Source organism: Chelonia mydas, chromosome 8, assembly GCF_015237465.2.
Source record: "Chelonia mydas isolate rCheMyd1 chromosome 8, rCheMyd1.pri.v2, whole genome shotgun sequence".
In the NCBI taxonomy this organism is placed as follows: domain Eukaryota; kingdom Metazoa; phylum Chordata; order Testudines; family Cheloniidae; genus Chelonia; species Chelonia mydas.
Window position 1 is genome coordinate 81182007 of NC_057854.1, and position 72089 is coordinate 81254095.

A 72089-nucleotide genomic window follows, 5' to 3' on the forward strand; every position below is an offset into this window, starting at 1 on the left:
CATATTTTATAAATACATTCTGACAGCAAAATATCAGGAGATGTAAAGAGGCCCTTCCATACTCCCGTCCCATCACCTGCTGTTGTCTTATGATGGAGAGACCTGGTGGCTTGCTATATGCCTCTGCTTTCTTGGCAGAGGAGCGGCTGGATGGTAGTCTTGTCCACATTGGACTTGGATCAATGGGTAATAAAAATTCCTCACCAAATAGTTGTGTGCACACAGAAAAGAAAATAATAAAGAACTGAATCATAGGTCAGGCAAGAGGGTAAAATAAAATCCTGCCCCATAGTCTTTTCGAAAGCATCTTTACGTAGCACTATTTTCTAGAAATGCATATTTTGTAACTGTCAGCCACTAGAGGGCAAACTGGACTAAGTCAAGGGAGGTGGTGGAATCTCCATGCTTAGAGGTTTTTAAGGCCCAGCTTGACAAAGTCCTGACTGGGCTAATTTAGTTGGTGTTGGTCCTACTTTGAGTAGGGGGTTGCCTACATGACCGTCTGAAGTCTCTTCCAACTCTAATCTTCTATGACTCTATGATTTAACAAAAAGAAAATAAATCCTTGCCTAATAACATGGATTGCTCAATTTTAATTATGGTTTATTGTATAGGAAGTAGCCCTTCCCGTCAACTATACCTGCAGGGAACCACATACCAGCCATACCAACTCTTTCTGGAATAGTCAGAACCTTGACTACTCTTTCTATTGCTACCATTGCATTTGATATTACAGCTCATCAAGGATCTAATCCAAACTCTGTTCTCAAGTACTCAAGTGCAAATCTGAAGTAATTGCTGGTGTCAATAGAGATACAGCAGTGTTTAACCAGTGTAAGCGAGAAAAAAAGTAGGTCCCTTGTGTCTCTGCCTCACCTCTTCTCATGGACTTTAAGGCCAAAAGGGATTATCATGATCATCTAGGCTCACCTCCTGCACATCACAAGCCACAGAACCTCACCCATCCACTCCTGCAATAGGCCCAAAACCTCTTGCTGAGTTATTGAAATCCCAAACCTGGATGAAGAAAAGTGATTGAAAAAGTGCTTAGAGTAATTTATTTTTCCAATTAATCTAACAAAAGTTTTACAACCTACTGTTTCAATTTCTTTTTAAATGGAGAAGAGTAAGAATGTGGAATGTTTAATAAAGGGATCCCACCTTGAAAGCTCGAGAATCTATTCTCCCCATGATGCATGCAAGAATACCATTAATCTTACGAACGCAGTAACAAGATATAGAACCGTTGAGCCAAATTCACCATGGGCATAAGCAAGTGCAACTCCACTGAAGTCAATGGAGTTGCATCTGCTTAGGGCAGCAATAAATTTGACTTCTGGTGCCAGCACATAAAATATCCAGCGTCACAGGTAAATATCAGGTTAGGGTTCTTTCTCTGGCTTCTCAAAAGGGAAATTGTCAAGGTAGCTTTCTGCTAAACGTATAAGCTGCCTCGCTGCGGAAAGTAACAGGATGTCAACATCACACGAAAGATCCAACTCGGAGCAGTAGTTTTTAACAGGTACAATCTGAGCAAGAGGGATTCCAAGTTTCTCTGCAGTTATCCGCATCTGTAGAAAAGGCACAAAATGGATTATCCTAAAGAGCGCCCTGACTATTTTTCAATCTTTCTGTTTCTTGAGGAAGCTAGGCAAAAGCTTCAAGTATTTTCACAGATATTGTTTGGTGAGATTAAAAGTGGAAGATATTTTAGTCCTTCAAACTTCCTTATACTGAAGGCATAACCACTTTCACATCATACCCATCCTGCCACTGAAGTGGCAACTACATTTTGATGCAGTCACAGTTCAAGGCCGTATTCACTATATTTTATGCTTCTTTAGCAAATTCACTGATAGAAACTGACTGTGTAAACTGCCCTGGAGGCCAAAACCCTCTATTTAATCTCAGAGGTGATACCCAGGACATAGGGCTATTTTTCCGCCATTACGACCTAGAGAGAACATTACTAGGGATTCATCTCTGGTATAATTCCACTTAAGTCCATATTTGGCCTGTCTAGATACAGGGGGATATATTCTCTGGGCCAACCCAGCTCCTTTGTACTGGATTTTGGTCATAACTAGACAGTTAAGATTCTGATGAGAATAGCTCTTCGCTGGTATAAAACTAATACAAGTTAGCTCCTTTAGAACCACGCTTCCGCACACATCCTGACCCAGCGTCGTGTGAGATGTAGGAGTATGGGGAGTATGTCAGAGGCAGAGACGGACCAAGGCAGAGCTCTGCTTTGCTATGCTGAGCCTCTAAACCATGGTTCACACTGGGGCCAGCCCACAGAGTCAGGGAGCTGCACTCAGCTCTCTGACAGCCCTTACCCCTGTGATTAACAGATTTCAGATACAGGGCAGAATGTAGCCCAGGGTCAGGACTCTACTCTCAGAACTGATCCAGTCCCTTTTATCATTCCTGCTGAACAAAGCAGTCAGAACACAGTCATATCTCCTAAGCTAAATATTCCCCAGGTGGGGGAAACTTCAAATGGCATAGAGTTGGCTATTCCTCTTGGCTGGGAGATGGTCACTTGGGCCACATTTCTCAAAGGTATTCGGGCACCTAACTCCCATTGAAATCAATGGAAGTTAGGTGCCTAATACCTCTGAGAATTGTGGGTGGCTAAATCAGCCCCAGGCCAGCGTCAGTATTGGGGAACTGCAAACCACCAACAGCCTCTGATTCTTCACAACTTTCCATCTTGTGTTAGCATTTATGGCTGTGCAAAGTAAGTGCAAAGTAGGTATAAAATTCCACCAAAGGAAAATGGCAGCATTGTACAAGCACTCTGCACGGGGTAAATATCTAGACAAGATGGAAGGTAGCAGGGAATCAAACCTTTATGGATTCTCTCCTGAGTCAGACTCTGTCACAATGGGACAGGGGCAAGGAGTCCAAGGAGACAATTTTATGTGCTGGTCTGCATGAGCCATGTCATGATTTAGAACAGCCTAGGGCAGTGGTTCCCAAACTTGTTCCTCCGCTTGTGCAGGGAAAGCCCCTGGCGGGCCGGGCCGGTTTGTTTACCTGCCACATCCGCAGCTTCGGCTGATTGCGGCTCCCAGTGGCTGCGGTTCACTGCTCCAGGCCAATGGGAGCTGCTGGAAGCGGCGTGGGCCGAGGGACGTACTGGACGCCGCTTCCAGCAGCTCCCATTGGCCTGGAGCAGCTAACCACAGCCACTGGGAGCCGCAATCAGCCGAAGCTGCGGACGTGGCAGGTAAACAAACCGGCCCGGCCCGCCAGGGGCTTTCCCTGCACAAGCGGTGGAACAAATTTGGGAACCACTGGCCTAGGGACTCTACAAAATTTATCCAGCAGTGTTTGCTCCCCGAAAGACAATCTGCTTAAAAAAAAAAAAAAAAAAAAATCAGCAGAACAGAGCTCGCTCCCACTTCCTTCCTCCCCTGAAGCTCTCTTTTTTTCAGTTTTACACCTATTCACACCAGGGGAAATATGCAGCTGGCGAGTTATGGCCAGACTCCAGCTCCTTTATATGGAGTGGGGTTTCACAAAAGAATCTGGCCCTTAATTTTTAATGAGGTTTCTGGTATCTCCACCTTTTCCTGTTACGCAGTTTTATTCTTCAGAGGTGCAACTTGCAATTTTAACAAGTCTTAAACCTTGTAGGTAAACCAAAACCTGAGGTATTAAATTTAGTTACATTTTCAGCTTGTGCCTACAAGACCAGAATGAGAATATGTGTAGGAATATGAGGGGATGCAAGTATTGCAAACGTAGAGTATCACAGTACCTTGATTTGTTCAAGTCAACTGAGTTAATAGATAGCACCACAGTCAACAATGCCATACTTTACCTGTTTCTCAACAGCTTTGCTTTTGTACACACACTGGACGTCTTCTTCAAGAGTAGGGCAGATTTCATCGACTTTAGTTAGCAAAACCAGTTGTGGGATCCCTGTACCAAAAAAAAAAAGAGTAAGATTTTACACCTAATTTCCCATCAGTTCTTCATTGCAACTGCTTCTGCTTACATAAGGTGAAAGCGTTTTTGTTTTGCACAACAGCATTCGAAAAAGATTAATTATTAAATTAATATTAACAAACAAAAGAGAAAATTACTCACCTTGCAGTAACTAAGGTTCTTCGAAATGTGTGTCCCTATGGGTGCTCCACTCCAGGTGACAGTGCGTCCAAGCGCCATTGATCAGAGATCTTCGGTAGCAGTGCCTGGTTGGGACGCACACGCTCAGCTGCTGTCTCGCGGCGTTGTTAGGGTCTGCCTGAGTGCACACGTCCCGCATCACCCTCAGTTCCTTCTCTACTGTAGAGTTGTCTGATGAGTACTCCAAAGTAGAGGAGAGGAGGATGGCTAGTGGAGCACCCACAGGGACGTACATCTCAAAGAACCTCAGTTACTGCAGTTGCCAAGCTGGGGCAATAAGTATGACCTGGGCCTTGTCCTCTGTGAGCTTGCGTAGAACCCTGTGTATCAGTGGAATCGGTGGAAAAGCGTATCTGAGGGAGCTGTTCCAAGGAATGAGGAACGCATACCCTAGAGATGCATTTCCGAGTCCCACTCTGGAGCAAAATAGATGGCATTTGCGGTTTTGAGGAGTGGCAAACAGATCTATCGACGGAGTGCCCCAGTGAGAGAAGAGCTTTAGGAGTATCATGGGATGTAATTCCCATTCGTGTTCCTCGGAGAAGTGTCTGCTGAGTGTGAGATTGATGTGCAGATGCGTCTCTGAAAGGGACCAGCAGCCCTGTGCCTTGTGGTCACCTAGGTGCACTCCCCAACCTATGACGGAAGCGTCCGTGGTCAGCATGAGTACTGGGGAGTGTGGATGGAGGGGAACACCCGTGCATAGGTTCTCTGGTTTTGTCCACCAATGTAGGGAGGCCAATACGTTCGGTGGCGGAGTCAGAGTTATGCAGAAACTGTGTCTGTTGGGTTTGTAGCTGGAATTGAGCCAACCCCAAAGGCATCTCATGTGCAGCCTGCTGTATTTGACCATGAAGGTGGTGGCTGCCATGTGACCAAGAAGCTGAAGGCAGGTCCGTGCCTGTATTCTGGGGCAAACAGAGATCGTGCGTATGAGATGCGTAATAGTGAGGAATCTGTTGTGTGGAAATGAGGCTCTGGTTCGAATGGAGTCCAGGTGAGCTCCAGTTAACTCTATCTGCTGTGTAGGTATTAGGGTGGATTTTTGGAAATTTATTTGCAAGCCTAGACTGTAGAAAAGGGAGATGGTAAAGTTTGTCGCTTTTAACATCTCATCGTAGGAGCTGGCTTTGATAAGGCAGTTGTCTAAGGAGGGGGAAAGTATAATCCCGTGTTTGCGGAGGTGGGCTACAACTACAGCTAGGGTCTTGGAGAATAGCCGTGGTGCTGTGGAGAGACCGAATGGAAGTACTCTGTATTTAAAGTGGTCGTGTCCGAGCATGAATCGCAGGAAGCACCTGTGTGCTGGATGAATTGATATATGGAAATAGCCATCTTGTAGGTCGAGGGCTGTGAACCAGTCCCCTTGTTCCAGCGTGGGTATTATTGTGCCCAATGTGACCATCTTGAATTTTTGTACACGTACAAACTAGCTCAGTCGGCGTAGGTCTAAAATAGGCCTTTCTTTTGGGTCAGAAAGTAGTGGGAGTAGAACCCTTTTCCCCAGTGTTGCATCAGTACATGTTCGACTGCACCTAGATGGAGAAGATGCTTGTGAGAGGGGTCTCTGAAGAGGGACGGGGAAGGGGAAAGGGTTGGCGGGGAAGATAAGAAAGGGATGGAGTAACCTGACTGAACTATTTCCAGGACCCTGCGGTCCTGCGTGATCTGTTGCCAGACATGGTGGAAAGCCTGGAGGCGGAAGCCAAATGGGCAAATAGGCGGCAGAGTGAAGGGGTGGTCGTGCAGACGCCCGACCAGCACTTCAAAATTGTTGTTTGTTACCCGATGGGTGGGAAGTAGTTGGCTGCGCCTGGTTTTGCCTGCACATAGGAGGTCTGTTGTGGTTTCTCCCAGTGTCATACAGTCTGGACTGGGGTCGGTGATATTGTTGTGCTCGGGGCCTCTGATAAGGTTGATACCGTGGTCTCCTGGGGATGGATGGGTATATGCCCAATGTGCGCAAAGTGACTCTAGAGTCTTTCATAGTGTGAAGGACTTCATCGGTTTTTTTGGAAAAGAGTTTATCTTTGTCAAAGGGGAGATCCTCCACTTTGGTCTGCAAATCTTTGGGGATACCGGATGCCGAGAGCCAGGAAGACCTGCACATCACCACTGCAGTGGCAGTGGTGTGCGCTGCTGTATCAGCCATGTCCATGGACGCTTGTAGTGTCATCCTAGACACCAACTGACCCTGGACGAGGACTGACTTGAAGTCCTCTCTCCTGTCCTCGTCCAGGGTCAGCTGGTGTCTAGGATGACACTACGAGCGTCCATATATGGGAGGAAAAATCAAAGAGCTTGTTGTAGTTGTCATAGTCATAGCTTGCAAGAAGGGTGGAATAATTTGCAATTCTAAATTGTAAAGTAGAAGAGGTATAAACCTTGCAGCCCAGGAGGTCAAGGCGTTTGAGGTCCTTGTCCTGCAGAGTGGGCCGGTGGTGTGGCTCCTTTGTTCTCTGCGTCGCTGCATCCACCACAAGAGAATTGGGTTGTGGGTGGGAAAATAAGAAATCGACCTCCCTCGCGGGCACGTAGTATTCACATTCAGCTTTCCTGCATGTTGGTGGGATGGAGGCAGGGGTCTGCCAGAGAGTATCAGCTGGTTCTAGGAGAGCTTCATTTATGGGTAGTGCGATCTTTGAGGGTGCAGACGGTTGGAGGACTTTGAGGAGTCTATGTTGTGTTTCCTGGACTTCCTCCAAAGGGATGTCCTGGCTGCGTGCCACTCTCTTGAAAAGTTCCTGGAATTGCTTAAAGTCGTCCACTTTCTGTGGAGGTGAAGGCATGAGGGCGTCTTCTGCGGCTGATGGCGAGGCAGGAGCCGGTAAATCCGGGAAGGGTTCATAGCCCACCTCTTCAAGAGGGGGTTCAGGAGCTCTAGATGTTGATGGAGCTGGGGATATAGGCGTAGAATGAGATTGCAGTCTGGTAGAAGGGGTGCAAGGAGGAGTGGCAGCAGGAGCCGACCATGGGTACCACTGAGGCCAGGGCACAGGGTAGGAAAAGTTGGGTCCTGGCCACTGGGGGACAAAGTAGGGAAACTGAGGCTGATTCTTATGATGCGCCATGTCTTGGGGTATGTATGGCTCCAGTGGATGGGGAGACTCAGGCAGGGAGAACTCTGGTTGCTGCTGTGTGTTGTTCTCACTATCAGTGAAAGTAGCCAGGTGAGGTGGTGAGATCTGCTGTTCAAACAATGAGTGCTCCGTGTGTAGGAGTGGAAAGGCAGGCTCAGGGGCCAGAGATATCTTGCTGATGCAGGAATTGTTGCTGCTCCCTAGGCTGGTGTGCTGCGGAGCGTGGAGTGTGAGTGGCAGCCCGGAGTGATTTTAGTTTCACTTTTGTAGGAGCCGTGAAACGTTTGTTAGAGCCCCGCAGGAAGTCTGAATCTGCTCCGGGGGTGGCAGGAAGACTCGGTGCCGATGTTCTTGTCGGCACCAGGGTGGAATGCATTGCCAGCACCAGGTCCACTGTTGGTGCTGGCAGGACTGGTCCTGAGGAGAGCTTCCTCCTGCAGGAAGTCGGGTCCCTGCTTTTGCACCCCTTGTGAGTTGCTGCTGAAGTGCTGGGGCAGTCAGAGTTGCCTGCTCTCGGCACTGACAGCACCAAGGGTAAAGACCTTGCAGGAGTTCTTTTACCCTTTTGAGTGTCTCTGAGAGGAGACATTAGTGCTTCCTGCCTCTTCGTGTGAGAAGGTGAAGCCGGGCTCCCGGTCGGTTCTGACCTGGCAGGGGAGCGTGAGGGAGAGGGTTTACTGCCCTTCTCCACAGGCGGCTGCAGAGCTTTCTCCATGAGAAGCATTTTTAGCCGCAAGTCTCTATCAAGGCGAGCTCTAGTTTTTAAGTTGGTGCAGTGGAGACACTTCGCAGGGACGTGTGTTTCACCAAGGCATTTAACGTAGAGTGAGTGCCTGTCCGACTGCGGCATAGACTCCTTGCAGGAGCCACATTTCTTAAAGCCTGGCGACCGCGGCATAATGAAAGCATGAGCGGCCGGGGAAGTCTCAACAAGATACTAACTTGAGGGGGGAAAAAAATATTATTTTTTAAACTAACGAACTACGCTAAAGGAAAGGGAGAACTGGGAAATGGCTAGCTATTTCTATTTTTCTCTACTTATTTCCTATAGTAACTCGGGAAGAGATGAGCACTGCCCCAAGTCCCATCTTCAGCCGAGGACAGTTGAGAAGGAACTGAGGGGGGTGTGGGACGCGCGCACTCAGACAGACCCTAACGATGCCATGAGACAGCAGCTGAGCGCGTGCGTCCTGACCAGGCACTGCTACCGAAGATCTCCGATCAACGGCGCCGTCACCTGGAGTGGAGCACCCACAGGGACAGCACTCAAAGAAGAATGATTATTATTCTACCAGTATAGGAGACACTCCACTTAATGACTCACTGATCTCATTGGGAAGATTGCCAGGGCTGAGATTCAGTGCAATGAATTCAAAGTGACTCACAACAAGGGACTCCAAAAACATGGCACATCTAGCTGAGTTCAGTAGCACAACTGGGCCCTGCTTTCACCCCCGTAGGTTGTGTCTCTGTCTATTGCCTCCTATCGAAGTGACTCATATCACCTGGAGAGAAAATCAGGTCCCAGGTATTGTGTCCAAACATAACCACAGGAGCTAATGACGTAAACTGGCATTCACAAATATAAGAATCCTATTCTTGAGTTCTTTTTTCACTTTTTGTTGCTTCCCGTCTTCACTGCAGCTGCTAAATGAATCAATCTTACCTTTACTCCCTTTTTAAAAGGTTTTAATGCCTTGGATTATATGTATTTTAAAGTAATTAATGAAATCACAATGAATATTTCCTGATAATTTTCCTGATATTTCCTAGAAGCCTAGTGCACAGCTCTGTTTCGCTGGGGGCCTGTGTCAACAGCAGGGTTCTGCTGTACTGAGGAGAAGAAACTCAGTAGGGCACATTGGAAAACCAAAGGGTAGAGAACAATGGAGGTGATCAGGAATTCCTCTATTCTCCCACCAACACCAGAGCCCATTGCAGTACCCATACTTCCATCAGTCTGGGGGCCTGTCCCTCCAGAGTGCATTAATCCAGCTCAGAGAGCCAGCCACCATGTAAACCTCAAAAGCAATAAGTGTCAATTTCTCCTCCCACACCAAGGATAAGCATGGCTCCTAGCAGTACTTCAGGCCCCTAATGATCCAAGGTGCTCATGCTTGCAAGTCAGATCCCCTCCTGGGCGTGCCCACTTCATTCAGTTCTATGATATTAGGAGACATAAAACATACCAAACTGGTTCACTTTTCTTCGAAGCTGTTTCAGTTTCTCTTCCAGTTTCTCAGGGAGAATCTCAATTTTGCACCCATCAATAACAAATGCAACACAATGAATCTGATCCTTCAGAGAAGGGGTCTTGACATAGCCTGGAGAATCTGAACGAAGGGTGGCAGCTGGATTAAACTGCAAAGAAATTTTTTTATAATAATAAGTGGCACTTCTGAAGACCTGGAGATTCAAAGGGCTGTACAAACACTGATTCTCACAATACCCCTTTGGAGCAGGAAGACAAGTATTATTATCTCATTTTACAGAGAGGAATACTGATATGCAGAGATGTGAAATGATTTACCCACACTCATAAAGGGAGTGGTCACACACCCATACACACACACACACACACCATTGACTATCCCTATTATAGAGTTTTTGATCACACTTTTTATTAAGGTTCCATCTATAAAGCATTAATAAATTATTAACAGATGTTTTAATCAATGGTTAATCGATTGTTGTCGAGTCCATCAAAAATTTACCCATAACTATGGCTTATAACATCTACTGATGTGCTTATAACCATCTATACACATGCTGCTCACTACTGTAATGTGCTTTTAACATTCTTCATTTATTACTTCTTTGTAAACCATTTATAGATGGAATTTTAATATAAAGTGGGACCAAATAAATCATGGAAAGATTGGTCTTGTGGTTCAGGCATAAAACTGCGACTCAGGAGATCTTGCTTCCAATATAACTTTCACCAAGATAATTAATCACTGTTCCTCAGTTTCATATCTTTAATATTAGGTTAATAACACTTTATACCTCGCTGGGTTGTTACGAGGATTAAGTTAAGGTTTGTGAGGAGCCAAGATACTACAATGATGAGAGTCATACAACCACCTTAGCCCTCCATCTTTGCTCCTGTAACAAGCTCAGCTCATCTGGAATGGAGAATAAAAGTCTACATCTCTTGCATATTACAACAGTTAAAATTTGAAATGGTCTACAGGCAGCAGCTCTCTACTAGGCAAGACAAAAGGCCAGGTAAGAAGGCACTGTACTAAGCTTGAATTTAGTGGAAGCTGCTCTTTACAATGGTGGAAGCTGCTCTTTACAATGTTTTAAAACAATGTTTTCTAAAAATTCAAAATTTCAAAGTTGTTTCTGCTTTACCAAACTAGCCCGTTCTTCGTTTTTCACACAAAAAAATAATTAAAAATTGCTCATTTCCTGAAAACCAGGTTTCCAGTTAAAAAAAAAATTTAGAGAATCATTTCAATAATGTAATGATTACATTTTTGCTAAAAAACTTTCAAAAAATTTCCTGAAAAACTAAAAGAATTTCAAGAGATAACAGAAATTTGGGGTAGGGGCATTAAAGTCTATCTTTCTATTTAAAACATTTTTGTCTAAAATATTTCAACCAGCTCCAATCTTTATATACCTGGAGCCTGATTCTCCTTTGGCTTGTACCTGAACAAAGTAGGTGCCAAACGCTACCCGGGCAGAAGGGTGGACAGCAATTTAAATCAACTTCACATGACTGTAAAATACTACACAAAGTTCTGGACAGTGGAGAATCGGGCCTAAACACAAACTTCCCAGAGTTTATTCCTTTTCAAATACACCTTACCTATGATCACCATTCATAAGCTTTTACTATACAGTACCACATATGCAAGAATGTACTGAGCACTGAGTAGATATTTTGTTCCACAGTAATTAAATTTAAGGTATAATATTTGTACATCTAAAAAAACATTAAAGGATATCACTTGAACTGCATAGAATTGTAGAAATCCTACCTGGTACCTATCAGGAACATGGCCTTTTATTATGCTGGACACTTCATCAATTTCCAGACCTGCTCCTGATTTTTCTTCTATTCCCATTGTGTCACAGAAGATAATAGGCAGAGGCTTGCCATCTCTTCCATCTTTAACTGGGTAAGTCCTGTACTATTGGGGCAAAAAAAAGTAACATATCGAAATACACACCTAAAAAATCATATTTAGCGCCAGATTCTCTCTTATCCATATTGAGTAATACCTTTCTTCTCACAAGTACATGCATGGAATTCAGTGGGGGTAATCATGGACTATCTTTGGGTTTTACATTTAGTGGGGAAAAAATGTTGATTTTTAACTAAGAAACTGTGCTTTAGCTTGGATGTTTATTAATTAGAAGCAAATATTTACCTGTGTTGTCACGCTAGTATTATCAGATCCTGCTATGGCTTGGCTTGTCACATAACCTCGGAAAACGGAATTCACAGAGTTGAAAAAACTGGACTTCCCAGCTCCAATTGGACCAAGAACCAAAATCCGAATCCGTGGCACTGAATTTAAATAAGGTTTGTAAGATCTGATTTCCTCCATTATTTTCCCTCTTTCCCTGTTAAGACAAAAAGATTTGCATAGTGTTAAACACCCATGAGATCACAGCACATGTTTTGCACTGCATATAGGCACAGTGAATTCAGGACACTGCAAATATTCCTATCCCACTCCCATATACTCCATCTTTAACGATCATCAAACACACAGTCTACTCAGGACTGTTGCACCAGCCAGAGTGACCACAGCTGATGGCGTCACACCAGGCATGATGTTGTTAAGTTCCTAGATCTGGCTCAATCCTGCAAATCCACAAATCTCAGGGGTGGCCCCACAGCCGCACCAGGTACAGTCAAAACATGCACCCCACCCCCACCCCCTAGGTGTCAATAGAGAGTTTGAGAGCATCCTGGGAAGATGGCCAAAGAGCAGACAGTGGCTTTTGAATGTAACGAGCAACTGAAGAACAGCCAGATCTCTCTGAGATAATGACCTTCACACAAAGTCAAACCACTTTGACATGGTTTGGACATGGAATGGATCTTTAACTATGATATCCTCTAATTTTGGGTGCCCAATTTAAAATACCCTATGGCCTGATTTTCAGAAAGTGCTGAGTACCTATAGTTCCTCCCGAAGCCAGTGAGAGATTCAGGTGCTCAGCACCTATACAAATCTGGCCTACAATGTCTCAACCTGGGTACCCCAAATCAGCGGTCAACTTTGAAAATTTTGAAAATGTATTCAATCAATGTTGCCTAAAAGAGTTGCTTTGACATGTCACAGGGGAATAAAATCTCTGTTGCAATGTGCTGACTCTGTCACCGGTAATGCAGCAAAGTTACATTCATTCATTCAAACAGGCTTAGAAGTAGACTAAAAGTTATTAAGAGGGTAGGACGAATCAGTTTTCACAACATATGTATATAAAGCATACAAGTTGTCATGCATTACACATGTATTCAGGTAACCAACTTCAGGTACCGTAAACCACCAAATGCAGCTTAGGTCTTGTAAGCTGTGCACTGTGAAAACATAGCAAATAAGCAAAATCAGGCAGAACTGACACATCTGAACCAATGTCTAGTATGTGTTCATTGGAGTGCGACTGTTGTCCAGGAGTGCGACTGTCAACATAGCAAAGGAGTTTCTGAATAGGATGAGGTGAACAGCAATTCTCTACACTCATGGTGATAACATCAGGCACAGTGACTTCATGTTCCTGATTTTTGAAGTGAGGACAGTGGCATGCTTTATAGAAATGTCTTTTTCCACTGTTGACACATGGCATCTTTGACAAAAGATCCTCTACAGCTAACTTTGTACACCATACATGCTTAGCAGAAGCAAAATATTTTTTCATGGAAGATGCTTTAACTACCCAGATATCTGTTGAAAAAGTAAGACAGCAAAGCACGAAATGTCTAACAAGTTCTCTGAATGTGTTGGAGACTATGTGTTGTTTCAGACGGTGAAGGAAGTAAGCAGGAAGCAACCATTTTAGATTTGATTCAGAATAATAGGGAGTAATTGGTTGCAAATCTGAAGGTAGAAGGCAATTTGGGTGAAAGTGATCATGAAATGACAGATTTCATGATTCTAAGGAAAGGAAGGAGTGAGAACAGCAGAATGAGAACAGTGGACCTCAAACTCAGAGAACCGGTAGGTAAGGTCCCATGGGAAGAAAATGTAAGGAAAAAGGATGTTCAGTAGCGGTGTCAGTTTTTCAGAGAGACCATATTAAATGCATAGCACAAAACTATCCAGATGTGAAGGAAAGACAGCAAGAATAGTAAGAGGCCAATATGACCTGAAAAATCAAAAAAGAACTGTACAAAAAGTGGAAACGTGGGCAAATTGCTAAGGATGAGAACAGAAGAATAGCATAAGCATGTAAGGACAAAATCAGAAAGGCTAAGGCACCAAATGAGTTACACCTAAAATGGGTGGTTTTTAAAAGAAGATTTTTAAATATGATTTAAATTATACTAAGTTTTCTTTTTATAAATAAACCTGTTAAAATAAAATCTGAATTTAATACAAAAAATGTTAAGGCCAAAATGTATTATAATTTCTTGAAATATTTAAATTAAAGAATTAGTGTGCTGAATCCATGAGCCTCCATCAAAAACTTTGAGTTAAAGGCTGCTTTTCAAAATAAAGAAAGTATCAGGGGAAAAACATTTAACTTTTGAGGTCAAACTTTATAAATATGGCACAAGAGTAGCAATTAAGCAATATATCATTCACTATTTTCTGACAAACTAAAAATGTACCATTAATAAGAATCTGAAAATATTAATCTATATAGTTGTTTAATAGATGCATATAATTATAGTGTACCTTCCTAGGTAGCAAAAAAAGAACCAAATTCAGTGTAAAGGTTCTATTTAGTTGTAAATCAACATGTTTTATTGGTTATATCAGCCAATGAGAATGCACCTTTCTTCAGAAAATAACGACTTTCCACTGGGTGATTTAGCTCAATCCACCTGCATAAAAGGCAATAAGAAGAGGCTCTATAAATATATTAGGGAGCAAGAGAAAGACAAGGGAACATGTAGATACACTACTTGGTAGGTGGGGAAGGAGAGCTAATAACAGATGACATCAAGATGTGTTTAATGCCTATTTTGCTTCAGTCTTCACTTAAAAAAATAAATTGTGACCAGATACTTAACACAATTAATATGAACAAGGGGAAAGGGAAAGAAAAGGTTAAAGAGTAAGTTAGATGTATTCAAATTTTCAAAGACTGATGAAATTCACCCTAGGGTATGTAAGGAACTAGGTGAAGCAATTTCAGAACCGTTAGCAATTATCTTTCGGAACTCATGGAGGGTAGGTGATGTCCCAGAGGGCTGGAAAAGAGCAAACATACTGTTTATCTTTAAAAAGAGGAACAAAGAGGACCTGGGGAGTTACAGTCAGCCTAATTTCAATACTTGGAAAGATACTGGAACAAATTATTATACATCAATTTGTAAACATCATTCTAGAGGACAAGAGGGCGATAAAGAATAGCCAACATGAATTTATGAAGAACAAATCATGCCGCCTAACATAATCTCCTTCTTTGACAGGGTTACTGGCATAGTGGATCAGAGGAGAATCTGTAGACATGATATATCTTGATTTTAGTAAGGCTTTTGGCACTACATGACATTCTCTTAAGCAAACTACAGAAATGTGGTCTTGATGAAATTATATAAGGTGGGTGCAACACTGGTTAAAAGAGTGTGATGAAGTGGGAATTTTTCATAATATTTTGGATAAATATTGTGTGTGCCTCAGTTTCCCCTATGTACTGCATGATTAACTAGCTGGTGGGAAAAGGTGGTTTAGTTTTTGTAGCGATACAGGTATGACTTTCGCTGGCTATCTGGGGCCTGGGCCCCATACCCATGCAAAGTCTCAGAAGACAATGGCCGCTCCGATTGCCCAGGTATTTGGTGCCAGGCAACTAATGACATGGGACTGCCAAGCCCCTCTGCAGAAAGCCAGCCACTTTTGACCAGCTGGAGAAAAAAGAAAAAGGTGGCTAGCCAGGTGTTGAGAGGTTTGCCCAGGAAGAATAACAAAGGCAAGGAAGGATTGTATAAGTGTGGGCTGCTAGAAGCAAGACACACTCTTCTGGACTAGGACTCAAGGGGCGTCAGAGAGAGCTTGGGGCTCAGGACTGACCGAGATGGAATATTCTGTTACTCTCTATGTTAACCAAGGACTTTCTACGCTGTGTTCCAGATATCTAATAAACCTTTCTGATTTTTACAACGCTGTCTGAGATTCACTCCAGATTAAAACAACGAGGAGTCCTTGTGGCACCTTAGAGACTAACAAATTTATTTGGGCATAAGCTTTCGTGGACTAGAACCCACTTCATCAGATCCATGGAGTGGAAAATACAGTAGCAGGTATATTTATACGTAGTACATGAAAAGATGGGAGTTGCCTTACCAGGTGGGCGGTTGGTCTAAATATACCTGCTACAGTATTTTCCACTCCATGCATCTGATGAAGTGGGTTCTAGCCCATGAAAGCTTATGCCCAAATAAATTTGTTAGTCTCTAAGGTACCACAAGGACTCCTCATTGTTTTTGCTGATACAGACTAACACGGCTACCACTCTGAAACCTGACTCCAGATTAAGGAAATTAGGGGTGCATTGCTCCCTTTGGGTGTGCAAGCCTTCCCCAGGTGTCCAATTCAAATGGACTCACTGAGGGGAGCTCACAGAGTTAAGCAGGGGTGCTGAGGGCTCAGAGGTTCGGTCCCAGGAGGCAGAGAATCATTGGGGCTTACCCCAGTGACAGAATGTAACCCAAAGGGGGATAACACAGTGAAGAGGTCTTCTCGGGGACTCTTCTAGAGCTGTGCGAGAGCACCAGATCTGTGGATTCTGTGACAAAGAATTATATTTAAAGAGCAGTTATCAAGGTTTGCCGTCATACTGAGTGGACACATCCAGTGGGGTTCCACATGGATTGGTCCTGGGTCCGGAAGTATTCCATATTTTCATTTATGACTTGAATAATGAAGTGGAGAATACATTTATAAAATATGTGGATGACACCAAGATGGGAGGGATTACAAGCACTTTGGAGGACAAGGTTAGAATTCAAATTAGCTTGACAAATTGGAGAATTGGTCTGAAATTAACAAAATGCAATTCAATAAAGACAAGGGCATAGTACTAAAATTAGGAAGGAAAAATCAAATGTGCAGCTACAAAGTGGGGAGTAACTGGCTAGGCAGTAGTAGTGCTGAAAAGGATCTGGGGGTTATTGTGGCTCACAAATTGAATACGAGTCAACAATGTGATGCAGTTGCGAAAAAAGCTAATATCATTCTGGAGGCTGATAACAGGATTAACAAATGTAAGGCACAGAAGGGAAATGTCCCGATCTGCCCAGCACTGGTGAGACCCCAGCTGGAGTACTGTGTCCAATTCTGGGCACTACAATTTAAGAAAGATGTGGACAAATTGGAAAGAGTCCAGAGGAGAGCCACAAAAATGATGAAAAGTTTAGAAAACCTGATCTATAAGAAAAAGCTAAAAATACTGGACATATTTAGACTTCAGAAAACAAGACTGAGGGAGGACTTTAAGATAAGAATCTTCAAATACGTAAAGGGCTGTTATAAGGAGGAGGGTGATCAATTGTTCTCCATGTCCACTGAACGCAGGACAATAAGTAATGGGCTTAATCTGCAGCAAGGGAGATTTAGGTTAGGATATTCGGAAAACCTTTCTAAGTATAAGGACAGTTAAACTCTGGAATAGGCTTCCCAGGGAGGTTATAGAATCCCCATCACTGGAGGTTTTTAAGCACAGGGTAGATAAACACCTGTCAGAGATGATCTAGGTATATTTAGTCCTGCCTCAGTGCAGGAAGCTAGACTAGGTGACTTCTTGAGATCCCCTACAGCCCCATATTACTATAATTCTATGCTGAGATGCACAGTGTTTTCTAAAAGTATCAAATACACAGTTTGCCACACTGTACCTATGCCACTCTGGGACTTGCCCAGATAACTAACTAGCTGCTTAATCATGGTCTGTAATCCTCCCGAATGTCACTTTAAGTCTCTGCTATAGCAGACTCAGTGTGGCTAAAATAAACATAGCTCTTCATGAAGTTTATTTTGGTTTATTTTGATTCAGACATTAATTACTCGTTTATATTTGATCTGTTCTGAAATCATCATTTGGTACTTATCCCCAGATTGTGAGGTGCTCAGACACTATGGTCATAGGTGCCATATTAGTACCTAAGATACACAGATAAGCAACTCAGCAACACATAAGTCTGTCTACTCTAGCACCATCTAGTTAATTCCTAAAGTAACTCACATCACCACAGTATTTGGTGGCCACAGATCATGATAGTGATATATTACAACAGTTAACTTACTCAGTTGTCCAGGTAATCTTTCTCCATGGAGATTCCAGGAAACTGCTAATATCTAGGGGAAAGGAACATATAACATTAAGAGTACGAAGCTATAATTTCCTCAGTAAACATTTTCTCTTTTGGTATCAACTTACCTTCAACTCGATACACCTCACATTCCATAAGGCCTAGATCATTTCCATGCAGGTCAGCAACATTGAATGTGTAATTGTCATTAGAACTTGTTGCTGCGGCTGCTACATTTTGGTTCAACAAATGTAGTGCTCCACCGCCAAAATTAGGGCCATTGGCACTATAGTCATATATAGCACCTGATGCAGTTTTAACAGGAATTTTTAGTGGGCTGAGCACACCCTCTTTGCCTTTTAATCTAAAGAGAAAAGCCTTCTCATCATTTATGTACCCTCCAGATGAAACATAGCTCTGACGTGTAAAGCCTCCAAAAATATAACCACTTCCATTATATGCTATTGCTACAGTTGGCCCTTGTGCATCACACTTGGCATGAAATATAGAAGCATTGTAACCATGGACGCTTGCTTTATAGAGAAGAGACAATTGTCTGCCCCCCAACAAATGTTGCAGTTGCTTTACTTCATCTTGTGTTAATCTAGATTTGACACCAGCCATTCTTCTTACTCTAAAAAGACAGAAAAGATGTTACAAATACAAGTATAACAATAAGAAAAATCTATCATTATTTTTAACTCATCTCACCCAAGATGGAAGACAGTAGTGAAGGTCTTTGTTCCCCATGGAATAAAGTGGCGTTTTAGTAAATCATTATCATCATCATCATTAGTAGCTTTATTCCATGAGTATCTAGACTTTCCAACTGAGGACATGTGTGTTGTGCCTCACATTGCGTTAGGCACTATCCAAACACATAGTTAGAGACAGTCCCTAACCTAAAAAGCCTACCGTCAAAATAAACAAGACAGACAAATAGTGGGAGAAAGATGTTTTTATCCCCATTAACAGATGGGGGAAATGAAGCAGAGAGGGTCAGCTAGTATAAATCAGCATAGCTTTCTGGACTTCACAGCAAAATACCTTTTCTGCCTGAATGGAGACAAAATATTCTTAAAATGTATGGCCCAATTTTGTTGCCTTTACTCAGGCAAAACTCCTATTGACTTCAATGCAAATCAGACCCATTTTATCTAAATGGTGAAACCTTTCAAACTGTGACCTGATGCTAATCTTCCTTACACTGGATAACGCCACAGACTTCACTGATTTATGGTGGTGTAAATGAGAGAAAATACATATTCACTGTCTCAAAAATATAATTCCCAGTTTATGGAGTGAATCTTTTTCAATTTCCAATAACAAAAGACTGGCATACTGGGTAAGACTAATGGTCCATCTAACCCGGTATCCTGTCTTCTGATAGTAATCAGTGCCAGATGCTTCAGAGGAAATGAATAGAACAGGGCAATTTTGAGTGATCCATCCCCTATCGTCCAGTCCCAGCTTCTGACACTTGGAGCTTTAGGGACACCCAGAGCATAGGTTTGCATCCCTGATCATCTTCGATAATAATCATTGATGGACCTATCTCCATGAACTTACTTAATTCTTTTTTGAATCCAGTTATATTTTTGGCCTTCACAACATCTTCTGGCAACAAGTTCCACAGGTTGACGCTGCACTATGTGAAGAAGTACTTTCTGTTTGTTTTAAAAATGCTGCCTATTAATTTCATTAGGTGACCCCCTAGTTCTTGTGTTATATGAAAGGGTAAATAACACTTTCCTAGTCACTTTTTCCATACCATTCATGATTTTATAGAACTCTATCATACCCCTCCTTAGTCATCTCTTTTCTAAATCAAACAGTATGAAAGTTGTTCCACACCCCTAATCATTTTTGTTGTCCTTCTCTGCACCTTTTCCAATACTGTTATATCTTTTTAGAGATGGGGTGACCAGAACTGCACACAGTATTCAAAATGATTAAAGGTCTAGAAAACATGACCTATGAGGGAAGATTGAAAAAATTGGGTTTGTTTAGTCTGGAAAAGAGAAGACTGAAAGGGGACATGATAACAGTTTTCAAGTACATAAAAGGTTGTTACAAGGAGGAGGGAGAAAAATTGTTCTTCTTAAACTCTGAGGATAGGACAAGAAGCAATGGGCTTAAATTGCAGCAAGGGCGGTTTAGGTTGGACATTAGGAAAAAATTCCTAACTATCAGAGTGGTTAAGCACTGGAATAAATTGCCTTGGGAGGTTTTGGAATCTCCATCATTGGGAATTTTTAAGATCAGGTTGGACAAACACCTGTCAGGGATGGTCTAGAGATAATACTTAGTCCTGCCTTGAGTGCAGGGGACTGGACTAGATGACCTGTCAAGGTCCCTTCCAGTCCTATGATTCTATGTGGGTGTATCATATATTTTTATAATGGCACTATAATATTTTCTGTTTTATTTTCTATCCCTTTCCTAATGGTTCCTAACACTGTTAGCTTTTTTGACTGCTGCTACACATTGAGTGGATGTTTTCAGAGAACTATCCACAATGACTCCAATTTCTCTTTCTTGAGTGGTAACAGCTAATTTAGACCCCATCATTTTGTATGCATAGTAGGGATTATTTCCCCCCAATATGCATTACTTTGTACTTATCAACATTGAATTTCATCTGCTATTTTGTTGCCCAGTCACACAGTTTTCCCTTTGTAACATTTTGCAGTCAGCTTTGGACTTAACTATCTTGAGTAATTTTGTACCATCTGCAAATTTTGCCACCTCACTGTTTACCCCTTTTTCCAGATCATTTATGAATATGTTGAATACTAGTGGTCACAGTACAGACCCCTGGAGGATGCCACTCTCCATTCTGAAAACTGACCATTTATTCCTACCCTTTGTTTCCTATCTTTTAGCCAGTTACCAATCCATGAGAGGACCTTCCCTCTTATCCCAGGACTTATTAGTTTGCTTAAGAGCCATTGGTGAGGGACCTTGTCAAAGGATTTCTGAAAGATCAAGTATACTATATCCAGAGGATCACCCTTGTCCAAATGCTTGTTGACACCCTTAAGGAATTCTAATATAATGGCCTTTACAAAGCCATGTTGACTCTTCACCAATATATCATGTTTATCTATGTGTCTGATAATTCTGCTGTTTGTATAGTTTCAACCAATTTGCCTGGTAATGAAGTTAGGCTTACCGGCCTGTTATTGCCAGGATCACCTCTGGAGCCCTTTTTAAAAATCAACATTAGATTAGCTACTCTCCAGTCACCTGGTACAGCAGCTGATTTAAGCAACAGGTTATATGCCACAGTTAGTAGTTCTGCAATTTTATATATGAAACTCTTGGGTGAATATCATCTGATTGTGGTGACTTATTACTGTTCAATTTATCAATTTGTTCCAAAGCATCCTCTGCTGCCACACCACCTCCTGAGATAGTTCCTCAGATTTGTCACCAAAAAAGAATAGCTCAGGTGTGGGGATTTCCCCAACATACTCTATAAAGAATTAATTTAGCTTCTCCGCAATGGCCTTGTCTTCCTTGAGTGCTCCTTTAGCACCTCAATTGTCCAATGGCACTGTTTGGCAGGCTTCTGGTGTATTAAAAAAATCCTGCTGGTTTTTATGTCTTCATTAGTTGTTCTTCAATTTCTTTCTTGGCCTGCTTTATTGTATTTCTACACTTGACCTGCCAAAGTTTATCCTCCTTTCTATTTTCCTCACTGGAATTTGACTTCCAATTTCTAAAGGATGCCTTTTTGCCTCTCACCACCCCTTTTACTCTGCTGTTTCGTCACAGTGGAACTTTGCTGCTTTTCTATTCTTTTTTTTTTAATTTGGGATGTACATTCCGTTTGAGCCTCTATTATGCTGTTTTTAAATAGTCTCCAGGCAATTTGAAGGCAATTCACCCTTGTGGCTGTTTCTTTTAATTTCCATTTCACTAGCTTCATCATTTTTGTGGTTCCCCTTTTTGAAGTTAAAGGCTATTGTGGTGGGTGTCTTTGGCATCTTCCCCCTCCAATGATGTTAAGTTTAACACTATGGTCACTATGAGTGGTTCAGCTACATTCACCTCTTGGACCAGATCCCGTGTCCCACTTAGGACTAAATCCAGAATTGCCTCTCCCCTTGTGGGTTCCAGGACAAGTTGCTCCACGAAGCAGTCATTTATGGTGCCTAGAAATTTTACCTCTGCATCCCTTCCTGTGGCAACATACACCCAGTCAATAGGAGGATAGTTGAAAAAATCCCTTATCAATGTATTTTCTGCCTTTGTCGCCTTTCTCTGAATATTTCACAATCATTGTTACTATACCAGTCAGATGGCTAGTAGTATATTCATACTGCTACACTCTTCCATCCATCTTCAAGGATGGAATTACTGTCCATAGAGATTCTACGGTACAGTTTGATTCATTTAAGATTTTTACTTTGACGATATGCTTTCTTTCACATGTAGTGGCACTACCCCACCAATGAGCTACTCTGTCATATCTATATATTTTGCATCCTGGCCAGTTAATGACCAGCTGAAAGCACAGAGCCAGTCCTGCAAATCCTAATCTGAAAGCTACTTGTATGAGCAAAGTGTGTAGGGTTTATTGTCTGCATAACCACACAAGATTAGTTTAATAATTCTGAAGCTAATGTGGCAAGTAGAAAGAATTAACGAACACATCAATGTTATTTGTGTTTTCACCTTGCCACGTTTAATTTCTTCTTTCACTGTACTGTTTCTATGGAGTGACACAGAGGCTAACACACCTCCAACAATTGTTCTTTTTTAAGTTCTCTTAATATTTTCCAGAGGGATGGGGGGGTTGTTGTTTTTTCCGTACTGACTGCTCCTCTGCCAGAAGAAATCTTTGTTGTGCAGCCAGACTGTGGGGGGGGGGGGTACATCAAGAATGACTTCTCTTGCAATGGTAAGCCAATTTCTCTGCTCTCTATTTAAATATATTGCCCTGAAGAGGATGATCCAGGGTTCAATTATTACCACTAAAATCTTAGGAATATTTAGTTTAGAAAAGACTATTAGAGTTAGAATTACTTGAAAGTTCTTTACCTAGCCTGTAGGTGGAGCTAGAGTGTTATGGTTATCCGATCAAGTGAGCTGTAGCTCATGAAAGCTTATGCTCAAATAAATTGGTTAGTCTCTAAGGTTTCAGAGTAACAGCCGTGTTAGTCTGTATTCGCAAAAAGAAAAGGAGTACTTGTGGCACCTTAGAGACTAACCAATTTATTTGAGCATAAGCTTTCGTGAGCAACAGCTCACTTCATCGGATGCAACTGAAGTGAGCTGTAGCTCACGAAAGCTTATGCTCAAATAAATTGGTTAGTCTCTAAGGTGCCACAAGTCCTCCTTTTCTTTTTGTTAGTCTCTAAGGTGCCACAAGTCCTCCTTTTCTTTTTGCGAATACAGACTAACACGGCTGCTACTCTGAAACCTGTCATGGTTAACATTGTTGCCCCAAATGCCCAGTTTCTACCTAAGCTTCAAAGCTGATGTTACCCTGAATAAAACAAGAGTTGCATTACTGTACCATGCATATAGGTATAACTTGAACACGATCTTATATACTACCATATTCACACCTCTGCATCCACATTCAAGAGTAGATTTTTGCCCTTCTGTGGGTATTACTTAAAGGAATAGTAGGGGGACTATTTTACTACCTGTCTTGCGGTTATATCACAAACTGACAAGTTCTGGCACTCAGCAGCCACTGCTGCTGTCCATCGCTGCTGAATGCCAACTTCCTCTAGGTCTCTGTAGCAGAGGCTTTGCTAACATGTTCAGTGTGAAACAAAGAGATTTCTTTTAAACAGCGCTTTTAGCTCAGAGGTGATGTTATGGAACAAGGGAATCCAGAATAGGATGGATGTTATTTTCACCTCATTGGTAGCTGGCACAACTCTCTCATTCTGGCTCTTCAATCACGACACTTCCTCCTTGCTCAGCACAGTTAACGTACAAACGGCTCTCTCAAGCCTGGCCTGGGATATGCAGGACTCCACCGGCTAAAGTGATCAATATCTGGTTTAACTCTCCTCTGGTCTGATCTGAAACACATAACTTCGCGTTTTGATCGCAAGAATCGCTTTAACGAAGCTACAACGCAAGCGTAAAAGCTTGGGGAAGGGGAAGGGAAGCTTTAAGCTTCATCTTCCTGCTCCTGGCACCAGCTACAAGTTAGAGCCTAGCATCAGAGAAAGTGAAATTTTCCGACCGCAGCCTGCCGGCACTTAAAAACCAAACCTTCTCTCGATCCTTCTTAGCATTTTAAGCGTTCAGAGTGTAGATACTCCAAGATATGGCCTCTTACCGTGCAAGCCCGCCTGTTGGGAAGCCTCAGTGCGGAGAAGAAACGAAACTGAAAGTCAACCCTTTGTTCTCTCCACCCTTGCCGCCAAGACCAAAGCAGCCGGTGGTGTCGGATTTCTCCTGTCTCCCGGGCGCGGGCTGCCAGCCCCTTTCAAGTGACCAGCTCAGAGACTCTTCAGCTGAACCATAAAAGAAAGACGATGTGACCTCCAGCTTCCAGTGAGAACCAGTGCCACTCATGGTGTGATAACAAGGAAAGGAAAGGGTTAGACTTCGAAATAAAGAGTTATTGCAAAGTATTGTTTAAAAGTGAAGGTTTTGTGGGTGAAATCCTGGCTCCATTGGAAGCTTTGCTATGAGGGCCGGGAGTGCTAAGTAGGGTACAAATCGGAATGGCAGCACGGCTCACCATAGGTGCTGGGCAGCACCCCCTGGCCTGAAGTAGTTTCCATTATATGCAGGGTTTAGAGTTTGGTTCAATGGCTCTCAGCACGCCCTCAATAAAAATAGTTCCAGCACCTGCGCTGCTCACCTGGCACTGCCTTGGTGTCAATGGGCCAGGCAGTAGAGAATCAGACCCTAGCTCTCTATAAACGCAATGGAAGGCTTTGGTAGGAGGCAGGATTTTGTCTGAAAGCTTCATTGTCCGGGGTGCTGTTTTCATGGTATGCATTGATCTTTGCAGTTAAAAGCTAGACCCTTCTCTAACACGGGGGCAGTCAGAGGCAGCATATTTCTGTCCAGGGCAGCCTGGGAGTGCCCATTCCATTGACACCTCACACCCACGCTGAATGCCTACTGGAAATAGCATCATCTTTTTAATACTATTTTCTCAGGTGAAAGGAAAGATCAGGAAGGCTTGGGTAGGGCCAGGCTCTCCAGAAGCCAAGCACAGGACAGCCAGACCCTGCTGACAAGGACTGTATGAGACGGGCCTGCCAGGCAGGGGAGAGTCTGGCACCTATTTCCCCTGTCCATTTCCCACAATGCCAATGCACATCAGGGGCAGGGTTTCCCTGACTCTCCCTGTCCTGCTCTCCCTTGCTCCTCCCACTCGCTCTCTCTCTCCTACACAGAGAGTGGAGAAGAGGGTGGGAAAGGAGCAGAAAGAGAGAGGAATGACTGGAGAGGAGCAGATCCTGAGGATGGGGTATGGAATGCAAGGGGGCAAGAGAGGCAGTGAAGGAGGAAATGGGAGGGTGGAGGCTGTTCAGCTGAGCCAGCTAACTTCCTGGACACAGGAAAGAGAGAGAGAAGACTGGTTGTGAGGAAGGAGGGGGAGAATCAGTTCAGGCAATTTTTACTTACCCAAGGTTCTTTCCCCTGGGTCAGGCTTGCCCAGGCTCGACTGTTGGGACTGACTGGACTGCAGTCAATGGAGTCTTGAAGAGGTCCTGCTTCATGGCATAGCTGGACCTCTCACATGGTCCTCCTCCTCCTCTACCTCCTCCTTGTCCTCACTGTTCATGCCAGGGGCCTGAGACTCAGGCTCCTTGGAGGTATCCATAGTGGTGTGCAGGGTAGCAGGGGGTTCTCCCCCAAGTACGGCATGCAGCTCTTTGTAAAAGCAGCATTCTGAAGTTCAGCACCAGATTGATTGCGGCCTTCTTGGCTTTCTTTTATTCCTGCCGCAGATCCTCCATCGTTGTGCCACAATGCTGCTGATCCCTGTCATTTCCCTTCCCCTGCAGCCCCTGTGCAATAGATGTCCATGTTTCTACAGATGGTCCATTGCTGTGCTTGCACAGCATCTCCCCACAAGCGGAGGAGATCCAATATCTCCTGTATACTACATGCCGGAGTGTGTCAGGAGCATGTAACTGGCATGGTCAGCTGGCAGTTGCACACAACAATGGAGGCCTGCTAGGTGTGCTCATCCAGATAGGCAATCAGGAAAAGTCTTTTCAAAAATTCACATAGTTTTAAATGGAGGAGGAGGGGAGCGTCTGGTCGTGACCCCTGGGCAGTGGATTTAACAATTGTGACCAGATCAATCAGTGTCAGACATTTTTACCATATTTGCTATAAATGGTTGTGTGGTCTTCTCTGCACTTGTATTCAGGAACTTTAATGATAACATCAGTGACAGCAAGAGCACAAGACAATTTAAGAAATAAACATCTTCTGCATTCCTTATATAACATCAACAACAGGATCAGTTGGTTAGGTAAGAAGCTGTTGGTGGTACAGGACTGGTTTCTAGTTGCAATAATAAATTATTCTCTTACTTTAATACCAGCCTGTACCCACAGATCTTTATAGTCATGCAAACAAGTTACAATTAAACTACTGTCAAACATTAAGAATGGAGTAATAACAGTGAACATTTATTAATGTTTCAGAATTTATTCTTTCTATCAAAACCAATAGTAAAAATCAAAAAAGCTAGTGATAATGTGGAAATTGGTTTTAAACCAAAATGCTTACTTGACTTTTGTTTATCTTTACTTAGCCATGATTTTTTCCATGATGCATCACAATAGTTCTTAGTTAGTGTTCAAGACAAAGTCAGGATTGTCCCCATTGGTCTGGTAAGAAATTTTTAAATATAAGTAAGAAAAGTGTAAGTTGGGGTCAAGAAAGTCAAGAAAGACAATGAAGATGGTTAAAGCAGCAGTGGGAATTTCAACGGGTCCAACTCTGCAAATAGATCCCCATGCACAGACCCTTACTTCTACACAGAATCTCATTGAAATCATATGAGATCCCCATAAAGAACAGAGATCCCGTGGTAGGACAAGGCTGAATGAGAGATGCAGAAACAAAGATGCATGATCTGGAAAAGAATGGAACTATCAAGGACTTGAACAAGGTATCCAGAATGGAATGGTGCCATGAAAACTGACCAGAGCCTCTGTTTGCACAAATTAAAAGAACAGGGTGGCACTAGCACTAGTAAAGTCAGAAGACATGAAAGGAAGTACTACTTCCCAGAACACACAGTCTGTTTATAGTCCCATCATCCACTCAAGTACTGTGGATAGATTCAGTGAATTTATAATATTTGTAACTATGCCACCTAAAGAAAATCAGATTTCATGCTTCATGGTCTAAAATAGCCCCAGGGATTAGGAAGGAAGTTTTCCCCAGGTAAGTGATATATAATTGGCTAGTTGCATGAGTTATGATGAGTAGCCACTGTCCTCTGAAGTATCAGGAACTGGCAATTTCCAGATAAATTATCATATTTCACAGAATAGTGATTTCATCTGGCTGGACACTTTGTTCCTTTGATCCAAGATTCTTCCAAGATACTCCCTGGAATATATTTTATATACTTTAGATAGTTATTCCTGAGACACCTATTTCAGTCTCATTAATACCATATCTTACCATCCAGTAATTTTACTAGCACTCTGGGAATGGTGTATTGTATATTCCAAATGCCTTTTTATATCAACTATATAAAACTAACATTGCCAATAGTATATTACTCTCCTTTCCTGCAACTATCTGTCAATTCAGCTCACATGTACCATTAAAAATACTGTAGTATACCAACTTCATATACCCTTGCTGGGAAGTAAATTAACAAAATAACTTAGAATTTCACCATTCTATTCAAAGCACTTTCTTTAAATTAGTGGCAGTAAGAATACAGTTCAGATTCAAAACACCAATAGTGTTTAAATTATACATCTTTATTCAATTTAATGTTCAATTAGAAGGTTACAAAAATGTTTGCAAAGGCAAGTTGCAATCCTATTCTAGCGTACTGTACCTATCTTTTGTGATAGGTTCCCCCAACCTCTCAAATATATTTTCTCAGGTACAGAACATCATGCATTTTCCAAATCCTTTCCCTCTACTTCAAATTTCATTTAATCCATCATTGACAGCTTTGTACCATGGTAGGCAAGCAGCCATTTTGGCTTCTCTTTGCCCTCTGGCTGTTCTCAGTCTGAGTCATTATTCTGCAGATATAAGAGAAACATCATAGGTGAGTCAAGATACTATTCAAAAGATCCTTGTACCAAAAAAAAAATAAAAAAAATCAGAGATAGAGTATCCTTGTTCCTTCCCTGATACGAGAACTTTCAGGACTGACAACCACATACTGAGTTTCTCTGTTAATCATACATACTCTACTGAGATTTATTACCTTTATTAAAAAGTTATAGTGTAGGTGGAACTAAAATACCTATCCTTTGCAATAAATGAGCATATATTCATGTGTAAAGTAGAAAATCCATTATCAGGTGTGCTTTAAGTATTGTAAAGTTTTTAGTCATTTTCTATTCTATAACGGTTATAAAAATAATGAACTTGAATTTTCCAAAGTAGAGAAATTTAAGACACATCAATTATTTCCTTTGTATTTTTTCAGATAACCTCCTCTGAAGAAAGTGTCATTCTGATTACAACAGTGAGAGTGCAAAATCACACATTTCTCAGTGAATTTTGGGCATGATCGAAAGCCAACTTAGGTCTCTTATTAACTTCAGTGGACAGTGGATGAGACCCTTGAACACAACTTCACCACTATTAAGAACCTTGCTGCAGCAACTGGCTGCAAAGGCTGCTGGAAAGTTTTGATGCTTTCAGAGTAAAGCTTTACCGTTTCTTTGCCCAGAACAATGGTTATTCCAGCTATTAGTTCCTACTTTTTATACTCTAATAAATGTGTTAGTCTTTAAGGTGCCACAAGTACTCCTTTACTTTTTATACTGTTTGACTGAGATGCATGTTTTATACTGGTCATCTGCTCTTTTATATTAACTATTCATATTTTTTAAGACAGCAAGGAATGTGGACAACATATGGACAATGAGCATGAAAATGCAAGGGAGGAGAAATGTGACAACACCTTTAACTCCCTTTGATTGTTAAGCCCAAATAATATCTTCTATGCATAATAATCTTGACAGTGAAACTTGTAAAAACATTGAGAGAATGACAGCAGGGTTATTCTCATTGTCTGCAAAGTAAAGTAATTAAAGCAAAATAAAAATACTGAACATTAAATATAGTTGGACTCGTTTAAGATTGTACAAACATCATTCTATCCATGATGTCAGAAATATACCTGATTGGCGCCTGTGGGTGTTTCTGTAACAGTTTTGGGGAAGACAATATGACAAATCAGATATAGTATTTTTTCCCTCTGCCTGTATTGTAGCTTATCTCTCTGCTGCAGTAGAGACCAGAGTGTAGTCTTTTCAGCTCTTTGATATATGTGTATTCCCACAAATATCATACGGAGTTAAATCTCTGATAGAAGGTCAGTGACACAAAATCTCGGAAGGAAAACATTTACTAAATAAATCTATATATGACTACATCATAGTTACTTACAGTCCTTGAAACCAGTGTGAATATTGGCAATAAGAAATCTTTTAAAGACAACTCTTTGAGTAGGGTTTCCCCCAAGTTTTAGTACTTGTGGCTATCAACTTAAAATGTGAAATAGTTATGTGCATACACTCCCCTCGGACTCTTCCTCTGAGAGGATTTACCCTTCTCAGTGGCATAGTGTCCAAACCCGCTGTAGGTCACATCAGCTCCTCAAAGAGTGATAGTCCCACAGTCTCCTTTAGACTCCCCTCAGGTATTTGCAATGACAGTGTGCAATTTGCACAGCCTGGAGCATTTCTAGCAGTGCAGTTGGGTGAGGGAGCCAACAGACAGCCTAAGACCCTGGAATACAATCCTTACAGCAGAACTTTTTGGTCCTTGCACTGCTCCAGCACTGCATCCTCCCACTCCTCCTATTTATAAATTACGACTCCTCCCCATGAGTTGCTATTGGGCTGCCGTTGGTTACTCTCTCAGGGACTCCGGATATGCCCTGCCAGGCTGCTTAACCACAATAGAAATCATCTAAATAGCTTCAAATAGCTAATAAGCAAGCCTAGTGCCCACCACCCAATTTTTGGATGACGCTGGCCCATCCAGCAGAGTCACTCTGCCCAGCTCCAGCAAGTCTTCACACTGAGGCCCCAATACAAAACAAAGAAAAAAACTAAGTATCCTTGCCCCAGTTTCTTCCTTTATTTGCACCACTCCTCATACACCGAAGAATTGGATCACAGGCTTCTCAGACCCACATCCTCAATGATATTTAGGCACCTATCTGCCCCCTTTAGGTTCCGAAGTCCACCATTTAAGGAGGGAGTCACAAAGGAGCTTAGGTGCCTACCAGAGTTAGGAACCTACATAGCTTTGTGAATCCCATCCTTAGGCTCCACCGCTATTTTCTAAACCAGCACTCACATTCCACCTAACCCCATAGGTACCTAAGTCCCCTAGGCACCTAAGTTTTCTACCAGTTGGTATTCACAAACCTCCCATAGCCCTGACTGCCCCATGGCTAACAAGCTGCTCAGAGACTTAGCTGAAGCTGAAAGCCTTGGAGGCCCCAAAGTGGGATTCTGAAACCAGGCAGGACATGTCAATAGGGTACAATCCTTTAGGTGTGCTTTGAGCACGCCTAAGACCCAATACGTGAGAGACCCCACAGCAGAAGGGCCAGATGCAGGCCCCCAACAGGCAGATGGGCAGCACAGCACCCACACAAGATAGCAGGGACACAGGGAAATGTAGGGTGAGTATGAGAGCAGTATCAAGCATTAGCAGGAGACACTGAAAGAGAGAAACTGTTTCAGCTGCCAGGGCATGGGCTACCTAGGAACTAAGCTAGGTCAGCTGCTTAATTCTAGGAGAGGGTTCACAACTGAGGATCCCAAATGGAGGGACGACCTATCTCTGGCCCATCAGCCAGGCGGCCCATATTAGGTGCCTAAGCCCTCCTCTTTCCACCCCTTTCCTTGGCATTTCACTCCTCGCTAACTTAGGTGACTTCCAGTCAGTTTGCTGGTTTCTGAGAATGCCTTTCTGGGGCCTCTGCCCCTCCCTGTTTGCCTCTCTGGATGCTGAGGAGTCGATTAGGCAGCAGTCTACCTAGGGGTTAGGCATTGCAGTACTGACTGGAGCCACCCCTACATACCTTTGAGTTTCTGGGCCTCCATCTCTTCCACTTACAAGACCCATTTATGACCTTCAGAATCTTCTGAATCAAACGTATTTCAAAATACATTGATGATGGCAAATACTTGAGATAGTGAGCAGTCCCTCTCCACTCCCTCTCCCCTACTTTTATAATTAACTTCCTTTTTTCCCCTATATGTCTCCCTATATTTGCAAATATGTACAACTCACCCTTTATTACGGCCATAACATGAAATAATATTATGCAATATTCTTCCCTTACCCAGTGAGGAACTAACTCTAACTAACAATGGGTGTTATCATACACACTGTAAGGAGAGTGATCACTTAAGATGAGCTAATACCAGCAGGAGAGCGGGGGGAGGGAAAATCTTTTGTAGTGATAATCAAGGTGGGCCATTTCCACCAGTTGACAAGAACGACTGAGGAAAAGTGGGGGGGAAGGGGGGGACAGGCCAATCCTTGCTTACAGACAGCCCCCCAACCTGAAGCAAATACTCACCAGCAACCACATACCACACAACAGAACCACTAGCCCAGGAACCTATCCTTGCAACAAAGCCCGTTGCCAACTGTGTCCACATATCTATTCAGGGGACACCATCATAGGGCCTAATCACATCAGCCACACTATCAGAGGCTTGTTCACCTGCATATCTACCAATGTGATATATGCCATCATGTGCCAGCAATGTCCCTCTGCCATGTACATTGGTCAAACTGGACAGTCTCTACATAAAAGAATAAATGGACACAAATCAGATGTCAAGAATTATAACACTCATAAACCAGTCGGAGAACACTTCAATCTCTCTGGTCACTCGATTACAGACCTAAAAGTCGCAATATTACAACAAAAAGATTTCAAAAGCAGACTCCAACAAGAGACTGCTGAATTGGAGTTAATTTGCAAACTGGATACAATTAATTTAGGCTTGAATAGAGACTGGGAGTGGAGGGGTCATTACAAAAAGTAATACTATTGCCCCATGTTTATTCCTCCCCCACCCCCCACTGTTCCTCAGACGTTCTTGTCAACTGCTGGAAATGGCCCACCTTGATTATCACTACAAAAGGTTCCCCCCCAGCCACTCTCCTGCTGGTATTAGCTCATCTTAAGTGATCACTCTCCTTACAGTGTGTATGATAACACCCATTGTTTCATGTTCTCTGTATATAAATCTCCTCACTGTATTTTCCACTGAATGCATCCGATGAAGTGAGCTGTAGCTCACGAAAGCTTATGCTCAAATAAATTTGTTAGTCTCTAAGGTGCCACAAGTACTCCTTTTCTTTTTGCGAACACAGACTAACACGGCTGCTACTTTGAATTGTAGCTCCTATTACATTGAAGTTTTCTTTGTCCTCTGGGCCTCAACAATTTTCTGTGGCAATGAGTTCCACTGTCTACTTATGTGTTGTGTGCAGAAGTACAACAGTATCGGCAGTTCATTCTAAGACATGGCCTGCAGATAGTGAAAAAACAGGCTTGATGAAGAATTCTTTTACTTAACTGCCATGGAAGTCCACAGGTGTTTTGCATGCAGCTTATCAACTGAGATTCACCCACAATTAGGGTGACCCCAGATAGCAAGTGTGAAAAATCAGGACAGGGGGTGGAGGGTAATAGGTATCTATATAAGAAAAAGCCCCAGATATCGGGACTGTCCCTATAAAATTGGGACATCTGGTCACCCTACCCACAATCAGCCCTTGAGGAGAGCTTCTAAATGTTAATCTCCAGGCTAAATCTTACCAAAACACTCTAAGAATTGCTCCAGCTTCTTCCCTTCTCTCTCAGTGTTTGTGTAGAGTTAACACGGCTGAAATTATTAAACAGCAGCTTCTCTCCTCAACATCAGCACATGAGCTAGAAAATGACAAAAGAGCCCCAACTGCAGAACTATTAGCTGATCCTCTTAAATGATGCATGAAAAACAGAATACGCACACACTGATGCTGATACACTAGTCTGATTCTACTTGGCTAGAAATTGCAATAAAAATTGTTTTATATGGTACACTGAGGAAAGGTGAGATAAAAGCCCTGAAAATGCTTCATTGCAACTCAACAGCTATTTGGTTTCATTTTTTTCCCCAAGAGGCTCTGATTTACCTCAAAAGACCTTTGAAGGTCACTTATATCTTGTTTTTCCATTTGGTTAAGCATCTGAGTATGCTACTTGTGGGATGTAATACACTTTTAGTGTATTTTTACTATTGGCCTCCTGAAGACAAGGTTGGACTGAGGTAGCTATATATGTTTATAAAATATGCTTTAGCAGGTTAAATACATTCTGACAGCAAAATATCAAGAGATGTAAAGAGGCCCTCCCATACTCCCATCCCATCACCTGCTGTTGTCTTATGATGGAGAGACCTGGTGGCTTGCTATATGCCTCTGCTTTCTTGGCAGAGGGGCGGCTGGATGGTAGTCTTGTTCACACTGGACTTGGATCAATGGGTAATAAAAATTCCTCACCAAATAGTTGTGTGTTCACAGAAAAGAAAATAATAAAGAATTGAATCATAGGTCAGGCAAGAGGGTAAAATAAAATCCTGCCCCATAGTCTTTTCTAAAGCATCTTTATGTAGCACTATTTTCTAGAAATGCATATTTTGTAACTGTCAGCCACTAGAGGGCAAACTGGACTAAGTCAAGGGAGGTGGTGGAATCTCCATGCTTAGAGGTTTTTAAGGCCCACCTTGACAAAGTCCTGGATGGGCTAATTTAGTTGGTGTTGGTCCTGCTTTGAGTAGGGGGTTGCCTACATGACCGTCTGAGGTCTCTTCCAACTCTAATCTTCTATGATTCTATGATTTAACAAAAAGAAAATAAATCCTTGCCCAATAACATGGATTGCTCAATTTTTATTATGGTTTATTGTATAGGAAGTAGTCCTTCCCCTCAGCTATACCTGCAGGGAACCACATACCAGCCATACCAACTCTTTCGGGAACAGTCTGAACCTTGACTACTCTTTCTATTGCTACCATTGCATTTGATATTACATCTCATCAAGGATCTAATCCAAACTCTGTTCTCAAGTACTCGAGTGCAAATCTGAAGTAATTGCTGATGTCAATAGAGATACAGCAGTGTTTAACCAGTGTAAGCGAGAAGAAAAGTAGGTCCCTTGTGTCTCTGCCTCACCTCTTCTCATGGACTTTAAAGGGACTATTATGATCATGTAGGCTCACCTCCTGCACATTACAAGCCACAGAACCTCACCCATCCACTCCTGCAATAGGCCCACAACCTCCGGCTGAGTTACTGAAGACCCAAACCTGGATGAAGAAAGTGATTGAAAAAGTGCTTAGAGTAATTTATTTTTCCAATTAATCTAATAAAAGTTTTACAAGCTACCATTTCAATTTTTTTTTAAATGTTAACAGCATTTTGAAAAACAGATGATACCACAAAACAACAACAGTAATTCTCACTTCCTTGTAGGTGTCACTAGTCCATCCTAGTTATGAATTACCAATTTAACTCTGGTTATAAATCCATCCTTTATTCTTTATAATGGCTGCAGTGAGAAACATGAACATATAGATGAATGTTAATTTTCACATATGTGCTTCTAGCTATAAAATTTTGCTATGAAAACTACTTTATGATATCGCATAGGCGCGGGAACCAGGGGCGTGGGGGATGCTGCAGCACCCCCAGGCTCCAGGCTGCCGGCCCCATGCACCCGGAGTCCTGGTTCCTGGCCCCGCATTCCTGGGGTCCCAGCTGCCTCAGCTCTGAGGGGGCGGGGATGGATAGGGGTAAGGGAGCTGGCTTTCAGTACCCTCCACTATTAAAAAGGTTCCAGTGTCACTGCTATATAGTATAACAAACTTAAAGAATAAAAGTAAGGAACATATGGAATGCACAGCAACTAGCACTAGCAGCAAGCAACTCACATGAACTACTAGGAGGAAGTAATATCTTTAGGCAACTTCTTAAAAGGTTTATGCAAATGATTCTTTTAGTGGAAAGGGTTGTCTCTGACTGGAAGGTTATGAGAAGAGTAAGAATGTGGAATGTTTAATAAAGGAAAACCACCTTGAAATCTGGAGAATCTATTCTCCTCTTGATGCATGCAAAAATACCATTAATCTTACATAGGCAGTAACAAGATATAGAACCGTTGAGCCAAATTCCCCACGGGCATAAGCAAGTGCAACTCCACTGAAGTCAGTGGAGTTGCATCTGCTTAGGGCAGCAACAAATTTGACTTCTGATGTCAGAATTTTTAAAAGGTTAGCACATAAAATATCCAGCGTCACAGGTAAACATCAGGTTAGGGCTCTTTCTTTGGCTTCTCAAAAGGGAAATTGTCAAGGTAGCTTTCTGCTAAACGTATAAGCTGCCTCACTGCAGAAAGTAACAGGATGTCAACATCACACGAAAGATCCAACTCGGAGCAGTAGTTTTTAACAGGTACAATCTGAGCAAGAGGGATTCCAAGTTTCTCTGCAGTTATCCGCATCTGTAGAAAAGGCACAAAATGGATTATCCTAAAGAGCGCCCTGACTATTTTTCAATCTTTCTGTTCCTTGAGGAAGCTAAGCAAAAGCTTCAAGTATTTTCACAGATACTGTTTGGTGAGATTAAAAGTGGAAGATATTTTATTTCTTTAAACTTCTTTTTATTGAAGGCATAACCACTTTCACATCATACCCATCCTGCCACTGAACTAGCAACTACATTTTGATGCAGTCACAGTTCAAGGCCATATTCACTATATTTTATTCTTCTTTAGCAAATTCACTGATAGAAACTGACTGTGTAAACTGCCCTGGAGGCCCAAATCCTCTATTTAATCTCAGAGGTGATACCCAGAACACAGGGCTATTTTTCCTTCATAATGATCTATGGCAGAGGTTCTCAAACTGTGGTCCGTGGACCACAAGTGGTCCGCGAGCTCCATTCAGGTGGTCCACGGATAGTTCCCTCTAAGATACGCGCCTGGGCGGCTGCACACAAGAGAATGAAGGGCCGCACAACTAATTAGTGGAGCCATGCAGGGGGGAATAGAGGGCTCCACTTGGGGAGAATAAGGGGTAGGTGGGAGGGGGAAGTGGGTGAGAAGAGGGGGTGGGTGGAATTTGGGCCATGTAGGGCTGTGGTGGCCAGAGAAAGAGGTGAATTTCCCCAGCTCCAGGGCTGTGGCTGCCGGGGAGAGACGGCCCTCCTTCCCAGCCTTAGCTCTGTGGCTGCTGTGGTGGGAAGAGAGGGAGAGACCACGCTCCTTCCCAGTCCCAGCTTGGGGGCTGCCATGGTGGGGGAGAGAGGGAGAGACTCCCCTCCTTCCCAGACCCAGATCAGGGGAGGCTGGGGCAGGGGAGACCCCGCTCCTTCCCAGCACCAGCTTGGGGGATGCCGCAGTGGTGGAGAGAGGGCACAGCCATCACATTAGAAAGGTAAGAGTACTGACATTAAAATATGAGTTGTGCGCTTTTATTTGTAGAACAAAAAAATGTAAATTATTACTACAGTGTTTTTTTATATACTGCTTTTATCCAAAGCGCTTTACAATAATTAGCTAATGGTACAAAAAACATTTGGAAAGATCACTAAATGGTCCGCTGAGACACTCAGCAATTTTCAAGTGGTCCGTGAAAAAAAAAGTTTGAGAACCACTGATCTAGAGAGAACCCCCTAAGGATTCATCTCTGGTATAATTCCACTAAAATCCATATTTGGCCTCTCTAGATACAGGGAGCGGCATTCTCTGGGCCAATCCAGCTCCTTTGTACTGGATTTTGGTCACAACTAGGCAGGTCAGATTCTGATGAGAATAGCTCTTCGCTGGTATAAAAGTGATACAAGTTAGCTCCTTTAGAACCATGCTCCCGCACACATCCTGACCCAGCGTCGTGTGAGATGTAGGAGTATGGGGAGTATGTCAGAGGCAGGGACGGACCAAGGCAGAGCTCTGCTTTGCTATGCTGAGCCTCTAAACCATGGTTCACACTGGGGCCAGCCTACAGAGTCAGGGAGCTGCACTCAGCTCTCTGACAGCCCTTACCCCTGTGATTAACAGATTTCAGATGCAGGGCAGAATGTAGCCCAGGGTCAGGACTCTACTCTCGGAACTGATCCAGTCCCTTTTATCATTCCTGCTGAACAAAGCGGTCAGAACACAGTCATATCTCCTAAGCTAAATATTCCCCAGGTGGGGGAGACTTCAAATGGCATAGAGCTGGCTATTCCTCTTGGCTGGGAGATGGTCACTTGGGCCACATTTCTCAAAGGTATTTGGGCATCTAACTCCCATTGAAATCAATGGAAGTTAGGTGCCTAATACCTCTGAGAATTGCATATGGCTAAATCAGCCCAGGCCAGCATCAGTACTGGGGAACTGCAAACCACCAACAGCCTCTGATTCTCCACGACCTTCCACCTTGTGTTAGCATTTATGGCTGTGCAAAGTGAGTGCAGAGTATGTATAAAATTCCATCAAAGCAAAATGACAGCATTGTACAAGCACTCTGCACAGGGTAAATATCTAGACAAGATGGAAGGTAGCAGGGAATAAAACTTTTATGGATTCTCTCCTGAGTCAGACTGTCACCATGGGACAGGGGCAAGGAGTCCAAGGAGACAATTTTATGCGCTGGTCTGCATGAGCCATGTCATGATTTAGAATAGCCTAGGGCAGTGGTTCCCAAACTTGTTCCGCCGCTTGTGCGGGGAAAGCCCCTGGCGGGCCGGGCCGGTTTGTTTACCTGCCACATCCGCAGCTTCGGCTGATTGCGGCTCCCGGTGGCTGCAGTTCACTGCTCCAGGCCAATGGGAGCTGCTGGAAGCGGCGCGGGCTGAGAGACGTACTGGCCACCGCTTCCAGCGGCTCCCATTGGCCTGGAGCAGCGAACCGCAGCCACTGGGAGCCGCAATCAGCCGAAGCTGCGGATGTGGCAGGTAAACAAACCGGCCCGGCCCGCCAGGGGCTTTCCCCGCACAAGCGGCGGAACAAGTTTGGGAACCACTGGCCTAAGGACTCTACAAAATTCATCCAGCAGTGTTTGCTCCCCGAAAGACAATCTGCTTAAAAAAAAAAAATCAGCAGAACAGAGCTCGCTCCCACTTCCTTCCTCCCCTGAAGCTCTCTTTTTTTCAGTTTTACACCTATTCACACCAGGGGAAATATGCAGCTGGCGAGTTATGGCCAGACTCCAGCTCCTTTATATGAATTGGGGTTTCGCAAAAGAATCCGGCCCTTAATTTTTAATGAGGTTTCTGGTATCTCCACCTTTTTCTGTTTTGTAGTTTTATTCTTCAGAGGTGCAACTTGCAATTTTAACAAATCTTAAACCTTTTAGGGGTTAAACCAAAACCTGAGGTATTAAATTTAGTTATATTTTCAGCTTGTGCCTACAAGACCAGAATGAGAATATGTGTAGGAATATGAGGGGATGTAAGTATTGCAAACGTAGAGTATCACAATACCTTGATTTGTTCAAGTCAATTGAGTTAATAGATAGCAGTCAGCAATGCGATACTTTACCTGTTTCTCAACAGCTTTGCTTTTGTACACACACTGGACGTTTTCTTCAAGAGTAGGGCAGATTTCATCCACTTTAGTTAGCAAAACCAGTTGTGGGATCCCTGTACCAAAAAAAAAGGAGTAAGATTTTACACCTAATTACCCATCAGTTCTTCATTGCAGCTGTTTCTGCTTACATAAGGTGAAAGTGTTTTGGTTTTGCACAACAGCATTGGAAAAAGATTAATTATTAAACTAATATTAATTGAACAGTTATTGGGCAGCACCCCAATTGTCTTGATGGGAAGATGTTTTTTAAGCAAAATGATTATTATTCCCCCAGTACAGTTGACACCACACTTAATGACTCACTCACCTCATTGGGAAGATTGCCAGGGCTGAAATTCAGTGCAATGAATTCAATTACTCAAAACAAGGGATTCAGAAAACATGGCATACCTAGCTGAGTTCAATAGCACAACTGGGGCCTGCTTTCGCCCCAGTAGGTTATGTCTCTGTCTATTCCCTCCTATGGAAGTGACTCCTATCATGTGGAGAGAAAATCAGGCCATAGGTGATGTGTCCAAACACAACCACAAGAGCTAATGATGTAAACTGGCATTTGCAAGCATAAGACTCCCATTCTTCAGTTCTCTTTTCACTTTTTGTTGCATCCTATCTCCATGGCAGCTGCTAAATGAAACATTACCTCTACTCCTTTTTGAAAAGGTTTTATTGCCTTGGATTATATGTATTTTTAAAATAATTAATGAAATCAAAGTGAATATTTCCTGATAAGATGTATTCCTTGGAGCCTTTTACTCCTGGGGGAATTCTGTGCCACTGCACGCATGCATATTCATGTGTGACACATATTTTTAATTTTTTCTTTGTGCAGAAAATAGCTTCTGCTGAAAAGTTACTGCAGTTCCACCTTTTGCCCAACAGAGGGCACTGTGAGCTAGAACACAGCAGCCAATCCTGGCCAGCACCTGCACTGATAGGGAAGAGAAAGAGCCTACCTTCTTCACAGTACCTGTTGGGCCAGGTCAGGAGATAGGAGCTATGGGGAGACAGACAGCGTGGGGCTGTTGGGGGTCCGACAGGGGCTCATAATGGCAAGTGGGGGAGGACAGACTGGGGAAGGGGCTGAATGGGAGAGGAAGTGCAGGGCCACAGGGTGGGAGGGAGGTGCAGGGCCACATGGGCACAGGGAGTGCAGAGCTACAGGGGGAGGGAGAGGGGGAGTGGCTGGGTGGGGGCACAGAGACACATAGGGACAGGGGGAGGGGGTACAGAGCCACATGGGGACAGAGGGAATGGTGCAGAGCCGCATGGGAATGGGGGCATGGGTGTCTGAGTGGCCGTGGAGGGACACATGTGGACAGGGGGTGCAAGGACACATGGGGATGCAGGGACATATAGGGACAGGGAAAGATATGCCTGACTGAATGGAGGAGGCTTGGAGTCAGCCAGGGTCTGCATGTGGGATGCTCCCTAACAATCCCTCCCTGCCCCTCACCAAAAAAAACCTTTTCCATCCTTTTCCCACCAATACCCAAAAACACTTCAAGTTCATACCTAGGCTCCTTCCCAACAATTACTTGCCTCTCTCTCAGCTCCTCTGTTACCCCTGATTCCCCCAAGCCTTTGCACTGCTTCTGAGGGGTGCAGGAAATATGGTTCTGCACTGTAGTGTAAATGAATTATTAGTCAGAGTTAGTAAGTAAGCCTAGTAAGGAATCTATTTGTCAAAAAACATTTCCTGAATCTTTTTTGTTGTCTATATTGTTACAGACATACTTACTCACAGTTATTTTGAAATAAATTACCAAAATAATTGAAACTGGTGTGATTATATTGTGCTATTTTGACAAATAAAATATGAAGAATTTTGCAGAATTTTAAAATATTGTGTGCAGAATTTTTAATTTTTTTGGCGCAGAATTTCCCAAGGAGTACTAGAAACCGAGCACACAGCTCAGTTCCTCTAGTGGTCTCTGTCAACAGGAGGACTCTGCTATACTGAGGAGAAACACAATAGGGCACACTGTAAAACCAACGAGTAGAGAACAATGGAGGTGATCAGGAATTCCTCTATTCTCCCACCAACACCAGAGCCCATTGCTGTGCCCATACTTCCATCAGTCTGGGAGCCTGTCCTGCCAGAGTGTATTAATCCCACTCAATCTTGGGTGACACTCAAGAGCAATATGTGGCAATTTCTCCTCCCACACCAAGGATAAGCATGGCTCCTAGCAGTACTTCAAACCCCTCATGACCCAAGGTGCTCAGGCTTGAAAGGCAGATCACCTCCTTGGCATGCCCACTTCATTCAGTTCTATGATATTAGGAGACATAAAACATACCAAAATGGTTCACTTTTCTTCGAAGCTGTTTCAGCTTCTCTTCCAGTTTCTCAGGGAGAATCTCAGTTTTGCACCCATCAATAACAAATGCAACACAATGAATCTGATCCTTCAGAAAAGGGGTCTTGATATAGCCTGGAGAATCTGGATGAAGGGTGGCAGCTGGATTAAACTGCAAAGAAAATTTTTAATAAAAATAAGTAACACTTCCAAAGAACTGGAGATTCAAAGAGCTGTACAAACACTGATTCTCACAATACCCCATTGGAGCAGGGAGACACATATTATTATCTCATTTTACAGAGAGGAACGCTGATATGGAGAGAGGTGAAATGATTTACTCATAAAGGGAGTGATCAAATCAGGATTAAAATTCAGGATTTCCTGATTCTCAGTTTCATACTCATTCTTCCAGATGGAGAGCGAGATTCTGATCTCTGTTATTGAAAACATGTATAAATCCAGAGTCACTCCTTTGAAGTCAACAGAGTTCCTCTAAATTTATATCCCTTGTGGAAAAGTAATAATGAAACCAAAAGACATCTCTAGAAATTAAAAAGGATTCTTGACATATTAGTTGTTTATGTGTGTGTGTTTTTAATCACACTTTTTATTAAGGTTCCATCTATAAAGCATTAATAAATTATTAACAGATGTTTTAATAAATGGTTAATTGATAGTTGTAGAGTCCATCAAAAATTTACTCATAACTATGGCTTATAATGATCTGTAACATCTACTCATGTGCTTATAGCCATCTATACATATGCTGCTCAGAACCGTAACATGTTTTTAATGTTCTTCATTTATTACTTCTTTGTAAACCATTTATAGATGGAATTTTAATATAAAGTGGGACCAAATAAATCACAGAAAGATTGGTCTTGTGGTTAAAGCATAAAACTGGGATTCAGGATATCTGGCTTCCAATATATCTTTGACCAAGATAATTAATCACGGTTCCTCAGTTTCATATCTTTAAAATGAGATTAATAATACTTTATATCTCACTGGGTTGTTTTGAGTATAAATTAAGGTTTGTGAGGGGCCAAGATACTACAACGATAAGAATCATATAACCACCTTAGCCCTCCATCTGTGCTCCTGTAACAAGCTCAGCTCATCTGGAATCATCAAAGTCTACATCTCTTGTATATTACAACAGTTAATATTTGGAATGGCCTGTAGGCAGCAGCTATCTAGTAATTGAGACAAATGACCAGATGAGAAGGCGCTGTACTAAGCTTGAATATTGTGGAAGTTGCTCTTTTCTAGAGCTTGTCAAAAATGTTTTAAAGCTATGTTTTCAAAAAATGTCAGTGTTGTTTCTGTTTCACCAAGCTAACCCATTCTTCATTTTTCTTTTTTTTTCCCAGAAAAAAAAAATTAAAAATGCTCATTTCTTGAAAAATGGATTTCCAGTAAAAAATAAATTAGAGAACCATTTCAATAATGGAATTGATGACATTTTTGCTAAAAAACTTGGAAACAATTTAATGAAAAAAAAAAATTGAAAACACAACAGAAATTTGGGGGAGATGTGGTGTTAAAGTCCATTTTTCTATTTAAAACCTTTTTGTTCAAAATATTTCAACCAGATCTACTCTTTATATACCTTGAGCCTGATTCTCCCTTGGCTTGTACCTGTACAAAATAGGTACCAAATGCTACCCAAGCAGAAGGGTAGACAGCAATTTATATCAACTTTGCATAACTGTAAATGACTACACAAGGTGCAGGAGAGTGGAGAATCAGACCTAAACACCTTTCCATAGTTTATTCATTTTCAAATACACCTTGCCTGTGATCACCATTCATAAGCTTTTACTGTACAGTACCACAAATGCAAGAATCTACTGAGCACAGTGGATATTTTGTTGCACGGTAATTAAATGTAAGATATAATATTTGTACATGTAAAGAAACATTTAAGAATATCACTCGGTTTAACAAGGAACTGCACAAAATTTGCAGAAATCATACCTGGTACCTATCAGGAACATGGCCTTTTATTATGTTGGACACTTCATCAATTTCCAGACCTGCTCCTGAGTTTTCTTCTATTCCCATTGTGTCACAGAGGATAATAGGCAGAGGCTTGCCATCTCTTCCATCTTTAACTGGGTAAGTCCTGTACTATTGGGGCAAAAAAAAGTAAAATAGTATAGAAAGACATAGCTGAAAAATGAATGTTTAGGGCCAGATTACTATTTCTTAACCATATTGAGTAATGCCTTTCTCATCAAAAGTAGATGCATAGTATTCAGTGGGGGCAATCATGGACTATCTTTGGGTTTTCCATTTAGTGCAGGAAAATGTTGATTTTTAACTGAGACTGTGATTTAGCTTGGATGTTTATTAATTAGAAGCAAATATTTACCTGCGTTGTTATGCTAGCGTTATCGGATCCTGCTATGGCTTGGTTTGAAACATAACCTCGGAAAACTGAATTCACAGAGTTGAAAAAACTGGACTTCCCAGCTCCAACTGGACCAAGAACCAAAATCCGAATCTGTGGCACTGAATTTAAATAAGGTTTGTAAGATCTGATTTCCTCCATTATTTTCCCTCTTTCCCTATTAAGACAAAAAGATTTGCATAATTTCAAACACCCATGAGATCACAACACATGTTTTGCACTACATATAGGCACAGTGAAATCAAGAAACTGTAAATATTCCCCATCCTTCCCTATACTCTGTTTTTAACTATCATCAAACACACACTGTTAAACAATCAGTGGGGCTATTGGACGATCAAGGTGTTAAAGGAGCAATCAAGGAAGATAACACCATTGCAGAGAAGCTAAATGAATTATTTGCATCAACCTTCACTGCAGAAGATGTGAGGAAGAATCTCACACCTGAGCCATTCTTTTTAGGTGACATATCTGAGGAACTGTCCCAGATTGAGGTGTCATTAGAGGAGTTTTGGAACAAACTGATAAATTAAACAGTAATAAGTCACCAGGACCAGATGGTACTCATCCAAGAGTTCTGAAGGAACTCAGGTATGAAATTGCAGAACTACTAACTGTGGTATGTAAACTATCATTTAAATCAGCTTCTGTACCAGATGACTGGAGGATAGATAATGTAACACCAATTTTTAAAAAAGGCTCCAGAGGCGATCCTGGCAATTATAGGGTGGTAAGCCTAAATTCAGTACCAGGCAGATTGGTTGAAACTATAAAAAAGAACAGAATTATCAGAAACATAGATGGACATGATATGCTGGAGAAAAGTTAACATAGCTTTTGTAAAGAGAAATCATGCCTCACCAATCTGCTAGAATTCTTTGAGGGGGTCAACAAACATGTGGACAAGGGTGATCCAGTGGATATAGTATACTTAGACTTTCAGAAAGCCTTTGACAAGATCCCTCACGAAAGGCTCTTAAGCGAAGTAAGCAGTCATGGGATAATAAGGAAGGTCCTGTCATGGATCAGTGACTGGTTAAAAGATAGGAAACAAAGGGCAGGAACAAATGGTCAGTTTTCAGAATGGAGAGAGGTGAACAGAGGTTCCCTCAAGGATCTATACTTGAATCAGAGCTGTTCAACACATTCAAAAATGATCTGGAAAAGGGGATAAACAGTGGGGTATCAAAGTTTGCAGACGAAACAAAATTACTCAGATAATTAAGTCCAAAGCAGACTGCAAAGAGTTACAAAGGAATCTCACAAAACTGGTTTCAGAGTAGCAGCCGTGTTAGTCTGTATCCTCAAAAAGAAAAGGAGTACTTGTGGCACCTTAAAGACTAACAATTTTATTTGAGCATAAGCTTTCGTGAGCTACAGCTCACTTCATCAGATGCATTCAGTGGAAAATACAGTGGGGAGATTTATATACATAGAGAACATGAAACAATGGGTGTTACCATACACACTGTAACGAGAGTGATCAGGTAAGGTGAGCTATTACCAGCAGGAGAGTGGGGGGAAAAAAACTTTTGTAGTGATAATCAAGGTGGGCCATTTCCAGCAGTTGATGAGAACATCTGAGGAACAGTGGGGGGTGAGGGAGGGGAATAAACATGGGGAAATAGTTTTACTTTGTGTAATGACCCATCCACTCCCAGTCTTCATTCAAGCCTAAATTAATTGTATCCAGTTTGCAAATCAATTCCAATTCAGCAGTCTCTCATTGGAGTCTGTTTTTGAAGTTTTTTTGTTGAAGAATTGCAACTTTTAGGTCTGTAATCAAGTGACCAATGAGATTGAAATGTTCTCCGACTGGTTTTTGAATGTTATAATTCTTGACGTCTGATTTGTGTCCATTTATTCTTTTATGTAGAGACTGTCCAGTTTGACCAATGTACATGGCAGAGGGACATTGCTGGCACATGATGGCACATATCACATTGGTAGATGTGCAGGTGAATGAGCCTCTGATAGTGTGGCTGATGTGATTAGGCCCTATGATGGTGTCCCCTGAATAGATATGTGGGCACAGTTGGCAACGGGCTTTGTTGCAAGGATAGGTTCCTGGGTTAGTGGTTCTGCTGTGTGGTGTGTGGTTGCTGGTGAGTATTTGCTTCAGGTTGGGGGGCTGTCTGTAAGCAAGGGCTGGCCTGTCTCCCAAGATCTGTGAGAGTGATGGGTCGTCCTTCAGGATAGGTTGTAGATCTTTGATGATGCGTTGGAGAGGTTTTAGTTGGGGGCTGAAGGTGATGGCTAGTGGCGTTCTGTTATTTTCTTTGTTGGGCCTGTCCTGTAGTAGATAACTTCTGGGTACTCTTCTGGCTCTGTCAATCTGTTTCTTCACTTCAGCAGGTGGGTATTGTAGTTGTAAGAATGCTTGATAGAGATCTTGTAGGTGTTTGTCTCTGTCTGAGGGGTTGGAGCAAATGCGGTTGTATCGAAGAGCTTGACTGTAGACAATGGATCGTGTGGTGCGGTCTGGATGAAAGCTGGAGGCATGTAGGTAGGCATAGCAGTCAGTAGGTTTCCGGTATAGGGTGGTTTTTATGTGACCATCGCTTATTACCACCACAGTGTCCAGGAAGTGGATCTCTTGTGTGGACTGGTCCAGGCTGAGGTTGATGGTGGGATGGAAATTGTTGAAATTTTTTTTCCACTGAATGCCTCCGATGAAGTGAGCTGTAGCTCATGAAAGCTTATTCACGAAAGCTTATGCTCAAATAAATTTGTTAGTCTCTAAGGTGCCACAAGTACTCCTTTTCTTTTTGAAATCATGGTGGAATTCCTCAAGGTCTTCTTTTCCATGGGTCCAGATGATGAAGATGTCATCCAGATGATGAAGATGTCATCAATGTAGCGACTAGGCAACAAAATGGCAGATGAAATTCAATGTTGAACATAATCCCAACTATACGTACAAAATGATCGGGTCTAAATTAGCTGTTACCACTCAAGAAAGAGATCTTGGAGTTACTGTGCTCTGAAAACATCCACTCAATGTGCAGCAGCAGTCAAAAAAGCTAACACGATGTTAGAAACCATTAGGAAATGGATAGAGAACAAGGCAGAAAATATCATGATACATCTATATAAATCCATGGCACGCCCACATCTTGAATATTCTGTGCAGATCTTGTCACCCCATCTCTAGAAATATATATGGGAATTGGAAAAAGTACAAAGAAGGGCAACTAAAATGATTGGGGTATGGAACAACTTCCGTATGAGGAGAGATTAGAAAAGATTGGGACTTTACATCTTAGAAAAGAGATGACTAAGGGGGGATATAATAGAGGTGTATAAAATCTTCACTGGTGTATAGAAAGTGAATCAGGAGGTGTTATTTACTCCTTCTCATAACACAAGAACTAGGGGTCACCCAATGAAATTAATAGGCAGCAGGTTTAAAACAAACAAAAGGAACTACTTTTTCATATATCACACAGTCAACCTGTGGAGCTCTTTGCCAGGAGATGTTGTGAAGGCCAAAACTATAATAGGATTCAACAAAGAAGTTAATGGCAGATAGGTCCATCAATAAATATTAGCCAGGACGGGCAGGAATGCAACACCATGCTCTGAGTGTCCCTAGCCTCTGCTCGCCAGAAGCTGGGAGTGGATGACAGGGGATGGATCATTTGATGATTGCATGTTCTGTTCGTTCCCTCTGAAGCACCTGGCATTGGCCACTATCAGAAGACAGGATGTTGGGCTAGATGGACCATTGGTCTGACCTACTATGGCTATTCTTATGTTCTTATGTACATAGTCTACTGAGGACCGTTGCAGCAGCCAGAGTGACCATGGTTGATGGTGTCACACCAGGCATCATGTTGTGAAGTTCCTAGATATGGCTCAATCCTGCGAATCCATAAATCTCCAGGGTAGTCTCATAGACACACCAGGTAGAACCGAGACATGCACCCCTTCACATGTCAATGGAGAGTTTGAGAGCATCCTGGTAATGTGGCCAAAGAGCGGGCAGTGGTGCTTTTGAATATAGGTGAGCAACAGAAGAACAGACAGATCTCTCTGAGAGTATGACATTCACACAAAGTCAAACCACTTTATGCTCAGGATTTGGTGCTGACATCACATATGGAATGGATATTTAATTATGGTGTCCTCTATTTTGGGTGCCCAATTTAAAACACCTGATTTTCAGAAAGTGCTGAGTACCCACAGTTCTTATTGAAGCCAATGGGAGATTCAGGTTCACAGCACATATACAAATCTGCCCTAAGGTGTCTCAATCTTTGTACCCTAAATCAGTGGTCATATTTAAAAATTTTGAAAACATATTTAACCAATCCTGCCTAAAAGAGTTGCTTTGAATGTCACAAGGGAATTAAATCTCTGTTGCAATGTGCTTGCTCTGTCACAGGAACTGCAGCAAAGTTAAATTAATTCAAACAGGTTTAGAAGTAACTAAAAGCTATTAGGTGTGTAGGGTTAATCAGTTTTCACAACATATGTATATAGAGCATACAAGTTGTTATGCATTACACATTCAGGTAACCAACTTCAGGTACCGTAAACCACCAAATGCAGCTTAGGTCTTGTAAGCTGTGCACTGTGAAAACATAGCAAATAAGCAGAATCCGGCAGAACTGACACATCTGAACCAACATCTAGCATGCAGTCATTGGAGTGTGACTGTTTTCTAGGTGTGCAACTGTCAACATAGCAAAGGAGTTTCTGAATAGGATGAGGTGAACAGCAATTCTCTACACTCACGGTTATAACATCAAGCACTGTGACTTCGTGTTCCTGATTTCTGAAGTGAGGACAGTGGCATGTTTTATAGAAATGTCTTTTTACACTGTTGACACATGGCATCTTTGACAGCTAACTATGTACAGGCATCTTTGACATGCTAACTATGTACAGCATATATGCTTAATGGAAGCACAACATTCTTTGATGGAAGGTGTTTTAACTAACCTGACATCTGTTGGAAAATAAGACAGCAAAGCACAAAATGTCCAACAAGTTCTCTGAATGTGCTGGGGACAATGTTTGTTTCAGACAGTGAAGGAAGTAACCAAGTGGCAACCATTTTAGACTTCATTCTGAATAACAAGGAGGAATTGGCTGCGAATCTGAAGGTAGAAGACAATTTGGAAGTGATCATGAAATGATAGATTTCATGTTTCTAAGGACAAGGAGTGGAAGCAGCAGCCGGAAGAAAATGAACTTCAAAAAAGCAGACTTCAACAAACTCAGAGAAGTGGTAGGTAAGGTCCCATGGGAAGAAAATGTAAGGGAAAAAGAAGTTCAGGAGAAATGGCAGTTTCTCAAAGAGACAATATTAAATGCACAGCACCAGACTATCCAGATGTGAAGGAAAGCTAGGAAGAATAGTAAGGGGCCAATATGCCTCCATCAGGAGCTTTTTCATGACCTGAAAATCAAAAAAAGAATCCTACAAAAAGTGGAAATGTGGACAAATTGCTACAGATGATTACAGAAGAGTAGCACAAGGGACAAAATCAGAAAGGCTAAGGCACCAAATGAGTTACGCCTAAAAATGGACATTAGAGCAGGGTGGATTATTTACATTTTGTTATTTAAATTATAACAATTTTTTCTTTTTAAAGATGAACCTGTTTAAAATGAAATCTGAAATTAATACAAAATATATTAAGGCCTAAATGTATAATCTCTTAAAAGATTTAAATAAAAAAAATTAGTATGCTGAATCCATGAGTCTCCATCAAAACCTTTGAGTTAAAAGCTGCTTTTCTATATAAAGAAAGTATCAGGTGGAAAACATTTAACTTCTGAGGTCAAGCTTTAGAAATATGACATAAGAGTAGTAAATAAGCAATACATCATTCACTATTTTCTAACATACTAAAAATGTACAATTAATAAGAATCTGAAAATATTAAGCTATATAGTGCTTAAATAAATGCATATAATTATAATGTACCTGCCTAGGTAGCAAAAAGATGAACCAAATTTAGTGTAAAGCCTCTATTTAGTTGTAAATCAACATGTTTTAATGGTTATATCAACCAATGAGAATGCACCTTTCTTTAGAAAATAACTGAAATTAATTAAAATGGATTATTTAAATCACGACTTTCCACTTGGTGATTTAGATCAATCCACCTGCATAAAAGGCAATAAAATAAGTTTTATAAATACATTAGGAGCAATAAAAAGACAAGGGAAAATGTAGATCCACTAGTTTGTGGAAAGGAGAGCTAATAACACATGACATCAAGAGGTGTTTAATGCCTATTTTGCTTCAGTCTTCACTAAAAAGATAAATTGTAACCAGATACTTAACACAATTAATATTAACAACAAGGGGAAAGGAACATAACCAAAAACGGAAAGAACAAGTTAAAGAATAAGTTAGATGCATTTAAGTTTGCAAAGCCTGATGAAATTCACCCTAGGAATTAGCTGAAGCAATCTCAGAACCATTAGCAATTATCTTTGAGAACTCAGGGAGAATGGATGAAGGACTGGAGAAGAGCAAACACAGTATTTATCGTTAAAAAGAGGAACAAAGAGGACTTGGGGAGTTACAGACCTGTCAGTCTAATTTTGATACATGGAAAGATACTGGAACAAATTATTAAACAATCAATTTGTAAGCATCTAGAGAATAACAGGGTGGTAAAAAATAGCCAACATGGCTTTGTGAAGAACAAATCATGCCAAACCAACATAACCAGTGGATCACAAGTGAAGCTGTAGACATGATCTATTTTGTTTTTAGTAAGGTTTTTGACAGAATCCTATATGACATTCTCAGAAGCAAATTAGGGGCATATGGTCTAGATGAAATTATTACAAGGTGGGTGCAAAACTGGTTAAAGAATATACTTAAAGAGCATTTATCAAGGGTTTGCTATCATACTGGGTGGACATATCTAGGGGTTCCACAGGGGGCGGTCCTGTGTTGGACTTGAATAATTAAGTGGAGAGTACACTTATAAAATCTGTGGATGACACCAAGCTGGGAGGGGTTGCTAGCACTTTGGAGAACAGGATTAGAATTCAAAAGGATCTTGACAAATTGGAGAATTAGTCTGAAATCAATAAGATGCAATTCAATAAAGACAATGCCAAGTACTAAACTTAGGAAGGAAAAATCAAGTGTGGAGTTACAAAATGGGGAATAACTGTCTAGGTGGTAGTCCTGTTGAAGAGGATCAGGAGGTTATAGTGGCTCACAAACTGAACAGGAGTCAACAATGTGGTGCAGTTGCAAAAAAGGCTAATATCATTTTGGACTCTGTTAACAGCAGTGTCAAATGTAAAGCAAGGTAGGTAATTCTCCCACTTTACTCAGCATTGGTGAGAGGCCCCAGCTGGAGTACTGTGTCCAATTCTGGGCACTATAATTTAGGAAAGATGGACAAACTGGAAAGAGTCCAGAGGAGAGCAACAAAAATGATGAAAAGTTTAAAAAACCTGATCTATAAGGAAAAGCTAAAAAAACTGGGCATGTTTAGACTTCAGAAAACAAGACCGAGGGGGGCTTGATAACAGTCTTCAAATATTAAGGACTGTTATAAAGAGGAGGGTGATCAATTGTTCTCCATGCTCACTAAAGGCAGGACAAGAAGTAATGGACTTAATCCGCAGCAAGGGAGATTTAGATATTCAGAAAACCTTTTTAAGTATAAGGATAGTTAAGCTCTGGAATAGCTGCTTAATCATGGTCTGTAATCCTCTGGAATGTCTCTTTAAGTCTCTGCCATAGCAGACTCAGGGTGGCTAAGAATAAGCATAGCTGTTCATGAAGCTTATTTTGGTTCAGACATTAATTTCTCATGTATGTTTGACCTGTTCTGAAATCATCATTTTGTACTTATCCCCAGATTGTGAGGTGCTCAGACACTATGGTCATAGGTGCCATATTAGTACCTAAGATACACAGATAAGCAACTCAGCAACACATGTCTGTTTACTCTAGCACCATCTAGTTAATTCCTAAAGTAACTCACATCACCACAGTATTTGGTGGCCACAGATCATGATAGTGATATATTACAACAGTTAACTTACTCAGTTGTCCAGGTAATCTTTCTCCATGGAGATTCCAGGAAACTGCTAATATCTAGGGGAAAGGAACATATAACATTAAGAGTACGAAGCTATAATTTCCTCAGTAAACATTTTCTCTTTTGATATCAACTTACCTTCAACTCGATACACCTCACATTCCATAAGGCCTAGATCATTTCCATGCAGGTCAGCAACATTGAATGTGTAATTGTCATTAGAACTCGTTACTGCGGCTGCTGCATTTTGGTTCAACAAATGTAGTGCTCCACCGCCAAAATTAGGGCCATTGTCACTATAGTCATATATAGCACCTGATGCAGTTTTAACAGGAATTTTTAGTGGGCTCAGCACACCCTCTTTGCCTTTTAATCTAAAGAGAAAAGCTTTCTCATCATGTATGTACTCTCCAGATGAAACATAGCTCTGATGTGTCAAGCCTCCAAAAATATAACCACTTCCATTATATGCTATTGCTACAGTTGGCCCTTGTGCATCACACTTGGCATGAAATGTAGAAGCATTGTAACCATGGACGCTTGCTTTATAGAGAAGAGACAATTGTCTGCCTCCCAACAAATCTTGCAGTTGCTTTACTTCATCTTGTGTTAATCTAGATTTGACACCAGCCATTCTTCTTACTCTAAAAAGACAGAAAAGATGTTACAAATACAAGTATAACAATAAGAAAAATCTATCATTATTTTTAACTCATCTCACCAAAGACAGTAGTGAAGGCCTTTCTTCTCCATGGAATAAAGTGGCGTGTTAGTAAGTCATTATCATCATCATTAGTAGTTTTATTCCATGAGTATCTGCAGTCCCCAACTGAGGTCAAGGCCACAGAGTGTTAGGCACCGTCCAAACACATAGTTAGAGACAGTCCCTAACCCAAAAAGTTTATGGTGAAAATAAACAAGACACACAAATAGGGGAAGAAAGATATTGTTGTCCCCATTAACACATTGGGGAAATGAAGCAGAAAGAGTCAGCAGAGCTTCATCGACATCACAGCAAAACAATTTTTCTACCTGAATGGAGACAAAATATTCTTAAAACATATTGCCTAATTTTGTTGCCTTTACTCAAGCAAAACTCCTACTAACTTCAATGCAGATCAGGCCCATTTTATCAAAATGGTGAAACCGTTAATACTGCAACCTGCTTGTAATCTTACTTACACTGGATAACTCCACTGACTTCACTGATTTATGGTGGTGTAAATGAGAGCAGATACACGTTCACTGTCTCAGAAACATAGTTCCTACTTTATGGAGTGAATATTTTTCTCTTTCCAAGAACAAAATAATGGCCATACTGGGTCAGACCAATGGTCCATCTAGCCCGGTATTCTGTCTTCTGACAGTAACCAGTGCCAGATGCTTCAGACGGAATAAATAGAACAGGGCAATTTTGAAGCTTCTGGCATTTTGGAGGTTTAGGGTCATCCAGAGCATGTGGTTGTAGCCCTGACCATCTTTGCTAATAGTCATTAAAGAGCTATCCTCCATGAACTTATGTAATTCTTTTTTGAACCCAGTTATACTTTTGTCTTTCGCAACATTTCCTGGCAACGACTTCCACAGGTTGACTGCGCTGTGTGAGGAAGTACTTATTTTTATTTGTTGTTAACCTGCTACCTATTAATTGTATTAGGTGACCCCTATTTCTTGTGTGATGTGAAGGGGTAAATAACACTTCCCTATTCACTCTTTCCATACCATTCATGATTTTATGGAACTCTATCATATCCTCCCTTAGTCATCTCTTTTCTAAACCAAACAGTCCCAATCTTATTAATCTCTCTTGGTATGGAAGCCATTCCATACCCCTAATCATTTTTGTTGCCCTTCTCTGCACATTTTCCATTTCTATTATCTTTTTTGTGATGGGATGACCAGAACTACATATAGTATTCAAGGTGTAGATGTACCATGGATTAATATAATGGTATTATGATATTTTTTGTTTTATTATCTATCCTTTTCCTAATGGTTCCTAAGATTGTTAGCTTTTTAGACTGACAATGCACATTGAGTGGATGTTTTCAGAGAACTATCCACAATGAAACCAACATCTCTCTCGAGTGGTAACAGCAAATTTAGATCCCATCATTACGTATTCATAGTTGGAATTATTTTTTCCAATATGCATTACTGTGTACTTATCAACACTGAATTTCATCTGCCCCTTTTTACCCAGTCACCCAGTTTTGTGAGATCCCTTTGTAACTCTTTGCAGTCAGCTTTGGACTTAACTATCTTGAGTAATTTTGTTTCATCTGCAAACTTTGACGCCCCACTGTTTGCCCCCTTGTCCAGATCATTTATGAATGTGTTGAACAACACCAATCACCATATAGATCCTTGGAAGAATCCCTGTTTACCTCCCTCCATTGTGAAAAATGACAATTTATTCTTTCCCTTTTTTCCTATCTTTTAACCAGTTACTGATCCAAGAAAGGACCTTGCCTCTTATCCCAGGACTGCTTAATCTGCTTAAGAGTCTTTGGTGAGGGACCTTGTCAAAGGCTTTCTGAAAGTCCAAGTACACTATATCACAGGATCACCCTAGTTCACATGCTTTTTGACACCCTCAGAAAATTCTAATAGATTGGGGAGGCATGACTTCCCTTTACAAAAGCCATGTTGACTCTTCCGCAGTATATCATGTTTATCTATTAATTCTGTTGTTTAGTATAGTTTCAAGTAATGAAATGCATGGTGATGAAGTTAGGCTTACCAACCCAAAAAATTGCCAAGATTTTCTCTGGAGTCTTTTTTAAAAATAGGCATTACATTAGCTGCCCTCCAGTCATCTGGTACAGCGGCTGATTTAAGCAACAGGTTACATGCCACAGTTAGTAGTTCTACAATTTCATATCTGAGTTCCTTCAGAACTCTTGGGTGAATACTATATAGTCCTGGTGACTTTATTACTGTTTAATTTATCAATTTGTTCCAACATCTCCTCTAATGACACCTCCATCTGGGACAGTTTCTCAGATTTGTCACCTAAAAAGAATGGCTTAGGTGTGGCGGTTTCCCCCATATCCTCTACAAAGTATTCATTTAGCTTCTCAGCAGTACTCTGTCTTCCTTGCATGTGCTTTTAGCACCTCAGTCATCCAATGGCCCCACTGACTGTTTGGCAGGCTTCAGATGCACTTAAAAAAATTGCTGTTAGTTTTTATGTCTTCAGCTAGTTGCTCTTCAATTTCTTTCTTGGCCTGCCTTATTATACTTTTACACTTGACTTGTCAGAGTTTATGCTCCTTTCTATTTTCCTCACTAGAATTTGACTTCCATTTTGTAAAGGATGCCTTTTTGCCTCTAACAGCCTCTTTTACTTTAGTCACGGTGGTACTTTTGGTACTTTTCCACTGCTTTTTTAAAAAAAAAATCTCTGCCTCTATTATGCTATTTTAAATAGTCTCCTGTGAAAAACAGGGCACCCCAATATTCTTTTGGGGCACAATACAGATAAGGAAAAACAGGACTGACACCTTCATGCACATGCAGAGTTAGGTGCAGTCAGAATCCCAAGATTTGGTAAAATTGGATGTACCTCCAGGAAAAATCCCAGCAGGAACCATCCCTCTACTGATAATGAATTGGCAAGGCATTCATCAGACCCTAAGAATATCACTGAGGCTGTGAGTATGACTATAGTTATAATTATTGCATATAATTATTACAGGATTTCTATATGCATCAGTAATTGTAACTTTACTTATTGATTTAATAAAATGTGTAAAACAGACTAGACTTTGTACCTGTGAATGTATGTGTGGCCACTATTCCTAGAGGTTCTAAATCTGAAACAAGTAGCAGAGGAGACTTTCATTCTGTTGAGCTTGAAACAGTAGCAACCAGAGCTGAACCCATGGTGGTGTAATACAACGTCACTAAATTCACATTAAATAAAATAAAAAGCTACACTTTGATTATATTTTTCTTTTTAAAACTAAGCTGAGGGTTTTTTTATTACAAATAGCAGTGAATGCCTATACATCGGCTTTTTTATTGTCTGCATAACCACACACATTTAGTTTAATAATTCTGAAGCTTTTGTGGCAAGTGGAAAGAATTAACGAACTTACTAATGTTATTTGTGTTTTCACTTCACCACATTTCCTTTCTTCTCTCACTGCACTGGTTGTATCAACTGGCACAGGGGCTAACATGCTTCTAATAATTGCTCTTTTAAATTTCTCTTAATATTTTCTGGGGGCAGAGGGGGCGGGTAGGTTGTTTTTCCATACTGACTGTTCTGCCAGAATAAATCTTTGCTGTGCACCCAGATATAGGAAGAGGGTCGTGGTGGTCTCTTTTTTGGTGAGGTATACCTTTAGGCAATTTGGAGCTGCCTATATTGGATATCAAAGTCCTGAGTATCATGTCAGAAGGTATATACACCATTTTATTATTCTTCATTGTAGCGATAAAAAAGAAATATAAAACTTTACTCGTTCAGTCCTTTATCTGTAAATATGCAAACTTTCAAGATCACTGACTGCTTAATTTCATATTAACAAATCTCTCCATGGCACAGTGCATACACTTTGCTTGGAAATGTACAATACATACTGTCCTGTATGAATGTTCTTGTCTTGTTTCCAACTTGGAAAATTTAAAAAGAACATTCTTCAAAAGATTTCCAAAGTATTCCTCTGTCCAAATATATTAGAATGATGAGACAGAAAATATGAAACTCTACATTCTACTATTGGTAGGGGAGTGCTTTCTAAACACACTCTGCTCCCTGCTTATCAAGATATGCTAGACTTAACACTTGTTGTTTTGGGTACATGCAGAACGACTTCTCTTTCAATGGTAAGCCAATAATTTCTCTGCTCTCTGCCCTATTCTCTGCCCTGAATAGGATGATCCAGGATTCAGTAATTACCTCTACAGTCTTAGGAATATTTAGTTTAGAAAAGCCCATTAGAATTAGAATTACAGTAGAATCTCAGAGTTATGAACACCAGAGTTATGAACTGACCAGTCAACCCCACACCTCCTTTGGAACCAGAAGTACGCAATCGGACAGCAGGAGACACCAAAAAAAAAAAAAAAAAAAAAAAGTATAGTACTGTGTTAAATGTAAACTCCAAAACAAAAAAAAAGGAAAAAAAATTTAAAAGATTTGACAAGGTATGAAAACTTTCTGTGCTTGTTCAGCATTTTTCTTCTTCATAGTAAAGTTTCAAAGCTGTATTAAGTCAATGTTCAGTTGTAAACTTTCAAAAGAACAACCATAACGTTTTGTTCAGAATTGCAAACATTTCAGAGTTACAAATAACCTCAGAGACTAACCAATTTATTTGAGCATAAGCTTTCGTGAGCTACAGCTCACTTTTCTTTTTGCGAATACAGACTAACACGGCTGTTACTCTGAAACAAATAACCTCCATTTCCCAGGTGTTCTTAACTCTGAGGTTCTACTGTACTTGAAAGTTCTCCACCTAACCTGTAGGTGGAGCTTGAGTGTTATGGTTCACACACATTCACTGCCCAAATGCCTAGTCTCAAACTAAGCTTCAAAGCTGAAGTTACCCTGAATAAATCAAGATTTACATTACTGTAACGTGCCTACAGATATAACTTGAACCAGAACTTATATAATACCATATTCACAATTCTGAATCCACATTTAAGTCACTGGTGTTACACCAGCATAACTCACAAGCAGATTTTTGCCCTTCTTTGGGTATTCGTTAAAGGGATGATAGGGGGAGCATTTCACTTCCCGTCTTGGTTATATCACAAACTGACAGGTTTTGGCACTCAGCAGCCACTGCTACTGTCCATCACTGCTGAATGCCAACTTCCCCTAGGTCTCTGTAGCAGAGGCTTTGCTAACATGTTCAGTGTCAAACAAGGAGATTTCTTTTCAACAGTGCTTTTAGCTCAGAGGTGATGTTATGGAACAAGGGAATCCAGAATAGGATTGATGTTATTTTCACCTCATTGGTAGCTGCCACAACTCTCTCATTCTGGCTCTTCAATCATGACACTTCCTCCTTGCTCAGCACAGTTAATGTATAAATGGCTTTCTGAAGCCTGGCCTGGGATATGCAGGACTCCACCGGCTAAAGTGATCAATATCTGGTTTAACTCTCCTCTGGTCTGATCTGAAACACATAATTTAGCATTTTGATGGCAAGAATTGCTTCAACCAAGTTACGATGCAGGTGTAAAAGCTAGCAAAGGGCAATGAGATCATCTTCTAACTCACGACACCAGCTACAAGTCAGAGCATAGCATCAAAGAAAGAGAAATTTTCTGACCGCAGCCTGCCAGCACTTAAAACCCAAACCTTCCCACAATCCTTCTTAACATTTTAATACATATACATACATATATATATATATATATGCTCTTACTGTGGAAGCTCTTCTGTTGGGAAAGATCAGGATAGAGAAGAAATGAAATTGAAAGTCAAACATTTACAGCCCAGCTGCCAATAGCAAAGCTGCCAGTGCTGTTGAATTTCTCCTGTCAGCCCCTATAAACTTACCAGCTCAGAGACAATTCAGCTAAAACATAAAAGAAAGGTGGTGTGATCTCCAGCTTCCAATGAAAGCCAGTGCTACGTGGAACACGCATGGTGTAATAAGGAAATAGAGGTTAAACTTTGAAATAAATAAAGACTTATTGCAAAGTATTGTTTAAAAGTGAAGGTTTCGTGGGTGAAATCTTGGCTCCATTGAAGTAAATGGAAGCTGACTTCAGTGCCAGGATTTCACCCTGCAAGTGCTAAGTAGGGTGCATACTGGAATGGCAGCACTGCTCACTGGCACTGCTCAGGTGTCAACAATAGGCAGGGCAGTAGAGAACCAGACTATCCAGTCTCTGTAAATGCAATGAAAAGTTTTGGAATTCCTTTTTCAGGTTGATTTTCAATTAAAAACCAAGGTTTGACCCTTTGTGATTTTGTCTGAAAGCTTCATTGTCCAGGGGTGCTGTTTTCATGGTATGCATTTGACCTTTGCAGTTAAAAGCTAGACCCTTCTCTAACACGGGGGCAGTAAGAGGCAGCATATTTCTGCCCAGGGCAGCCTGGGAGTATCCATTCCATTGACACCTCACACCCACGCTGAACGCCTACTGGAAATAGCATCATCTTTTTAATACTATTTTCTCAGCTGAAGGGAAAGATCAGGAAGGCTTGGGTGGGGCCAGGTTCTCCAGAAGCCAAGCACAGGACAGCCATACCCAGCTGACAAGGACTGTATGAGACAGGGGCCTGCCAGGCAGGAGAAAGTCTGGCACCCCCTGTCCATTTCCCACAATGCCAATGCACATCAGGGGCAGGGTTTCCCTGACTCTCCCTGTCCCGCTCTCCCTTTGCTCCTCCCACTCGCTCTCTCTCTCCTACACAGAGAGTGGAGAAGAGGGTGGGAAAGGAGCAGAAAGAGAGAGGAATGACTGGAGAGGAGCAGATCCTGAGGATGGGATATGGAATGCAAGGGGGCAAGAGAGGCAGTGAAGGAGGAAATGGGAGGGTGGAGGCTGTTCAGCTGAGCCAGCTAACTTCCTGGACACAGGAAAGAGAGAGAGAAGACTGGTTGTGAGGGAGGAGGGGGAGAATCGGTTCAGGCAATTTTTACTTACCCAAGGTTCCTTCCCCTGGGTCGGGCTTGCCCAGGCTCGACTGTTGGGACTGACTGGACTGCAGTCAATGGAGTCTTGAAGAGGTCCTGCAGCTGCTGCAGTGGGCTGGCTCACAGCATAGCTGGACCTATCACATGTCCCCCATCCTCCTCCTCCTTGTCCCCGCGGTTCATGCCAGGGGTCTGTGGCTTTTTTTGGCAAAAGTGGCCATTTGTCCCGTTTGCGCTTTGCTAACTGATGATGATCAACTGGCAAGAGCAAATGAGACAAATGCCTACTTTTGCCAAAAAAGTGGGGTGCACACCTCTAGCGGGGCACAGAGCAATGAGGGGGACAAGCAGCAACGCCAGCCCTGTGGGGACGGGGGACAGGGCTCCAGTAAGCAGGGATGCCAGCCACATAGGGAGGCAGGCAGGGCTTGGGCCTGCAGAAATACAAGCCCTACGCGGGGGTGGGGGCAGCAGGGCTCAGGCAATAAATTTCACAACATTAATAAATGTTAAGCCCCACATGGGGCGCAGGCTGGGCTTGGAAGAGAGCCCTGCACATGGGGGAGGCAGGGCTCGAGCCAGCGACTCAGGTCAGGCCTGTGTGCGGGGGGAGGGGGAAGAGAAGGGCGAGCAGAGTATAGGCCAGTCCCAGGTGTTGGGGGGAAGGGAAGGCAGGGAATAGGCCAGCCCCACATGCAAAAGGGGAGGATGCAGGGCTTGGGCTAGTGGCTCGGGTCAGCCTCAAGTGGTGTCCCATTTTCCCTTTGGGAAACATGGTCACTCTATCCCTATGCCCTTCACCTCCTGAACTCCTGTCCTGTGAGACTAGAAGTATCTGACAAATTCAGCAGAGAAGACAAGTGGGCTGAGAAACCAGAGGGCTTAATCCTATACTCCACGTTCACCACAAAACTCTGATCAAACTCAATGGGACATAAGCTGGAGGAAAGGCTGTAGGACCAGTATGTTAGTTTCTGTAGGTTGCAAAGCTTCATAACAAGAGCTGAAAAGCCTGATGGCATTAATACCAAGTATCAATTTGAGCAACTAATACCCTGAAATTCCCTTATTTATCTAGAATAAATTGGCAATAGCTTTACCTGCCAATGCGGCAATCACATGACTATTGTACCATATTCGCCATGAATGGTTGTGGGGTCTTCTCTGCACTTGGATTCAGGAATTTTAAGGCTAAGATCAGTGACAGTAAGAGCACAAGACAATTTAAGAAATAAACATCCTCTACGTTCCTTATATAACAACAGGATCAGTTGGTTAGGTAAGAAACTGTTGGTGGCACATGACTGGTTTCTAGTTGCAATAATAAATTATTCTCTTACTTTAATACCAGCCTGTACCCACAGATCTTTATAGTCATGAAAACAAGTTAAAATTAAACTACTGTCAAACATTAAGAATGGAGTAATAACAGTGAACATTTATTAATGTTGTGAAATTTATTGTTTCTATCAAAACCAATAGTAAAAATCAAAAAAGCTAGTGATAATGTGGAAATTGGTTTTAAACCAAAATGCTTACTTGACTTTTGTTTATCTTTACTTAGCCATGATTTTTCCATGATGCATCACAATAGCTCTTGTGTTCTATTCTAACAATAGTTAGTGTTCACGACAAAGTCAGGATTGTCCCCATTGGTCTGGTAGGAAATTTTTAAATATAAGTAAGAAAAGTGTAAGTTGGGGTCGATAAAGTCAAGAAAGACAATGAAGATGGTTAAAGCAGCAGTGGGAATTTCAAAGGCTCCAACTCTGCAAATAGATCCCCATGCACAGACCCTTACTTCTACACAGAATCTCATTGAAATCATATGAGATCCCCATAAAGAACAGAGATCCCATGGTAGGACTAGGGTGAATGAGAGACGCAGAAACAAAGATATATGATCTGGAAAAGAATGGAACTAGCAAGGACTTGGAGAAGGTATCCAGAATGGAATTGTGCCATGAAAACTGACCAGAGCCACAGTTTGCACAAATTAAAAGAACAGGGTGGCACTAACACTAGTAAAGTCAGAAGACGTGAAAGGAAGTACTACTTCCCAGAACACACAGTCTGTTTATAGAATTCACATCAGCCACTCAAGTACTGTGGATAGATTCAGTAAATTTATAATATTTGTAACTATGCCACCTAAAGGCAATCAAATTTCATGCTTCATGGTCTAAAATAGCCTCAGGGATTAGGAAGGAAGTTTTCCCCAGGTAAGTGATATATAATTGGCTAGTTGCATAAATAAGGATGGGCACTGGCAATTTCCAGATAAATTACCATATTTCACAGAATAGTGGTTCATATGGCTGGACAGATCTTTTGTTCCAAGATTCTTCTATGATATTCTCTGGAACATATTCTATATATTCAAGATAGCTATTCCTGAGACGCCTATTTCATTCTCCTTAATACCATATCTGACTATCCAGTAATTTTACTAGCACTCTGGGAATGGTGTATTGTATATTCCAAATGCCTTTTTATACCCAGTATATTTGAAAGTAACATTGTCAATAGTATATTACCAGGTTGAGAATCAGAATCAATAAAAAGTGCCTAAATGTGAAGTCATTTCAGCTCACATGTACCATTTATAATACTATAGTATATCAACCTCATATACCCTTGCTGGAAAGTAAATTAACAAAATAACTTAGAATTTCACCATTCTATTCAAATAGAATTTCACCATTCTATTCTTTAAATTAGTGGCTGTAAGAATAAAGTTCAGATTCAAAACACCAATAGTGTTTAAATTATACATCTTTATTCAATTTAATGTTCCATTAGATGGTTACAAAAATGTTTGCAAAGGCAAGTTGCAGTCCTATTCTAGAGTACTGTACCTATCTTTTGTGATAGGTTCCCCCCAGCTCTCAAATACATTTTCTCAGGTACAGAATATCATGCATTTTCCAAATCCTTTCCCTCTACTTCAAGTTTCATTTAATCCATCATTGACAGCTTTGTATCATGGTAGGCAAGCAGCCATTTTGGCTTCTCTTTGCCCTCTGGCTGTTCTCAGTCTGATTCATTATTTTACAGATATAAAAGAAACATCATAGGTGAGTCAAGATACTATTCAAAAGATCCTTGTACCAAAAAAAAAATAAAAAAAATCAGAGATAGAGTATCCTTGTTCCTTCCTTGATACGAGAACATTCAGGACTGACAACCACATACTGAGTTTCTCTGTTAATCATACATACTCTACTGAGATTTATTACCTTTATTAAAAAGTTACAGTGTAGGTGGAACTAAAATACCTATCCTTTGCAATAAATGAGCATATATTCATGTGTAAAGTAGAAAATCCATTATCAGATGTGCTTTAAGTATTGTGAAGTTGTTAATTTTTTTATACCTGTCATAGAATAGAAAAATGACTAACCTGAATTTTCCAAAGTAGAGAAATTTAAGTCACATCAGTTATTTCCTTTGAATTTTTTAGATAACCTCCTCTGAAGAAAGTGTCATTCTGATTACAACAGTGAGAGTGCAAAATCACACATTTCGCTGTGCATATTGGGCCTGATCCAAAGCCCACTTTGGTCTCTTATTAACTTCAGTGGGTCATGCCCCTTAAACACAACTTTACCACTTTTAAGAACCTTGCTGCAACAACTGGCTGCCAAGCCTGCTGGAAAGTTTTGATGTCTTAGATTCTGTCACATCAACTTTCAGAGTAAAGCTTTACTGTTTCTCTGCCCATAATAATGGCTATTCCAGCTATTTGCACCTACTTTTTGTATTGTTTGACTGTGAAGCATATTTTATATAGGTCATCTGCTCTTTTTTATTAACTATTATTATTTTTAAGACAGCAAGGATTGTAGACAACATATTGACTGTTACCATGAAAATACAAGAGAGGAGAAAAGTGACAACACCTTTAACTCCCTTTGATCGTTAAACCCAAATAATATCTTCTATGCATCATAATCTTGACAGTGAAACTTGTTAAAACATTAAAAGAATGACAGCAGGGTTATTCTCATTGCCTGTAAAATAAAGTCACTGAAGCAACTTAAAATACTGAACATTAAATATAGTTGGACTTGTTTAAGTTTGTACAAACATCATTCTATCCATGATGTCAAAAACATTGTTTTGATTAAAGGGCTATATTCCAAAACTTGTTGGATGAAACAAAACAAGTTTTCTGAATGATGTTCCTTCTTTTAAAAGTAAGGTGTCACAGAAACAAATATAGAAAAACCAAAATAAAGACACTTGCAAGAAACCAGTGCATGGAACAGGAAAATAAATACCACCAGGAATGGTAGTACAAAATGGAAACCCCAGAGGAGAAAGATGATTAGGTAGCATGTTTCACAAGCATAGTGTGTTGTAAGAAGGTGGGAAGGAGTAGGGATGGCAGATGGGATTCCCTCTCTATGGTCTCTGGGGAGCACTGACTCTAGGCACTGGACTACCAGCTGTCACCTCTGTTTCAAAGATCGATATCTCTCATCCTCCTGACTGGGATTTTCCAGGCTGCACTGTTCCCTGCCTACACTGTGGAATCCCCAAAAACCCAGATTGCCTAAACAGGCCAGCATCTGCACTTTGCTTTCTCTCCAAAGGCTATGAGTGGCTGTAATTGCCACAAGTTACCACACAGCTCTTTATAAGCAAGCACACTTGTTTCCAACCTCGGGCTCTGCTAGGTGCCAGTCCTCCAAAATCCACAGCTGGGCTTTTTACACTTGGTTACAAATTCATAACTGTCTCAGATTCAGAACCTGAATAACCATGAATAGTTCAGTCTTTCCTTTAGAGATCTTGGGCAGTTGATCTTGACCTCATGTAACAGGTGATCAGCATACAAAGACCCACTCCTCCGGGCATAGCTTCAAAAGGCTGGGTTTTTGCATAACTGGAGGTAGGGAATTTGCATTCACTTCCCCCTTCATATTCCTCAGGAAAACCACTTCACACATATTGACCCAAATGTCCACTCTTGTCTGGCACATTGTACAATATAGTCTTTTGATCATCCAGGCCTTATATGGGTCACATCTTCCCCCTCCCCCAAGAGGTTACATACTATCCCAGCCCACAATAAATACATAAACCATTCATGTAATACAATGGACCCTAAAGATATGTAAACTTAATTCAAGAATGCCTCCCAAGGATATGGCAGGAAATTGTTGTATCTGTCACAGGCAGGTTAAAATTGATCATGTTACAAAGGGGACTGGAAAGAGAAGAGAAAGTTATTGTAAAGTATCATCCCCAGGAAACTACGGCATTTCTCTTAATCCCCTCCCCCCAAATGCTATAAATAGCTGCAGCTCAGGCAGCAGGAGGCAAATCTAAGTGTTTGCTCTGTCAACGCTTAAAAGGTAACAATAAAAGGAGCAGACACATTTTACTAAAGCTCCATTCAGCTTGACTTTACTGAAGGGAATACAATAATAACTAATGCTGCAACAAGCTCCTTCCCCTGACCCATTAGGTCCCATACTAGCCATCTTTGAATCAGTAGAAGTATTAGAAAAAGAGGCCACATCAGACAAGATAAATAAAAGTGAAATCTGTGCTACTGCCAAAGCAACAACAGCTGCTGTTGTCACTTTTCCCACCTATGCATCTGAAATAGGAGCAGTAGCTCAATGAAAATGAAATATCATAGAATCATAGAATATCAGGGTTGGAAGGGACCTCAGGAGGTCATCTAGTCCAACCCCCTGCTCAGAGCAGGACCGATCCCCAATTAAATCATCCCAGCCAGGGCTTTGTCAAGCCTGACCTTAAAAACTTCTAAGGAAGGAGATTCTACCACCTCCCTAGGTAACGCATTCCAGTGTTTCACCACCCTCCTAGTGAAAAAGTTTTTCCTAATAGCCAACCTAAACCTCCCCCACTGCAACTTGAGACCATTATTCCTTGTTCTGTCATCTGCTACCACTGAGAACAGTCTAGATCCATCCTCTTTGGAACCCCCTTTCAGGTATTTGAAAGCAGCTATCAATACCCCCTCATTCTTCTCTTCCACAGACTAAACAATCCCAGTTCCCTCAGCCTCTCCTCATCAGTCATGTGTTCCAGTCCCCTAATCATTTTTGTTGCCCTCCGCTGGACTCTTTCCAATTTTTCCACATCCTTCTTGTAGTGTGGGGCCCAAAACTGGATACAGTACTCCAGATGAGGCCTCATCAGTGTCAAATAAAGGAGAACGATCACGTCCCTCGATCTGCTGGCAATGCCCGTACTTATACATCCCAAAATGCCATTGGCCTTCTTGGCAACAAGGGCACACTGTTGACTCATATCCAGCTTCTCCTCCACTGTAACCCCTAGGTCCTTTTCTGCAGAACTGCTGCCGAGCCATTCGGTCCCTAGTCTGTAGCGGTGCATTGGATTCTTCCGTCCTAAGTGCAGGACTCTGCAGTTGTCCTTGTTGAACCTCATCAGATTTCTTTTGGCCCAATCCTCCAATTTATCTAGGTCCCTCTGTATCCTATCCCTATCCTCCAGCATATCTACCACTCCTCCCAGTTTATCGTCTGAGTTTAGCATTGATAGTAACATGAAGCAAGGCTGGATCTTAGTACCTACTGGCTTTGGCATCTTCTTCTCTATTCCTCTTAAAATAATCTCAGAACAGAAGGAACATCACCAAGGCTCACTATTCGGGATCTGCTCTTCGCAGATGAGGTTGCATTCATCTCTAACTTATCTGATGAGTTTCAGATCATGATGAATAAGTTCTCTGATGCATGCATCAAGTTCAGCATGGTAATCACTTGTCATGTCACAGAGCACTAATATTCCACCTAAAATCTACGTCAATCATGAAGCTCTGACAACGTGGATCTCTTCTGCTATCTTGGCTCAACTTTAAGCAGCTCACTTAATGTTCATAGAGAACTTGATGAGAGAATCAGCAAAGACTCTGTCAGCTTTGGCAAACTTACCTCACATGTTTGGAACAACAAGCTATTAACCCTGAACACAAAGTTGTCCGTTTATCAGGCTTGTGTCCTCAATACTCTCCTTTACGGATCTGAAAGCTGGGCCACATACTCCAAGCAGGAGCGGAGATTGAACAGCTTCCACCTTCACTGTCTCAGAAAATCCTTGGAGTCACTTGGGACCAACAGATCACTGACAACGAGATCCTTGAGAGAACTAGCCTACAATCTATGTAGACTACACTGAACACTCGCAAGCTTCGCTGGGAGGGACACGTGGAGCGTATGCCTCAAGACAGTTTGCTGAAGGCTGTGCTCTATGGGCCAATTCAAGAACTACCTGTGAAGCAGAGGAAGGCCAAAGCTCCGATACGGCAACAAGGTCAAGCAAGGTCTCAAGAAATTCAGCATTCCCACTGACAACTGGGAAAAGTTAAACCCTGCCCACAACTGCTCAGTCTGAAGAAATCAGCTCAAGGCTGGTACAGACATTGAGGAGAGCAATCAGAGAGCCCAGGCACAGGCCCGCAAGCCAGCCAGGAAGCAGAGTGTGCTCCAGCCTCCATCTGGCAAGTGGACCTGTAACCACTGTGGGAAGGTTTGCCATTCGCACATTGGTCTCTTCTCCCACACTACTGTCAAACACCATTGACTGACTGACACTTCATTGGGTTTCCTTTCATCTGTCAAGATGCTGGATGGCCATACGTATATAGCCCATTTAGAGAACTGTGACTATTCTCATTCCTAACCCTGAAATAGCTGAAGTGAATTGAATTCTCAGAAACAGTGATAAATTGACAGTCATAACGTCTCCACTACCCTCGTCGCTATGCAGTCATTTACACCTGGGGAAAGTGAATGTAAAATGTTACTATTCGGATTTGACAGCAGTTTACACCCACTTTACATGAGTGTAAATGGCTTTACTTGGTGCAAGCCAGAATACAGTCAGGTCCCACATCCACAGATATGTATACAGCTGTCAGCTTTCTCTGCCGAGACTGCCAAGGAGCATTCCACTTTTGGTGGCAATTTTTTATGTGGATACCTGTCCACTACAAGTAGGATTGAGGCCACAAAATAAAGTTAATTTAAAAAGTCAGGGGCTCCCTGCCTGTCCTCCCACATACCCCCAACTACAGAAAATTTCATTTTTTCAGACATTTGAAAAGCAAACTATTTAAGCCTAAAATCAAAAAGAATTAATCTAGAGTGCTGCCTGCTCAGGGCAGTTGCACTTCAGGGGCTCGGCGCTCTCAGTTTCCTGTATAGCAAGGTTCCCTGCGCACACTATATGTCCCATGATGTGGCAGCCCAGCCCATAGACGAGAATGAGGACATACAGTATCCGAACTACAGCTCCCTGGAGGCACCACAGCAGTATTTCCAAACCAAAGTATTTCATTTTTCAATCAAAATATTTCAGTGTTGGAGTGTTAAAATCAAAACCATCTGCAGAATGCAGACAATCACATGCAAAAAATTACATGTCAAAAATCCAATTGTCTATCAAACACTTTCAAGACAAAAATTTTGACCAGTCCTACCCCTAATTCATTTATATAGCGTAACCAAAAAGTCAGCAGGTAACCAGTCACTACAAACCTGGCTAGGGTCTACTGAGCAAGTACTGTTCTCTCTGGTAATAGTGTCAGTCTTTGCCCTCAGTACAAGCATCTCTCACTGGATCTTTCAGAAGCAAATCCCAGCTACAAAACTAATGCTACTGTCACTGTGGCAGAAAGCCATAGCCATGATACAACTGACAAGATCTTTAGACCACATGGTAAGCAGGTGAAGCTCCTGCATTGCTCTGAACAGAGCACACACAGTCACAATATAATCAGAAGTCAAAATTTACCCCTTCCTGGAATCTGGCTTTACATTAATAAAAAAATTTAAAAAAACAGGCCTACACTTTCACAGTCTTTTTCCTGCACCATGCCTGCCCCCTTCTTTTGTCCACCACAGACAGGCCCTCCAACTTCCCTCATATCTTGATTGGAGCTTACACATTCCACCTGCCAGCATGGGTCAGCAAAAATGACTCTGTCTCTTTATGTAGGGTTCTAGCACCTGAGCTTAGAGTAACCCAACAGAACAGTCCTGCATTCCTACACAGGATCCTGGAATCTGCCCCTTTATTACACACAAGACCAGGCAGAAAGGAGTGCAGAAGGACCCTGGTGTCCCTGGAAGGACGCTGACTAAGACCCAAAGGACACTCTGGAGAGGGGAGGAAATTGAGGCAGTTGTGTGTATGCTTTTTTTTATTTTTCCATGGATCTGTATATCTCTTGCACATTGGCAATGAGTAAAGTGTGATTGGTTTAGAAATTCCTTTGTAAAGTCTGTGGGTCCCTTGCTATAAATGTCATGAAATCCCCGGAGGGTGAAACAGAGTGTCTGTGAGAAGAAAGCTCTAGATTGGACCTGTTTAAGCTACTGGGGACACTTGGGGAGGGTCAGCATTGACCAAGGGGTTCCACATCCTAAGAATGGGCACCAGACTTGGAGTCTGTACCCTGGGAGAGTGCCTGAAAGGCCAGATATAGGGACAGTAACTGAATGCTACTCCGACTCAGTAAGTTTAAAACCTGTGGGATCCAAAGGTATGGGTCCAATACAGCAGCCTCAAAGTGGAGCTTACCTCAGCCTGTAATGGACAAAGGTGGCTTCAAGCTACTTTTGCATCCTTCTGACCTGGGGTCATTCCAGGGGCCAGTGCAGCCCCTGATATAAGTTAGATAAGCCATTGGATACTCTAATTTATGCCAGGCATTTCCCAAGTTGCCTTTGAGGTGGTCTTGCAGCAGCACAGAATCTCTAGCACTCAGAGCTGTGGAGACTACCCGGCACACTGCTGCTATCCCAGCATGCCCCTTGCAGCATGGCTTGTGTATGGGAGGGGAAGACAGCGTAGGGCTACTTATGGCAGTTCTGTGGAGAGCCTGCACTAGAGAAATTCTCCCCTGAGCAGCCGAAGGACTTTTATGACCCCTGTATGCCATTGGATCAGTGTACAGGATTTACCAGCGGGGGAAGAATCCTTCCCCTGGGATCTAAATACTCCTTAACAATATGGTGTTCAAAATATGGATCCACATTGAAATTATGTGGCTGGAAACCACCTCTAAAAATATACAAAATAATAAATACACGGGTAAGAAAATTTTTTTGTTACTGTACAGAACTAGCTCAGATTGTCTTGTAGTTAGTGTGAAACAGTCGTGTGTTTTGGGTGTAGTCATCCTGGTGGATACAAGCAGGTCAGCATTATTATGAAGGCTGTTACAAGAATTTGTTCCTGAAAGGCCACAATATATTCCCCACTCCCTTCCCATTAATGTCAATCTCCTTTTCAATAAATAAAGTCAGTAGTTGAGCTTTAGTTGGCCTTTCCTGGATGATTTATGTCATCAGTTTGTCACAGGCTAAACTAAAGCTTCCCTGCCCTTGATTCACTCCAACATTATAACTAGTTTTGTGACTTCTTTCCATCTCTTGAAATCAATTATTCAGCAAGTTAGTGCTGATGATGCAATTTAAAGCCCGGTATTTTGCATCTTTCATTTTATTACATGCAAATTGCATTTGAAAATGGAGGTGGACACTGCTGGAATTATGCTGACAGATGATATTGTTACCAGCTGTCTCCAGGATTCGGACAAAATAGAACATAGCAGAGGGAAGAAATTGTGTCAGTAACTTTGCTTTGCCTGTGTTTAAATATTAAATTTAAGCTATATTGCCATTGGGGGACACAAAGCAATCACAAATTGCAACAAAGGGCTGTCATTTTGTGTCCTTTTCCAGGCCCTCTTCTACTACTTGCTAGTAAATCCAAAACGGTTTCTCACTCAAAGATTATGCAAGATTTTCCAGAAGGATATTAGAACAATCATCAAATATGTAGCACCAGCTACCTAGTACCGACGGTTGTGGGTCACATTTATATTAAGGATACCTTTTTAAATGCATCAATTAATTAAAGCATTATTAAACAATGTTATATACATATTATAGACATATTACTAAGTACATCAGTAGAAAGCACAGTAGGTGGCTGTAATAATATAACATCTAGCACTTTTCATGAGATCTCAAAGAGCTTTACAGAGGAGATCAAGTATCATTATCCTCATTGTACATATGGGAAAAATGAGGCAGAGAAAAATTATTATGAGCAACATACTGACCTGTTGATAAACCACTTCTCTAAACATCTATTAATAATGTATTAAACCTTCCTGAACTATTTATAAATGCATCCTTAATGTGAAGTGTGACTCAGTTATGGTACATCAAATGTATTCTCTCCTACTCCGTGTGGATGAGAGTCCTGGTAGCTTGATACAAGGAGAATGTCTAGGACTAAGTCCGGACACATGAGTTCTAGCCTCAGCTCTGCTGCTGACTTTCTGTGTGACCCTGGGCAAGTCATTTAATCTTCCTTAGCTGTAAAACAGGATAATTTACAGTGTGGCCAACTCTTGCAATTTTAGGTATTTTTCTTAATGTCCCAGGTCCTGGAGTCATGTGGTATTTGAGAATCTCAGATTTCAATGAAAAAAGTAAGCTTTTAGCCCTCATTTTTGTGCAAAAAGCTTGAAAACTTGAACATTAAGACCTCGTAAACCATTATGCAAACCAATATTATTTTTAAACTCCTGATTTTTAAGTCAATCACATAATTTGTGGGGACCGATTCATGATTTTTGAAGACTTGAGGTTGGCAATATTGAGTTTTCCCACCCTTGTAACATTTTAAGATTAGAGCAACACATAAGTGCTCTTTATTATTAAAGTGGAAATAATGGGGCTTTGCAGGAGATACTTTTTCAATTCAGGGAACTAGTCTCAATGAAAAGGAAGGAAGCAAAACTATTCTAGGCAAGGGTAAGGTTAGATCCTTCTACAGGAGTCTCAACACAGGGATACTCTCCACAGGATTTCTCATAGGAGCTGTGTGGCTGACAAAAACAAAAAAGCCTCCTTTTACAGGGATTTGGCTTTAGAAGTAACTTAAATTACTAGGGCTGTCAATCACTGTTAACTCAAGCGATTAAGGCAAAACAAATTAACTTGATAAAAAAAGTCACGATTAATTGCAATTTTAATTGTACTGCTAAACTATAATAGAATACCAATTTACATTACTTTTGGATGTTTTTCTACATTTTCAAATATATTGATGTCAATTACAACACAGAATGCAAACTGTACAGTGCTCACTTTGTATTATTTTTATTTCAAATATTTGCACTGTAAAAATTATAAACAAAAGAAATAGTGTTTTTCAATTCATTTCATACAAATATTGTAGTGCAATCTCTTTATCATGAAAGCACAACTTACAAATGTAGATTTTTTTTGTTTGTTTGTTACATAACTGCACTCAAAAACAAAACAATGTAAAACTTTAGCACCTACAAGTCCTCTCAGTCCTACTTCTTGTTCAACCAGTCGCTAAGACAAACAAGTTTGTTTACATTTTCACTTCTTATTTACAGTGTCACCTGAAAGTGAGAACAGGAGTTCACCTGGCACTGTTGTAGCCAGTGCTGCAAGTTATTTACTTGCCAGACATGCTAAACATTCATATGCCCCTTCATGCTTCGACTTGTAGATTGAACTATCTGTGTTTTATTCACTCATTCTACTAAATTCTGTAACTTGTTCCACAGGGGAAATGCTATCTCATTGGAAAAAAGAAAAAAAAATCTGGTGTGGGATTTGTTTTGTTTTGTTTTTCCTCTCTTAATGGAAGTTGAAAGGAAAAGTCTAAATAGGAAATAGTTAAAGGGTAAATCTCCCTTTTAAAGGAGACTTGTGTGATTCTTATTTGTTTGCCTGAGCTCCAAAACATTGTGTGGACTGGAGGGCTAAAACCCTGTCCTGAAGTCTGTAAAGAATCTCCAGAGCTGGGTTACTGTTTAAAGAGATGTTCTTGATGTGTAGAATTTGTCCTGTGCTTATATATAAAAAAAATCTGTTTTAAGCATCTAATTGTATTTTCATTTTTACAGGCAGCCCTGTCACTTGCTAAAGTGCTATAATTTTTCTACACTTGCCACTTTTTCCAAATGATGTTAGAGATGGAAATGAACAACCAGGAGAAACACTTCAGATGCCTCATTGTCTCAGTGAAGTGAGAAAGCAAGAGAAGAGAGTAAATGACCCAGCTTACACAGTCTGAAATGGAAATATAAATTGGCTGTGTTAAGCACACTTCAGTAATGCAGCTTACATATATCATAGTCGGTATGTAACACTTTGCAAATTAGCTTGGAAATTGGTTCCCTATTCTTACCATATGTATGTA

At 41.5% G+C, this 72089-nt stretch overlaps 2 protein-coding genes and 1 long non-coding RNA gene across 6 annotated transcripts; 1 reads left to right on the plus strand and 2 right to left on the minus strand.

Moving 5' to 3' along the window:
* Positions 1-1040: 1040 nt before the first annotated feature.
* Positions 1041-24090, minus strand: LOC102942540 (interferon-induced protein 44-like). Of its 2 annotated transcripts, none has more exons than XM_037907479.2 (8): positions 23972-24090; positions 17790-18295; positions 17656-17707; positions 11603-11798; positions 11210-11362; positions 9410-9581; positions 3833-3933; positions 1041-1571 (listed from the first exon to the last, which is right to left on the minus strand). In XM_037907479.2, exons 2-8 carry the CDS (start codon positions 18283-18285, stop codon positions 1383-1385), a joined length of 1359 nt encoding a protein of 452 aa, XP_037763407.1. In that variant the 5' UTR covers positions 18286-18295; positions 23972-24090; the 3' UTR covers positions 1041-1382. The 2 variants fall into 2 exon arrangements, with proteins under 2 accessions (XP_037763407.1, XP_043376819.1); XM_043520884.1 differs by lacking the exon at positions 23972-24090 and adding an exon at positions 23541-23676.
* LOC122461408 lies at positions 24055-28603 on the plus strand. 3 transcript variants are annotated; one of them, XR_006283274.1, is made up of 3 exons: positions 24055-24189; positions 26423-26501; positions 28298-28603. It is a non-coding gene; the product is annotated as an uncharacterized LOC122461408 (long non-coding RNA). The 3 variants fall into 3 exon arrangements; XR_006283275.1 differs by lacking the exon at positions 24055-24189 and adding an exon at positions 25052-25120; XR_006283273.1 differs by lacking the exon at positions 24055-24189 and adding an exon at positions 25128-26137.
* A 6541-nt stretch (positions 28604-35144) lies between these two features.
* LOC102942326 (interferon-induced protein 44-like) lies at positions 35145-51916 on the minus strand. The gene is made up of 7 exons (XM_007065715.4): positions 51355-51916; positions 51221-51272; positions 43148-43343; positions 42751-42903; positions 40768-40939; positions 38420-38520; positions 35145-35398 (listed from the first exon to the last, which is right to left on the minus strand). Exons 1-7 carry the CDS (start codon positions 51848-51850, stop codon positions 35210-35212), a joined length of 1359 nt encoding a protein of 452 aa, XP_007065777.2. The 5' UTR covers positions 51851-51916; the 3' UTR covers positions 35145-35209.
* Positions 51917-72089: the final 20173 nt, after the last annotated feature.

Excerpts from the sequence above, each read along its gene's own strand:
- LOC102942540 (XM_043520884.1), bottom strand. The coding sequence starts at position 23,569 with ATGAGAGAGTTGTGCCAGCTACCAATGAG. Across the intron at positions 17,708-17,789 it reads TGAGGTGTATCGAGTTGAAG|ATATTAGCAGTTTCCTGGAA; the intron begins GTAAGTTGATAC and ends CCTTTCCCCTAG. Across the intron at positions 1,572-3,832 it reads GCAAAGCTGTTGAGAAACAG|ATGCGGATAACTGCAGAGAA; the intron begins GTAAAGTATGGC and ends CCTTTTCTACAG.
- LOC102942326 (XM_007065715.4), bottom strand. The coding sequence starts at position 51,850 with ATGGCTGGTGTCAAATCTAGATTAACACAAGATGAAGTAAAGCAACTG. Across the intron at positions 51,273-51,354 it reads TGAGGTGTATCGAGTTGAAG|ATATTAGCAGTTTCCTGGAA; the intron begins GTAAGTTGATAT and ends CCTTTCCCCTAG. Across the intron at positions 40,940-42,750 it reads ATGTTCCTGATAGGTACCAG|TTTAATCCAGCTGCCACCCT; the intron begins GTATGATTTCTG and ends TTTTCTTTGCAG.